This window comes from Pseudophryne corroboree, chromosome 4, assembly GCF_028390025.1.
Source record: "Pseudophryne corroboree isolate aPseCor3 chromosome 4, aPseCor3.hap2, whole genome shotgun sequence".
NCBI lineage: Eukaryota > Metazoa > Chordata > Amphibia > Anura > Myobatrachidae > Pseudophryne > Pseudophryne corroboree.
The window spans coordinates 709,895,144-709,967,232 of NC_086447.1; the positions used below are offsets into that span (position 1 = coordinate 709,895,144).

The 72,089-nt window shown below is 43.8% G+C and overlaps 3 pseudogenes; 1 reads left to right on the forward strand and 2 right to left on the reverse strand.

The window, feature by feature from the left end:
- Positions 1-20,180: 20,180 nt before the first annotated feature.
- LOC134912523 (5S ribosomal RNA) lies at positions 20,181-20,299 on the reverse strand (annotated as a pseudogene).
- Positions 20,300-52,339: 32,040 nt separating this feature from the next.
- LOC134912705 (5S ribosomal RNA) lies at positions 52,340-52,458 on the reverse strand (annotated as a pseudogene).
- An 830-nt stretch (positions 52,459-53,288) lies between these two features.
- On the forward strand, positions 53,289-53,407 carry LOC134912717 (5S ribosomal RNA; annotated as a pseudogene).
- Positions 53,408-72,089: the final 18,682 nt, after the last annotated feature.

Consider the following 72,089-nt stretch of genomic DNA (forward strand, 5'->3'; position numbering starts at 1 on the left):
GAGTGAAATTTACTAAAGAAGAGGAGAGCTGCAGGTTACAATCAAGTACAGTAGGGAGTACTCTGGATGATTGATCCACTACACAATGCCATCTTTATGGAATGAGGCAGAACACTAATGGGGTGACATTATTGGTGAAGACATTTGACGGGGTATAGCAATTTTACACTGCGAGTGAGGAGGTAACACTATTGGGATTGGAGGAGGGTTGGTGAAGACTGGGGAACAGTTGATACTTTATGGGTAGGATTGGTGCTTTCTGAGATGTGGGTTGGGGTCCACCATGGAAGGCAGTGTTGGGGGAAGTTGGGTGTACTTTGTTCGATGGGGCCACTGTTGGAGAACAGGTGGTGTGGCATTATGGGGGATTGAGGACAGCTGGGTGGCACTATGAAGGCATGGTGGTTGGAAGTGTGACACTGTGGGTGATAATGTAGTGTTGGGGACACTGTGATGAATTGCACTGTGTGGGAAGAGAGGGGTAAATCTGTGGGTGGGCACTTTTATGAATATGAAATTGTGACACGCTGCAGGGAGATTACTTCACTGAAGAATGTGTTGGAAGCCGCTGATAGGGAAGGCAGAGTGTTGGATAGTTATAATGGACACTTTAAGGAATATGGAAAAAATGTAAGGACTATAAGTAGTGAAGTATGCTATGCTAACTGACACCCAGCATACATTCCATCATCATAAACCAGACCCTTTAGATAATGGGGCTAATTCAGGTTGGTTCGCAAATCACGATCCAACACCGGAATTTTTACAATGGCCCCGCGGGCGCATGAGCAGCGCCTGTACTGTGCATGCGCCCGCACTTTCTTTGGGGGGTGCAGAAAAAGCGATCACCTTTGCCTGTCAATCAGGCAGAGGCAGTGACGGGGTGGGGGGTGCCGCAATTCTCCGTTTCCAGGGAGGAGACAGAGTGTTGCGGTGGTGGGGTGGCACGAACGGTGGGCGGTGCAGCGCAAACGGGGGTGTGACATGGGCATGATCACGGTGGCTGCGTGACGTCACATGCTGCTGCCGCGATGGGTACGATGGCGCCGGGTCTCCTGCGGGTGCAGATAAGCTGTGCCCGCAGGAGGTATCAAGATTTTTACGATGAAGCAGAAATTGTGAGGCACTCACAATTTCTACTTCATCAACGGGGGGAGGCGCTGGTCAGCATGCTGTGTGGCCTTGCCCAGCGATGGGCGGCCCCCAGCATGCGATCCAAAGGATAGCAAATTCTGCTGATTAGCAGAATTTTCTATCCTTACTGCATTAGCCCCAAATGCTTTGCATTCACCCTCGATATCTAGGCAGGTTCAAGAAGACATTGTGGGGACATTGTATGGGGTGTGGGGAAGTGTTTGGACACACTGGCCAAAGCCACAGCCTATATTAAGGGTGGTTATCAGAAGGGCCTGGAGTGAGAGCACTGGCCAGAATTTAGATTACTGAAAGCCTCAGCAATATCAGAGATGCTGGGCAGAATCATTGAGGCAGCAGCAGGTTGGAGAACGTGACAAAGTCCAAGGTTAGGCCCAAGCTGTGGTGTTGAATAATAATTAGTGGTCAGTTGTCATAGGTAGGCAGTGAGTCACAGGAAATATGTCCCTTTGAATGGAGTGTAACGTGCTATATCTGTCCAAACACACTGACTAAGTTATAATGGAATTGTAGAGGTGTTTGCTGCAGGTTAGAATAAAGTTGCCCTCTGTATTTTGCAAGACAGTCAATCTCCATTCACTTCTGAACATCTAGTTCACAAACAGGCAATCTTTTCAAAATAAATAAGTGAAAGGTGAAGCACCATTCAAGGCTTAGCAACAGCACAGAGAGGGAAGCAGTGCCAGGGGAGTGTGAAGACAATGTAAATGTACAAAAGCGCTAAACATAAGTCATTTACCCTGTAGCAGATGAAGGAGTAACCAAGTCAGCAGTAACTGGCATTAGTGTTCAGCAGTGAGGTTGAGTACACATAAGGTAAAAGGCACCAATAGGCAAATGTATACAAATCCAAGCCATCAAAGGTGGACCTCTTCCAGTTCAATTCTAATTCCTACTGAGCAGGTGGCTCTGTGAAGTCTGTGTGATTGTTTTCACAATTAGTTGAAGTTTTCACTTCAAACTGTAAGTTAATTGAATGTATTAATATGTTAAGTGATATCATTGAACAACCAATCACTGGCACCACATGGATGCATGGCCGGATTATAGGTGGGGCGTCAGGGGCGGTCATCCCGAGGCCCCCACACTAGAGATAGCTACTGAGTTGCTGTCACAACACAATGACTCAAATTATTTAGAAGTTCGAATGATTCGAGTCACTCTCAGTTTGGTGTGCTGAGACAGCCCCCTGTAGCCTCTCTCAGTCAGTCATAGCGATTGGGTGGCACTCCTGGCTGACATCCACTGAGAGGGAGCAATGCAGCAGTGCAAGTGGGTGTGTATGGGTGGGTACAGTGTACCCTTAAGAATTTAGCCGTGGGTACGCCGTACCCACCACCGCTGGGCCGCCGCTCAGTCCCTCTGCTGCTGCTCACCGCGCTGCTGCTGCTTGAGGGGAGGAGAGCGCAGCATGCACCTCTCCTGCCCCTCAATGTCTACCTTCAATTCGGCGCTGGCCCGTGAGTCAATCAGAGCTCGCGGACCGGCAGCCAAGACTCCGAAATGGCTGCTGGACCGCGAGCTTTGATTGGCTCATGGATCGGCACCTAATTGAAGGTAGACACCCGCACTGCTGCCTGAGACTGAGGGGCAGGAGAGGCGCATGCTGCACTCTCCTCCCCTAACACACAGGACAGCAGCAGCGCGGTAATCAGCAGGGGAAGGGAGGGGGGCACTGTGAGGACATGTGTACCTGGCACTGGGGGCATATCTGGCACTGCAGGGACATGTGAATCTGGCACTGGGGGCATATCTGGCACTGGGGGCATCTCTGTATCTGGCACTGGGGGCATATCTGGCACTGTGGGGCATTTCTGTATCTGGCACTGGGGGCATTTCTGTATCTGGCACTGGGGGCATATCTGGCACTGTGGGGACATGTGTATCTGGCACTGGGGGCATTTCTGTATCTGGCACTGGGGGCATATCTGGCACTGTGGGGACATGTGTATCTGGCACTGGGGGCATCTCTGTATTTGGCACAGGGGGTATATCTGGCACTGTGAGGCAATGTATATCTGGCACTCTGGGGGCATTTCTGTATCTGGCACTGGGGGCATTTCTGTATCTGGCACTGGGGGCATTTCTGTATCTGGCACTGGGGGCATATCTGGCCCTGGGGGCATTTCTGTATCTGGCACTGGGGGCATTTCTGGCACTGTGGGGACATGTGTATCTGGCACTCTGGGGGCATCTCTGTATCTGGCACAGGGGGCATATCTGGCACTGTGAGGCAATGTATATCTGGCACTCTGGGGGCATTTCTGTATCTGGCAGTGTAGGGGAATGTATATCTGGCACTGTGGGGCAATGTGTTTCTGGCACTGTGGGGCAATGTATATCTTGCACAGTGGGGCAATGTATATCTGGCACTCTGGGGTCATTTGTGTATCTGGCACTGTAGGGCAATGTATATCTGGCACTGTGGGGCAATGTATATCTGGCACTGTGGGGCAATGCATATCTGGCACTGTGGGGCAACGTGTATCTGGTACTATTGAGGTCATATGTGTATCTGCCCCCCATATGTGTATCACGCCCCCATTTTCATTGGCCACGCCCCATGTGGCGGTAGGCCACACCCATTTTTTAGGCACGCGCACACAGTACCTGTAAGACATTTATTCTACTTGCACCACTGGAGCATTGTGATGCTGTTCAGGGCTGCTGCTGTGCCTGACTTCCTGTGAGTTGAAACAGTGAAAAACTCAGTGTAGACTCATAGTATTCATTAATTATTCATCCAGTGCAGCTGAATAGCTGACACATAACCAGAGGTAAGAGTCACAGAGCACTGACTGCCTTTGAGACTGATGCAGACTCAGTGGAGACAAATCAGAATCATTGATTCATTCAGTGCAGCTGAATGGCTGACCCACTCCCAGATGTCTGAGTTGGGTGACGATCATTGGGTCGACCCTGTCTAGGTGGACAGTCACTAGGTCGACCACCGAAGGCCGACACATGGCTAGCTCAACATGGTCATTACGTCGACACAGGTTGTTATTTTGGAGGGGGCAGTCTTGACCCGAATTTCCATCTGGGACCACCGACAGTTGAAACGCGTTCGCTTGCCATGCTTCGGGCATGGTGGCCTGCTACGCTCGCCACAAGGTTTATACCAACTTTATGCCCACTTGGATAGAGGATGTATGAAAAGGTACTAAAACCTTAAAAAAACTGATGACCTTTTGTGTGTCGACCTTGCCCATGTTGACCTAATGACCGTGTCAACCTTGCATACATGTCGATCGAGTCATGTGTCAACTTTAATCAGTGTCGACCTACTCACTGTCAACCTTCAGTGGTCGACCTAGACAGGGTTGACCCGAAGACCGGATACTGTCTGAGTCACTCCCTCCATGAGTCCCAGCACTGCCAGCAGTCTCTGCACTCACTGCATATGCAGTCTGCAATGCATTACAAAAGAGCCATGTACTGAGAGACTATCTCGAGACACTATACTGAGCTGATTCATGTGTCTCAATTCAGTTCAATGTAACTCTTTGCCCATGACTACCCCACACATTAAGGGCCCCCACACACAGCTATCTAAAATGGTGCAGTGTGCACTCTCCCTTCTCAGCGGCCCAGCTGCTCCATAACTGTGGAGCTACAACATATACAGTCAAGTGGGATTTTGAAGTCCCGTGAGACAGTGAGTTACCTAGAGCTGGCCGCAAGGTCCGGTGTGCTGTTCCTGCTGTTGTCCTGATCGCCGGCTGCTAAGGGCTGGCGTTCTCTCCCGGCTGGTGCCCTGATCGGCAGCTGCTAAGGTCCGGTGTGCTCTCCCTGCTGGTGCCCTGATCGGCAGCTGCTAAGGGCCGGTGCGCTCCCCCTGCTGGTGCCCTGATCAGTGGTTGCTAAATACCGGCGCTCTCTTCCTGCTGGTGCCCTGATCGCGGGCTCCGTCATATCCTACCACCCATCATCGTGCTGCCTCTGCTTCTCTCCCCTCACTCCCCTGCCCTTATTCTGCCATGTGCCGCTGCCACATCACGCACCGGGACGGGGGGTTGGTGCTGTTTGGAAGCAATTTTATTAGTGGGGGGCCTTACAACTTTGTTGCCCTGGGTCCCCACAAGCCTTAATCCGGCCCTTCATAGATGTATTTAAATATTGTAAAGAAAGCAATACAGGGGTGTAGTATGGCTGACCGGCGGTCTCCTGACCGCCGGTCAGCTTACCGACGCCGGGATCCTGGCAGCATACCGACGCCGGGATCCCGGCGGGGAGGAGCGAGTGCAACAAGCCCCTTGCGGGCTCGCTGCGCTCACCACGCTGCGGGCTCGGTGGCGACCTGCGGTCACCACAGGTTCTATTCCCACTCTATGGGTGTCGTGGACACCCACGAGTGGAAATAGTCCCTGTTGGTCGGCATGCCGACCATCGGGAAAGTGAGCCGTCGGGCTCATGGAGGAGGTCATGTGACTGTCGGTCAGCTGACCGGCGGTCACATGAATACCACCCCAATACAGAGCCAGTAATCTGAAAAAGTACCCCTCCAATGTCATAACACCTCCCAGCCTCGCTTTATCACTTCTGTTTTTCCTCTTATGTGAAGTTACACTGAGTATACCCAGCATTGAGTCTTATTTGACATGCAACATATTATGAAAAGCCCTGCCCCAAATGGGGCTTATTTTACCATTATTTTTTTTTTCAATTCTTAAAAAATGTAAACTCCCAGAGGTTATGAATTGGAAATTTGGAATAAGAACATTATAAAACAAAATCCTAATCTTAAAATGTCCTGTAACTAAATTACAGTATGCATTCACCAAAAATGGAAATGTCATTTTGACGAACAGTAAATTGAGAAACAAAGATTAGGGGCTAATTCAGTAAGGATGGCAAATTCTGCTAATCAGCAGATTTTGCTATTCTTTGGATCACATGCTGGGGGCCACCTATCACTGTGCAAGGCCGCCCAGCATGCTGACCGGCACCTCCCCTCGTTGATGAAGCAGAAATTGCGAGCGCCGTGAAAAATCTTGATGTTTCCCACAAGAGACCCGACGCCATCTTACTCATCGCGGCAGCTGCGTGTGACACCACACAGCCGGCACGATCATGCCCATGACATGCCCCCATTTGCACTGCACCGTCCACTGTTCATGCCGCCCCACCACCGCAACGCTCTGTCTCCTCCCTGGAAACAGAGCATTGCCACCCCCCTCCCCCACACCCCTTGACCGCTCTGCCTAAATGACAGGCAGAGGAGATCGCTTTTTCTGCGCCCCCCCCCCACACACACACACAGAAAGTGCGGGTGCATGCGCAGGATGGGTACATGTGCATTTGCACGTGGGGCCATCGTAAAAATTCTGGTTGGACTGCGATTTGCGTTCCAACCTGAATTAGCCCCTATATTTTAAATTTAAGATTATTCCACATTTGACATTTGGATTATTTAGCTTTGCAGCACAAACGTATGGTACTCCACTGATCTGTCAAATTTCAGAAGAATATGACACTTACTTTTTGAGATGGTGCCTCTCAAACACTGTGACCCACCCTCTCTCAAAAGTAACATGGAAAATACTATTTTATCAATTCAGCCTTAATATAAAAGCAGGACTGTGCTCTCATATTAAGATCCAGCACTGTATCGATTTTTCAACATAGCTGTATGTATTCAGTGGTGCCGAGAGGCTTACTGGAGCGGCCCAGGTCCCCTAACCCCCGGTGATATCTTCGGCAAGATGGTGCCAAACATAGAAAGCAAGTCTTTGCACTCTAGTGGCCAGTGTCATCTTCCCAAATATCAGTGGGAAGATGGTGCAGGTCGGGGAAGAGGGACCCCTCTATCAGATCAAGTAAGGTAGTAAGCGGGAGCCTCCCCCCACTACCCCCATGTGTTAAAACAGTGCCCCCCTTGTGGAGCTTGTGGGGCCAAAAAACTAGTTGTATATTAAAGAGCATAGTCATGCCCACTTTATTAAGCCATGCCCCAACTCCTTTACAAGGGCCTGGCATGGCTCTCTATGCCCCTGTATGTATCTGTAGAAATACTTGTCCAAAAATATCTGTATTTTTTAACAGACTGCTACAGGGGCCAGTTTGTAAAAGCCTGCTGATGTAAGACACCAGGTAAGGTGTATACTAGTTACATAATTAAAGGATTATGCTGAAACAATATTAAGAGGGCTGTAGATGCTGATTGAATCATTGCATCTTAGAGGCCATAAAAGATGAGGTGGAAGCTCGGAAAACTGATTTACTCATCCTATGTTTTATCCACAGTTAAAAGGAGAAGCCCTACTATATCTATTAGAGGGGATCTGACAGATGAATTGGTCACTTTCCATTTTTAAAGTATATTAACCACTAATGCTATTAGGCTTGGGTAAATCGCTAGGGCCAATACTTTGAGTCAGGAACATAGCTCATACAGTCTCACAGAGAAGGGGCTCTTTGTCTTTTTATTACCACTCTGGATATTTCTATGCTACTTATATTACCTATTTCACAAATAATAACATAGGTACTGTCTAATATTCGCTATCTATAGTTGCAGGGTCAGTTGCAGTATGAGGGGTAGCTCTTCCATGCATAAGTCACAATAGAGTGAGAAATCATCTCAGACTGAAATTTAATCAGGATTTTATATTATAGTTAGAGATGAGCAGGTTCGGTTCCCTGAGAACCAACCATCCCCCCTAAACATCACTACCCAAGCCCAGATCTGAGTCAAGCTCGGGTTTTCCTGCCTGACTCGGAAACCAGAATGAGGCAAAATGTCATAATCCCGCTGTCGGATTCTCGCGGGGTTTGGATTCCATATAAGGAGCCGCGCGTCGCAACCATTTTCACTCCGGCATTGGAGAGTGTAGATAGAACACATGTCTCCGTCCTCAGTGTCATGCATCAGTTCAGTAGCAGTGTGTTGTGCTGTATCAGTCCAGTCACAGTGGTGGTGTCCTCTGCTGCCATATGTCCAGTGCTGCTGAATAAATCCAGTCCACTGCAGTGGTACTTTGTTGTCCTGCATCACTACAGTTGAACCTGATTCAAGTGCAGTGGAGAATGATTTCTGTCTTGTGCAAGGTTCTCCAACCCTTCGAATTTGCCACACGTGAAGTCAGTTCAGACACTGCCAGCTTGAGTCAGGTCATTGCCCTCATCAGGCTTTTGCAGAAGCAGCTGGAGAAATTGAAGGAGGAGCTAAGATGGAGCAATTGCGCAAAGTATGTGGGACTTGTGGATGCAGCCCTTCATTCACGTTGCCAGGATTCAAGGGTGGTCAATCTGTGTAATCAGAGCACTACATTTTGCCCACTGTGCTCGATACTAGGTTTAAAGCCTACATTGTATCTCTCTTTCCGGCAGACAGAAGTCTGCAGTAGTTCAAAGACCTGCTGGTGAGAAAATTGTCAAGTCAAGCGGAACATGACCTGTCAACAGCTCCTCCTTCATTTTCTCCCGCAACTGGGGCTGCGAGGAAAAGGATAAGATTTCTTAGCCCACACGCTGTCGGTGATGCAGGGCAGTCAGGAGCGAGTGTTCACATCTGGTCCCTACTGAAGGACCTGCCAACGATGATTGACATGTCTACTGTCATTTCATGTGATTCTGTCACCATTAAAAGAATGGTGGATGATTATATGAGTGACAGCATCCAAGTAGGCATGTCAGACAGTCCGTATGTATACTGGCAGGAAAAAGAGGCAATTTGGATGCCCTTGCACAAACTAGCTTTATTTTACCTAAGTTGCCCCATCTCCAGTGTGTACTCTGAAAGAGTGTTTAGTGCAGCTGGTAACCTTTTCAGCGATCGGTGTAGGAGGTTACTTCCACAAAATGTGGAGAAGATAATGTTCATTAAAATGAATTATAAAGTCCTCCACGAAGACCTTTACCAGCAATTGCCTCCAGAAACTACACAGGGACCTGTGATGGTGGATTCCAGTGGGGGTGAATAATACTCTGTGAGGAGCAGGATGTACACAGTGTGTACACAGGGTGAGAAATCGGAGGATGAGGATGACATCGACATCTTACCTCTATAGAGCCAGTTTGTGCAAGGAGAGATTGATTGCTTCTTTTTTGGTTGGGGGCCCAAACCAGTCATTTCAGCCACATTTGTGTTGCAGACCCTTTTGCTGAAATAATTGGTTTGTTAAAGTGTGCATGTCCTGTTTATATAACATAAGGGTGGGTGGGAGGGTCCAAGGACAACTTCATCTTGCACCTCTTTTTCTTCTTTGCATCATGTGCTGCTTGGGGACTAGTTTTTTAAAGTGCCATCCTGTCTGACACTGCCGTCCAACTCCTGGGGTACTGCCGTATAACTACAGGTGTACTGCCGTATAAGTCTAGTCAAGTGGTGCTGTGTTGTGCTGCATCAGTCCAGTGGTGGTTTCTTGTGCTGCCATAAGTCCACTGGTGGTATCCTGTGCTATATATTATTTACTCCAAATAAAAGGGTTATATACATTACTTACAGTATATTATTATCCAAATAATTTTTACAGGGTTTGCCCTGTGTGGTGTAGGGGTACGATCGCCTGTGCTGCATATTATTATAATAGCTCCAAATAAAAGGGTTTTTATTATCCAAATTAATTTTACAGGCTTTGCCGTGTGTGTGTGTGTGGTTTAGGGGTGTGCTCTTCTGTGCCACCAATATTGTGAGTGTATTACATCTGGGCAAATTCCAGCACGTCCCATGTTGTTTGTGACCCACACTTGTGTCGCTTAGCTTAGTCATACATCTACCTCATTTCACCTCTTTTTCTTCTTTGCATGATGTGCTGTTTGGGACATTAGTTTTTTTAAGTGCCATCCTGTCTGCCACTGCAGTGCCACTCCTAGATAGGCCAGGTGTTTGTGCTTCACACTTGTGCCGCTTAGCTTAGTCATCCAACTACCTAATTGCACCTCTTTTTCTTCTTTGCATCATGTGCTGTTTGGGGCCTATTTTTTAAATCTGCCACCCTGTCTGCCACTGCAGTTCCACTCCTAGATTGGGCAGGTGTTTGTGCCGCACACATCCAGCCACCTCAGTGCAACATTTTGGCATAAAAACAATATTGTGAGGTGTGAGGTGTTCAGAATAGACTGGAAATGAGTGGAAATGAATGTTATTGAGGTTAATAATACCATAAGATCAAAATTACCCCCAAATTATGTGATTTTAGCTGTTTTTATGTTTGTTTCAAAAATCATCCAGATCTAAAACCAAAACATGAAAGGGTGGTTTTGGCAAAACCAATCCAGATCCAAAACATGAGCATGGAACCAGAACCAAAACTAAAACACAAACCACGAAAAGTGCCCGCTGCACATCTCTATTAGTAAGTTGACTCTTTGCACTTGCTTAGCTACCATTTTGTGAACTATTTGTACTTGAATCTCAATTGTGTAAAAAAGGGTCACCTAAATGTACTAAAGAACTATTGGAGGAGAATTAGTAATATTCTCCTACAACCCCTTAAATTTGCATTTTTTTTACTTAGCAGATTGCCTTTTTCATACTTGTAATTGGAAATGTGATCTGGACAAATTTACTAAAAAAATAAATAAAAAAATACTGGTGGAAGTCCTGTGATAATAATGCTATCTTCGGATAGCTTTATTAGGGCTTACCCCTGTGTCCCCTACTCTTTCCCAGCCTTCCCTGCCTGCTGGCAGTGAAGGCTAAGGTTGGAGATGCTGTCAGTGGTCAGTCTAAACTGACCACAGGCTGATCACTAAAAACAAAAGGTAAAAAGAAAATAATAAAAGAAAGCTTACATACTACTGCAGCCACAGATCGGTGCCTTGCTCCTACTCTGTGTGTCCATGGTTTCACAGCAGCAGCTGACTAGAGACACACAGAGAAGGGGATAGGCACTGATCCATGGCAGTCAACATGTAGGTAAGTGTTAGCTCAGCAGAGGGGTCGTTGTGGGTGATGCAGGGGGGCCGTTGGTGTGGGACAGTATTTTTGTGGGGTGGTTGTGGTTTCGGAGTTTGTTTGCAAAAAAATACAAGGATGGCTGTGGGAAGAGAATTCACTTTCTTGCAAGGTCTGACCCTACATGCAATATTTGATACATCCCTGCGAGGTCTTCAAATATTGCAATGTGATTTTGGGTGAATTTATTACATCCCATCTGATTCTGTAATGTGGATTGTGATATATGTGTCCCTAACTGTCAACTTAGAACCGTGTAGATACAGTAAGCAGTTTTAAATGCAGAATTCACATTACATAAATAATAACCAATTTTAGTATAAAGTTTAACGTGTAATATTCAAGAGAGAACAGTTTAGATAAAGTGAGTGATCTTTGGTTAGAGTTGTAAATTCACAGGACACATGTAGTATGCAATGTTAATAAAATCTTAAGAACTGTCTACTAAAGTACACATCACAAAATACTGTAGTATAAGTATATAATGTAGCATGATCTTGATCTCTTTATGCTTGTCAGAGATATGTGTAAGTATAGGTTAGACATTATTATTCCAGACATATAAATATTGCTACATACTGTAGACATATAAGACAGTAATATTAAATGTATCTTTCACTATAATGTGCAAAACTGCAGTCTACTCTACTCTATGATGCATAACGCATTTTAAGTTGAATCCAAGCTTTGTATTGACTCAATATTTTATCCTACTTGACGTTATTTGGTAAGATAGTGAAAGGGAGTCTCAACCTATGAAAGTTTTGTTCTGCTAAAAAGTAACCGTGTGCACAAAGAATAAATAAAACCCATTTATACAAAAGTGATGTAAATAGCAGGCAGGGAAGGGCAAGTTTTCACTAGAAATGTGTCGCTCCTTATAACAATTGAGCAATATTCATAGATTCATAGTGTGTGTGTGTGTGTGTGTGTGTGTGTGTGTGTGTGTGTGGTATATTTAGTTTAATAATGTTTTAATGTGGTTAATTAGCCACCTGTGGTAATTTAATGTATTTTTTTTCCTCAACTAACAGGCTCATCCAGACCAATTGTCACATTTTGCCATTTTTCACATTTTGGCAGCATCACCAAGGCAAATAGTCCTCTAACTTTTATTTGAAATTACATTATTTTCATTTTGAAAGGACAAGTTTTTGTCTTTTTACCTTCTCATAAACAGAGGTGTACAGTAACTATGGGAGTGCAAGCAGGGCACGTGCCCTGAATGCCATGGAAGACTGGTAGAGGAGAGTGGCCCTAGGATAGCATATCCACCGAATAATTTTTCATTATATCCCCAGTCGCTGGAGGATCCCGTCCCCAAACACTAATAACCCTTCCAGACTGCCTAGGCGGGTCGCACCCGGAAGCCTGACATGGGAGCTCCCAGGGTGCGACCAGCCTCAGGCACCACACTGCCATTGACTGCAACCTGGTATATTGCCGGGTTGGTGACGTCAGTGGTGATTCGGCAGGGGCGGCGCTTGGAGATCATATGATCTCCAAGCGCGCCCGTACACACACAGTGAATTTGCACACCAGGGTGCCAGTTCATACTCCTACTATATCATATTATAATGACTCAAATGTCACTAGGTATATTGTGATTAGAGTTGTACTGATTAGTAACAGGGGGCTGTCTCACAGTTTGGTATTAGTAATAAGCTCAGATAAATAGAGAATCACTTCCCTTGTAACCTGGGAGTCATACAGTGTATTATAGGTACAGTAACTGATCAAAATATCCTTGATCGTAGGAAATAGTACCTAAACCTGTATATGCAGGTATAACTGGAAATCAATGTGGGAGAAAAACTTATACCACAACATTGTATATGTGTCCAGAATATTGTAATGCATCTGGAAAAAGTCAGTTTCACTGGGGAATCCTCAAGAGTGTCAAATACGATGGTTTATTACAATATGGTGTTCATTGTATATGTACCTATTATATCTGGATAATCCCCAATGTCTCCCTATACAATCTCAAATGGTGTCACACCTCTCTCCCAGGATAAAGGGATGCTAATCGTCTTGTCACAATTTATTAAAAGTCGCCATATAAAAAAAGCTCATTAAACCAACTGAGTTCTATTATTGTCTCAGTTAATTGAGCACTGCTGTCTGTATCCTAACACGAACTGGTATTATGTATATGTACTGTATGTATCAATTGTTTATTTATTGTTTGTTACAAAGTATTACACAATACCAGAGTAGAGATTAGAGATATAGTAACAATTTCTCTTATCACAGACACCTCATATGTTGCTGGTATGAGAGGTTCACATACTGTTTAATCGAAGACAGGCAACATATGTCCGTAAAGGATAAAGTCTATATCTGCCAACAAACTTCTCCCTGGACACAGCATATTGAAATACAGATAATGTAATCACTCTTTATGTGTGGACACACCAGAAAATAAATTGTAATATAGTGTGACAGGGCGTTTCACTGCTGCAAGCCCTCACACAGTTTTTTTTAAACATGTTTCTCTGTTTCACTGTGTGACAGGGTATTTCACTGTTCCAAGCCCTCACACAGGTATATTGCTCTGTCTCACTGTATGATAGGGCGTCTCACTGCTATAAGCCCTCACGTAGTTATGTGATTGTCCACTTACACTACCAGCAAAAAACTAATGCACATACATAATTAATATGACGGATGTTTGCACAGTATGTCAGAGTACACAGCGGGCCCCTGGCTCATCACCCTGATGCATTTTGTCCATACTGTAGCTTAATCATGGAACCACTCCACTGTACTTGGGGAGATGGAGCTCTGGGTGTCGGCAGGGAGCAGCAGGACACAGCCACTTTCACAGTCACAGACAGGGAAGAGGATGGGAGAGCCAACCACACATCGGGCCAGATGCATCATCGCTTGGAAAGTGATAAAATGGAGAGTGAGAAAGTGCCAGCCAATCAGCTCCTAACTGCCATTTTTCAAACACAGCCTGTGACATGGTAGTTAGTAGCTGATTGGCTGGTCCTTTATCACTCTCCATTTTATCACTTTCCAAGCGATGATGCATCTAGCCCATGTACTGATCTGATCCCACCCAGCCACCATATAGCTACAGGAAGTACAGGAAGCACCTGAGCATTGGTATCTTTAGTAACAGGACCGTACCATCTCACTCCATGCTGCTGGAGCTTCCTCTTATCCCCATCAAATGGTGTGTGATCCTGAATCCACCACTGTGCACACACAGCCTGGCTCTTCTAGTCACTACGCACACATAGCCTATCCCCTCCAGTCATGACACACACACACACACACACACACACACACACACACACACACACACACACACACAGAGCCTGTGCTTCCCCAAGTGCCTACACACACACACACACACACACACAGACACACACACACACACACACAGCCTGTGCTCCCCAGTCCCTACACACAGCTTGTCACCTCCAGTCACTACTCACATGCAACCTGTCCCCTCCAGTCACTACACACAGCTTGTCACCTATAGTCACTACACACACACAGCCTGTCCCGTCCAGTCACTACACACAACTTGTCACCTCCAGTCACTACACACAGTCTGTACCCTCCAATCACCCGCCCTACACACACACACAGCCTGCCACCTCCAGTGACTACACACACACATAGTTACATAGTTACATAGTTGGTGAGGTTGAAAAAAGCCAAGATGTCTATCGATTTCAACCTGTATTTTAAATTATAAAACACTTAGATGCTGTAGCCCTGGATATTTCTATCAGTTAGGAATTTATCCAATCCATTTTTGAACTTATTTAGTGAGTCCACCATTACTACCTCCTCTGGTAGGGAATTCCAGATCTTTATTGCTCTTACTGTGAAGAACCCTTTCCTCCGTTGTGTATGAAATTTTTTTTCTTCCAACCTCAGGGGGTGTCCTCGTGTCCTGTGTAGTGTTTTTTTGATAAACAGATCATCTGATAAGTCCTTGTATTGTTCCTTAATGTATTTATAAATGTTAATAATGTCCCCTCCCAGCCTCCTCATTTCCAGTGTAAACAAATCTATCCTTGTTAGTCTTTCCTCATAATTCAGTGACTCTAACCCCTTAACCAGTTTGGTGGCTCGCCTATGAACCCTTTCGAGTTCCAAGATATCTTTTTTTATAGTGTGGTGCCCAGAACTGTGCACAATATTCTAGGTGCAGCCACACCAATAATGTATACAGTGGCAGGGTTACACTCTCATCCCTTGTCTCCATTCCCCGTTTTATGCATGCTAACACCTGATTTGCTTTTGTTGCTGCATTTTGACATTGCGTACTGCTACTATTATCGATGAGCACACCCAAATCCTTTTCAACTACAGTTATCCCTATATTTATCCCATTTAATTTATAGGCTGCCCGATTATTCCTAGTCCCAAAGTGCATAACTTTACATTTTTCTATATTGAATCTCATTCCCCATTTGTCTGTCCAGACCTCAGTCTGGATAAATCATTCCGCAGAGACTCAACAAACTTGTCGGAATCAATTACTCGACACAGTTTAGTGTCGTCTGCGAAAATTGACACTGTGCTTTCTAGAACATATTTAGAAAAAATAGAAAGATCCCGTGGCGCACACAGAATACCATGTAACAATTAGTGATGTGCACCGGATATTTTTTGGATTTTGTGTTTTGGTTTTGGATTCGGTTCCGCGGCCGTGTTTTGGATTCGGACGCGTTTTGGCAAAACCTCCCTGAAAATGTTTTGTCGGATTCAGGTGTGTTTTGGATTCGGTTTTTTTTTACAAAAAACCCTCAAAAACAGCTTAAATCATAGAAATTGGGGGTCATTTTGATCCCATAGTATTATTAACCTCAATAACCATAATTTCCACTCATTTTCAGTCTATTCTGAACACCTCACACCTCACAATATTATTTTTAGTCCTAAAATTTGCACCGAGGTCGCCGGATGGCTAAGCTAAGCGACCCAAGTGGCCGACACAAACACCTGGCCCATCTAGGAGTGGCACTGCAGTGTCAGGCAGGATGGCACTTCAAAAAAATTGTCCCCAAACAGCACATGATGCAAAGAAAAATGAAAGAGGCGCACCAAGGTCGCTGTGTGACTAAGCTAAGCGACACAAGTGGCCGACACAAACACCTGGCCCATCTAGGAGTGGCACTGCAGTGTCAGGCAGGATGGCACTTCAAAAAAATTGTCCCCAAACAGCACATGATGCAAAGAAAAATGAAAGAAAAAAGAGGTGCAAGATGGAATTTTCCTTGGGCCCTCCCACCCACCCTTATGTTGTATAAACAGGACATGCACACTTTAACGAACCCATCATTTCAGCGACAGGGTCTGCCACATGACTGTGACTGAAATGACTGGTTGGTTTGGGCCCCCACCAAAAAAAGAAGCAATCAATCTCTCCTTGCACAAACTGGCTCTACAGAGGCAAGATGTCCACCTCATCATCATCCTCCGATTCCTCACCCCTTTCACTGTGTACATCCCCCTCCTCACAGATTATTAATTCGTCCCCACTGGAATCCACTATCTCAGGTCCCTGTGTACTTTCTGGAGGCAATTGCTGCTGGTGAATGTCTCCACGGAGGAATTGATTATAATTCATTTTGATGAACATCATCTTCTCCACATTTTCTGGAAGTAACCTCGTACGCCGATTGCAGACAAGGTGAGCGGCTGCACTAAACACTCTTTCGGAGTACACACTGGAGGGAGGGCAACTTAGGTAGAATAAAGCCAGTTTGTGCAAGGGCCTCCAAATTGCCTCTTTTTCCTGCCAGTATACGTACAGACTGTTTGACGTGCCTACTTGGATGCGGTTACTCATATAATCCTCCACCATTCTTTCCATGGTGAGAGAATCATATGCAGTGACAGTAGACGACATGTCAGTAATCGTTGGCAGGTACTTCGTTCCTGAACAAATGTCAGCACTCGCTCCAGACTGCCCTGCATCACCGCCAGCGGGTGGGCTGGGAATTCTTAGCCTTTTCCTCGCACCCCCAGTTGCGGGAGAATGTGAAGGAGGAGATGTTGACGGGTCATGTTCCGCTTGACTTGACAATTTTCTCACCAGCAGGTCTTTGAACCCCTGCAGACTTGTGTCTGCCGGAAAGAGAGATACAATGTAGGTTTTAAATCTAGGATCGAGCACGGTGGCCAAAATGTAGTGCTCTGATTTCAACAGATTGACCACCCGTGAATCCTGGTTAAGCGAATGAAGGGCTCCATCCACAAGTCCCACATGCCTAGCGGAATCGCTCTGTTTTAGCTCCTCCTTCAATGTCTCCAGCTTCTTCTGCAAAAGCCTGATGAGGGGAATGACCTGACTCAGGCTGGCAGTGTCTGAACTGACTTCACGTGTGGCAAGTTCAAAGGGTTGCAGAACCTTGCACAACATTGAAATCATTCTCCACTGCGCTTGAGTCAGGTGCATCCCCCCTCCTTTGCCTATATCGTGGGCAGATGTATAGGCTTGAATGGCCTTTTGCTGCTCCTCCATCCTCTGAAGCATATAGAGGGTTGAATTCAACCTCGTTACTACCTCTTGCTTCAGATGATGGCAGGGCAGGTTCAGGAATGTTTGGTGGTGCTCCAGTCTTCTGTACGCGGTGCCTGAATGCCGAAAGTGGCCCGCAATTCTTCGGGCCACCGACAGCATCTCTTGCACGCCCCTGTTGTTTTCTAAATAATTCTGCTCCACCAAATTCAATGTATGTGCAAAACATAGGACGTGCTGGAATTTGCCCAGATGTAATGCACGCACAATATTGGTGGCATTGTCCGATGTCACAAATCCCCAGGAGAATCCAATTGGGGTAAGCCATTCTGCGATGATGTTCCTCAGTTTCCGTAAGAGGTTGTCAGCTGTGTGCCTCTTCTGGAAAGCGGTGATACAAAGCGTAGCCTGCCTAGGAATGGATTGGCATTTGCGAGATGCTGCTACTGGTGCCGCCGCTGCTGTTCTTGCTGCGGGAGGCAATACATCTACCCAGTGGGCTGTCATAGTCATATAGTCCTGAGTCTGCCCTGCTCCACTTGTCCACATGTCCGTGGTTAAGTGGACATTGGGTACAACTGCATTTTTTAGGACACGTGTGACTCTTTTTCTGAGGTCTGTGTACATTTTCGGTATCGCCTGCCTAGAGAAATGGAACCTAGATGGTATTTGGTACCGGGGACACAGTACCTCAATCAAGTCTCTAGTTGCCTCTGAATTAACGGTGGATACCGGAACCACGTTTCTCACCGCCCAGGCTGCCAAGGTCTGAGTTATCTGCTTTGCAGCAGGATGACTGCTGTGATATTTCATCTTCCTCGCAAAGGACTGTTGGACAGTCAATTGCTTATTGGAAGTAGTACAAGTGGTCTTCCGACTTCCCCTCTGGGATGCCGATCGACTCCCAGCATCAACAACAGCAGCACCAGCAGCAGTAGGCGTTACACTCAAGAATGCATCGGAGGAATCCCAGGCTGGAGAGGACTCGTCAGACTTGACAGTGACATGGCCTGCAGGACTATTGGCTTTCCTGGGTAAGGAGGAAATTGACACTGAGGTAGTTGGTGGTGTGGTTTGCCGGAGCTTGGTTACAAGAGGAAGGGATTTAGTTGTCAGTTGACTCCTTCTGCTGTCACCCAAAGTTTTTGAACTTGTCACTGACTTCTGATGAATGCGGTCCAGGTGACGTATAAGGGAGGATGTTCCTAGGTGGTTAACGTCCTTACCCCTACTTATTACAGCTTGACAAAGGCAACACACGGCTTGACACCTGTTGTCCGCATTTGTGTTGAAATAATTCCACACCGAAGAGCTGATTTTTTTTGTATTTTGACCAGGCATGTCAATGGCCTAATTCGGCCCACGGACAACATGTGTCTCCCCGGGTGCCTGACTTAAACAAACCACCTCTCCATCAGAATCCCCCTTGTCAATTTCCTCCCCAGCGCCAGCAACACCCATATCCTCATCCTGGTGTACTTCCACAGTGACATCTTCAATTTGACTATCAGGAACTGGACTGCGGGTGCTCCTTCCAGCACTTGCAGGGGGCGTGCAAATGGTGGAAGGCGCAAGCTCTTCCCGTCCAGTGTTGTGAAGGTCAGGCATCGCAACCGACACAATTGGACTCTCCTTGGGTATTTGTGATTTAGAAGAACGCACAGTTCTTTTCTGTGCTTTTGCCAGCTTAAGTCTTTTCATTTTTCTAGCGAGAGGATGAGTGCTTCCATCCTCATGTGAATCTGAACCACTAGCCATGAATATAGGCCAGGGCCTCAGCCGTTCCTTGCCACTCCGTGTCGTAAATGGCATATTGGCAAGTTTACGCTTCTCATCAGACGCTTTAAATTTTGATTTATGGGTCATTTTACTGAACTTTTGTTTTTTGGATTTTACATGCTCTCTACTATGACATTGGGCATCGGCCTTGGCAGACGACGTTGATGGCATTTCATCGTCTCGGCCATGACTAGTGGCAGCAGCTTCAGCACGAGGTGGAAGTGGATCTTGATCTTTCCCTATTTTAACCTCCACATTTTTGCTCTCCATTTTTTAATGTGTGGAATTATATGCCAGTATCAATAGCAATGGCCTACTACTATATATACAGCGCACAACTGAAATGCACCACAGGTATGGATGGATAGTATACTTGACGACACAGAGGTAGGTACAACAGTGGCCTACTGTACCGTACTGCTATATATATTATATACTGGTGGTCAGCAAACTGTGCAAAACTGAAATGCAAAATGTGGTCTTAAGAAAAGAGCAAAAGACAAAGAGCTGCTATATGTCTTTTCCAGGGCACACTTAGAAAAATATGTGATGGATTGTAAAAATATGGGTGAGTTAATACGTAACCTTTATTAAGATATACTTACTAAAAGGGAGGAAGCGAATAAACAAAATTTATTACAAATTTGAGGCGAAAAATATTTTTAGAAGGGCGAAAATATGTTTACTCCCTTTATGTATCAAAAAAATTAATTTGTTTCTGAATTGAACAAATACTAGTGGGAGTAAATAGGCTCCATGGGGTTAAGTTATCCCATACCTGAATATCCAAGTCAAACAAAAAACCCGGCAGTGCACATAGAACTGGAGCGGCTCATAAATATGAGAATAAAATACCTACGGTACCTAGTATTCCCTGGTGGTCTCCCAACCGGGTACTGACCAGGCCCTACAGTGTATGGCTTCCAAGATCAGACGAGGTTGGGCATACTCAGTGCGGTTTGACCGTAGGTGGGTGAGTCTCAAATTTTGTGCAATCAATTCCAGTGTGTGGTTATTTCAGGCAAATGTAATAACTGAGATGCTCTGATGATAATTACTCCCCCTAAAAATACACCCCCTAAAAATACAAGGGGAGATGAGGGTGGTGCTATGCAGTGGAAAAATACACCTTATTCTATTGGGTGTTATTTGTCCCCTTATGGGGATCTATCAGTAATGATCCCTAGGGGATGGTGTCTCCACTGAGTATTCCTAAATTTCACATCACAGCTGTATATTAAAATAACATGAAAAAAAAATATATAGCACGTTTCTCAAAGGATAACATATGATGTTTGTTGCACTTAATATCAGAATAGAAATGGATAAAGCGAATAACCCCTTATAATAGGCACTTATGGTATTTGCAGCTACATGCTGATAATCCCTCTATATATAGAAAATAAGGGTGTTATCCCCACTGTGTCCCTGAATTTGTTAGGGTACAGTGGAAGAACACTTGTATTGTGCCCATGTGTGAACCCCCCTGGTGGAGAATAAGAAAGTCAATTGCAGTATAATGATAGCTGGGTACCTCACTGGGTGTAAATTTCAAACCTTATTGCCCGAATGTCTGTAATCATTGGTGGGCAGTGTGAGATCTGAGGTGTCCAGTAGATATGGATAGTGATTTCCAGCCTGGGAGGATCCGAGTTGTGGAGCCGATGTTCGCGGTCCGTGCAACCGGAAGTTCGGGTGCCGTGACCGGAAGTGAACGTACGTTTCGCTCTGGGAGCTTGATCACCTGATCGCACTGAAATGCACCACAGGTATGGATGGATAGTATACTTGACAACACAGAGGTAGGTACAGCAGTAGCCTACTGTACCGTACTGCTATATATATTATATACTGGTGGTCAGCAAACTGTGCAAAACTGAAATGCACCACAGGTATGGATGGATAGTATACTTGACGACACAGAGGTAGGTACAGCAGTGGCCTACTGTACCGTACTGCTATATATATTGTATACTGGTGGTCAGCAAACTGTGCAAAACTGAAATGCACCACATGTATGTATGGATAGTATACTGGTGGTCAGCAAACTGTGCAAAACTGAAATGCACCACAGGTATGGATGGATAGTATACTTGACGACACAGAGGTAGGTACAGCAGTGGCCTTCTGTACCGTACTCCTATATATTATATACTGGTGGTCAGCAAAATTATGCACTGTACTCCTACTATATACTACAATGCAGTACAGATATGGAGTGTTTTTCAGGCAGACAACATATACTGGTGGTCACTGGTCAGCAAAACTCAGCACTGTACTCCTCCTATATAATATACTGGTGGTCCCCAGTGCCCACAATATAGCAGTGTGAGCACAGATATATGCAGCACACTGAGCACAGATATGGAGTGTTTTTCAGGCAGACAACGTATACTGGTGGTCATTGTCAGCAAAACTCTGCACTGTACTCTTCCTATATAATACAGCTGCTCCCCAGTCCCCACAATTAAGCAGTGTGAGCGCAGATATATGCAGCACACTGAGCACAGATAAGGAGCATTTTTTTCAGGCAGACAACGTATACTGGTGGTCACTGTCAGCAAAACTCTGCACTGTACTCCTCCTATATAATACAGCTGCTCCCCAGTCCCCACATTAAGCAGTGGGAGCACAGATATATGCAGCACAATGAGCACAGATAAGGAGCATTTTTTTCAGGCAGAGAACGGATAAAACTGGTGGTCACTGATCAGCAAAACTCTGCACTATACTCTTCCTATATTATACAGCTGCTCCCCAGTTCTCCCCACAATTAAGCAATAAAGCACAATCAAGTTCAACAATAAACGGAGAGGACGCCAGCCACGTGCTCTCCCTAACATTTCCAATGCACGAGTTAAAATGGCGGTGACGCGCGGCTGCTTATAAAGAATCCGAATCTCGCGAGAATCCGACAGCGGGATGATGACGTTCAGGCGCGCTCGGGTTAAACAAGCCATACGGGAGAATCCGAGAATGCCTCGGACCCGTGTAAAATGGGTGAAGTTCGGGGGGATTCGGTTTCCGAGGAACCGAACCCGCTCATCACTAGTAACAATTAAACGAATTTCACAGGAACTTTCCTTAAAATAAATTAAAAGTCCTTTCAATTAAGTAGTCTCTCTTTCGTTATATCCTCCACATTTGTACCTCTGAAGAGAAAGACAGCACTTAGTGTAACACCGTTTGAAAAAATGTATTGTATCACACCTGTTTAGGTAATCACACTCACAATTAATCAATGTATATACTGCTTATCATCCTTCCACTATGATACTGTCAGATTTTTCTTCTTCCACTGAAGTATATGAAACACTCCCCACCTCAGAAGAGAGAAACAGCGCTTAGTGTAACACCGTTTAGATAGTGTATTAATCACTCCTGTTTAGGTAATTACACTCACATTTGATCATTAGTATATACAGCTTATAATCCTCCCAGTATTCTGTTCTCTCACACTTTCTCTTCCTTCACTGAAGTACATGGAACTCAGAAAGGAGAAGAATTTAGTGCAACATTGTTATATAAAAGTAACAATTTATTTTACAGGATGCACTTACAACAGATATATAGAATTAAAGCATGTAATAAAACCTCCACAGGGGTTTAAAGGGTCTCACACACGATGAATAACGGAGCCAGCTGATCCATCCATCAACATAGTTAATGTCCTTTCAGATGTTTAAATGGAGAGGTGAGTATCCACAAAAAGAAAGTACCCTGGGTGTTCAGAAAACCCACCAGCTTAACGCGTTTCGGACCGTTATGTCCTTCGTCAGAAGCTTGGTGGCAATAACACAGATCCAGATTTTTATACAGCATCTAATATTAAGGCACACCCCCCCACCCATGTGTTACAGGGCGCCAAAATCAAACTGGTTACTCGTAAAGCACAGATCCCGTTCATAATTTCCATGTCACTTCCGGAAATTCCAGGAAATGACGTCTATGCGTTCCACCGCACTTATTAGTGCGAAACGTCACTTCCGTATGCTAGCGGATATGACGTATGCGACATATGCATTAGACTACGTACTTAAGCTCCGTCACTTCCCGTTGTTACCGGATGTAGAAAAAAAACACTGCGTTCTATTTATTCAAACACAGGAAGGACGTGATGCTGGGGACTCCGTCTCTATGCAACCATAGTAATGTCACGCATCTCCTTAGCAACAACCACTTATTCTCAGTGGCGGGATCCATTATCACCGGGGAGGGAGTGACCTTTAAACAATGTAAACAAAATAAAATCAATCCACATAAAATATCATTTAACTACTTATTCATAGATCTATGGACAGTGAAATGTTAATTTAAACCATTACTCACTTAATTCACTTGATGTTAATTAATAAATATAATTCATAAATAATGGTGAATTTTATTTAATTTATATATAATAGGTGTATTTTTTATCACCATAATCTCCAATTTTATAACCATGGCTAAATACAGTAAACCTTTCACTGTCCATTTATAGGATAAGACATTAAATTATCCATTTAATATTTGTCAAAAAGAAAAAAAGAGAAAAAGAGAAGAGAGTGTGTAAAACAGGTTAAGCAGAGTTTTATAGAAAGTGTTTAAGTTCAAATTCCCCATTTAGGCCTCTGGGGACCAGAGTTTTAAATTGTAATATCCATTTAATTTCAGCTCTTGAGAGCCTTAACTCAATATATTTTGTTCTCCAATTAGATTGTATGACTTGGATACCCCAAAAAGACTTAATATGGCATTCCTTCGAGCAATGTTTCTCTTTAAAATGAGCGGACATGGTGTGAGATTCTAAACCTTTCCTTATATTGTATACATGTTCTCCTAATCTAATTTTAAGATTCCGTGTAGTCTTTCCTATATATACTAAATTGCAAGTACATTGGATCGCATAAACGACATTCTTCGAATTACATGTAATGAAATCATTTATTGAATATGTGGTTCCATTTACATTAAATTCTTTTATTTTTTATGGATTATTTTTAACAGTAGCTCTACACATAACACAGATGCCACACCGATGAAAGCCCTGTATTCTTAAACTAGTCCTTTTCTCTTCCTCAATGCTACTCCGCACCAGCTTATTCTTTAAATTGGGTTCCTTTCTATAAATAAAGGAAGGATTAGCAGGAAGTACTTTACCAATTATAGGGTCTTTCTGTAATATGGGCCAGTTTCTTCTAATACATTTCTCTATTTCTTTATGATTAGAACTAAAATTACTTGTAAAGACACAAATAAATTTATCATCATCCATGTCCGCCTTTTTTGTTTTTTATTTCAATAATTCTGATCTATCTACTTCTGCCAATCTACTTTCTGCTCTGTCCTATTCTTCAGTCTTATATCCCTTTTCAATAAATCTTAATTTAGTTTCCTCAATAAGTTCTGCACATACTTCTGGTTCAGAACAGTTCCTTTTTATACGGCTATATTGGCCAAAAGGTATACCCTTCAGCCAATTGTCATGATATAGACTATCCCTGTATATTTAACTGTTGCAATCCGTTGGCTTACGATAGTTCTTTGTTTGGACCATACAATTTTTAATATATATGGACAAATCCAGGAAATTAATTTCCTTCTCACTTATTTGAAATGTTAATTTTTTTTAGAATATTAGCATTAAGAGAATTACAAAATAGATCAAGATCTTCCTTCGTACCATTCCAAATAAAAAAAATATTATCTATAAATCTCTGACAGGGAGACCAGGCCCACCCCCAGCCGACCATCATGCCACACACTATGCTCCTCCCAATAGGACATGAATAGGTTCGCATACCTGGGGCAAACCTGGTACCCATAGCAGTCCCAATGGACTGTATATAAAAAATCCATCTAAAAAGAAATAATTATTTTTTTATATAAAATCTATACCCCCAAGTATAAAGTTTTTTGTATCCTCATCCATATTACTTTGGTCTAAAAAGAAGGAAACCGCCTCTAGTCCCTTAATATGATCAATAATAGAATATAGTGTGGTGACATCAGCACTTCCCAAGATATAACCGGTTTCCCAATTAACATTCTCTATTTTATTCAAAACATCACCAGTGTCCTTAAGATAAGTTCTCATTTGTTTCACTAGTGGTTGTAAAAAACCATCGATGACAGCTGATAAGTTACTTGTGGTAGTATTTATCCCTGCAATTATAGGGCGACCAGGAGGCTGAACAGGATCTTTGTGTATTTTGGGGAGAACATATATTGTTGGAATAGATGGCATTTTAATATTAATAAATTCATGTTCTTTTTTTAGTTATTACCCCTCTTTCTAATGCTATTTGCATTAAATCTAAAAGTCCTTTTAGGACCTTTTCTGTAGGATCCGTTCTTAATTTCTTATAGGTGTTTCCATTATTAAGTTGTCTGTAAGTTTCTTCCATATAGGAACTTCTGTTCATCAGTACTATACTTCCACCTTTATCTGCTGGTTTTATTATCAGATTTTTATCATCCTGAAGGTTTTTTAAAGCCTTAAACTCCTTCATTGTGAGATTACATCTTGATGGTTTTTTAGAAGATCCAGTTATAACTTCTAGTTCATCGCTTATGATTTTACTACAGCAGTCAATGAAACTGCCTTTGCAAAATGTTGGATAAAACGTTGATTTATTCTTAAATTGGTGTCTGGAGGATCCTCCAAAATCTCCCTCTACACTTTCTCCTCCTTCTTTTTTACTCATAAATAATTTTTTTACAGTTAGTTTACGTATATATTTTTGTAAATCGATATAGGTATCAAATGGATCTGCTTTTATACTAGGGGCATATTTGAGGCCTTTCATAAGGACACATTCTTCCTCTGCAGATAACTGTCTCACTCAGATTAAAAATTTTCATTTTATCCTTATTGGATTCTTCTACCTGCTTATTCTTATTCTTAATTGGTTTAATTGCTTTCTTACAGCCTCCTCTTTTTCCTCTTTTAGTTTTATTTTTATTTTTATTATCCCTTAAGGTCTTCTCCTGCATCTGCGATCCTGCTCTAAAAAAGAAGTGGAGGTTTCACCCAATTCATTCCAATCTTCTCTTAGGGGGAGATATCTATTTTCCCTAAAGGGTGGTCTTTTTTCAAATATCTCATTATATGGTTGATACAAATTGAAAGAGATGTCTTCCCTATAAACAGTCTCATTATCACAGTTTCTCCATGTTCGTCTATCATTAGGGGTCTGATTTCCCTGACTATTATAATTTAGTCTCTTTCTCTGCATAAATGGTTGAGTTTTATATTCTCTAGCTTTTCCTACAAAATTTTGAGATACATTTTTCGGTTTAGTAATAACTGTTCTAGACACCGGAGTTTCAATAGCATTAATTTCCTCTGGTATAATAGATTTTTTCTGTGCCATTAAATCTCTTTTCAATTTCCACATTTTTCTCTCTTTCAGTTCTCTGGTCTCTTTGTTGATTTTTCTCATTATTTCTTCCTCAGTAGATTTAAAGTCCTTAGAATCTTTAAAAGGACTGATCATAATAAATAGATTATTAATCTCATCATTCAATGAGTCCATCAATTTTCTACGTTCTCCGAGTATGAGATCTATCAATTTATGAGAGCAGAAATCGAGAGCTAATTGCCATTCTTCAGAAAAATTTCCTTCTAGAAAATTAAACGAAGGAGGTTTATTAATCTGTAACCCCTTGGGTATTAGATTTTCAGTCTGATATTTCTCTATGGTAATAACCTCCCACCATATCCTATTTTCCTTTAGCATGGCGGTTTCTAATTTTTGACTGAGACTGTATAGATCTTCATCTACAACATTCACTTCTTCTAGATCTATAGATCCAAATAGATTTTTAATAGATTCATTTCTAGAATCCCGGAATGAAAACATGTTTGCAGCAATAGCTTTAGGGTAGAGGTGAGAAGAGTACAACAATAGAAGAAAACACCAGAAAACAGTTGCGCAATAAAAACTCAAATCGTGCAGCCCATATCTCTCAAATGGTTTCACCAGACCATAGATAAGAACATATTTAAAAAAAATAGAAAGACCCTTTGGCGCACACAGAATACCATGTAACAATGAAGCGAATTTCACAGAAACTTTCCTTAAAATAAATTAAAAGTCCGTTCAATTAAGTAGTCTCTCTTTCTTTATATCCTCCACATTTGTACCTCAGAAGAGAAAGACAGCACTTAGTGTAACACCGTTTGAAAAAATGTATTGTATCACACCTGTTTAGGTAATCACACTCACATTTAATCAATGTATATACTGCTTACCATCCTTCCACTATGATACTGTCAGATTTTTCTTCTTCCACTGAAGTATATGAAACACTCCCCACTTGTACCTCAGAAGAGAGAAACAGCGCTTAATGTAACACCGTTTAGATAGTGTATTAAACACTCCTATTTAGGTAATTACACTCACATTTGATCATTAGTATATACAGTTTATAATCCTCCCAGTATTCTGTTCTCTCACACTTTCTCTTCCTTCACTGAAGTACATGGAACTCAGAAAGGAGAAGAATTTAGCGCAACATTGTTATATAAAAGTAACAATTTATTTTACAGGATGCACTTACAACAGATATATAGAATTAAAGCATGTAATAAAACCTCCACAGGGGTTTAAAGGGTCTCACACACGATGAATAACGGAGCCAGCCGATCCATCCATCAACATAGTTAATGTCCTTTCAGATTTCAGATGTTTAAATGGAGAGGTGAGTATCCACAAAAAGAAAGTCCCCTGGGTGTTCAGAAAAACCACCAGCTTAACACGTTTCGGACCGTTATGTCCTTCGTCCGAAGCTTGGTGGCAATAACACAGATCCAGATTTTTATACAGCATCTAATATTAAGGCACACCCCCCCATGTGTTAAAAGGCGCCAAAATCAAACTGGTCACTCGTAAAGCACAGATCCCGTTCATAATTTCCATGTCACTTCCGGAAATTCCAGGAAATGACGTCTATGCGTTCCACCACACTTATTAGTGTGGCACGTCACTTCCGTATGCTAGCAGATATGACGTATGCGACGTATGTGTTCCACTTCATACTTAAGCTCTGTCACTTCCCGTTGTTACCGGATGTAGAAAAATACCACTGCGTTCCATTTATTCAAACACAGGAAGGACGTGATGCCGGGGAGTCCGTCTCTATGCAACCATAGTAACGTCACGCATCTCCTTAGCAACAGCCACTTATTCTCAGTGGCGGGATCCATTATCACCGGGGAGGGAGTGACCTTTAAACAATGTAAACAAAATAAAATCAATCCACATAAAATATCATTTAACTACTTATTCATAGATCTATGGACAGTGAAATGTTAATTTAAACCATTACTTGCTTAATTCACTTGATGTTAACTAATAAATATAATTCATAAATAATGGTGAATTTTATTTAATTTATATATAATAGGTGTATTTTTTATCACCATAATCTCCAATTTTATAACCATGGCTAAATACAGTAAACCTTTCACTGTCCATTTATATGATAAAACATTCAATTATCCATTTATTATTTGTCAAAAAGAGAAAAAGAGAAGAGAGTGTCTAAAACAGGTTAAGCAGAGTTTTATAGAAAGTGTTTAAGTTCAAATTCCCCATTTAGGCCTCTGGGGACCAGAGTTTTTTAGTTGAAATATCCATTTCATTTCAGCTCTTGAGAGCCTTAACTCAATATATTTTGTTCTCCAATTAGATTGTATGACTTGGATACCCCAAAAAGACTTAATATGGCATTCCTTCGAGCAATGTTTCTCTTTAAAATGAGTGGACATGGTGTGAGATTCTAAACCTTTCTAAACACCAGGGGACTTTCTATTTGTGGATACTCACCTCTCCATTTAAACATCTGAAAGGACATTAACTGTGTTGATGGATGGATCAGCTGGCTCCGTTGTTCATCGTGTGTGACATCCTTTAAACCCCTGTGGAGGTTTTATTACATGCTTTAATTCTATATATCTGTTGTAAGTGCATCCTGTAAAATAAATTGTTACTTTTATATAACAATGTTGCACTAAATTCTTCTCCTTTCTGATTTCCATGTACTTCAGTGAAGGAAGAGAAAGTGTGAGAGAACAGAATACTGGGAGGATTATAAGCTGTATATACTAATGATCAAATGTGAGTGTAATTACTTAAATAGGAGTGTTTAATACACTATCTAAACGGTGTTACACTAAGCGCTGTTTCTCTCTTCTGAGGTACAAGTGGGGAGTGTTTCATATACTTCAGTGGAAGAAGAAAAATCTGACAGTATCATAGTGGAAGGATGATAAGCAGTATATACATTGATTAAATGTGAGTGTGATTACCTAAACAGGTGTGATACAATACATTTTTTCAAACGGTGTTACACTAAGTGCTGTCTTTCTCTTCTGAGGTACAAATGTGGAGGATATAAAGAAAAAGAGACTACTTAATTGAAAGGAATTCAGAAAACATCCGAATTATCACCACTCGCTGTTTTCTGTTATACAGCCAGTTACTTACCCAAGTACAAACAGTGTTTTTCACCCCAAGCTCTCTCATATTGAAGATTAGTCTCCTATATGGCACTGTGTCAAAAGCCTTAGCAAAGTCCAAAAAGACCACATCCACTGCTTTACCCGTATCAATATTGTCGCTAACTTTCTCATAAAAGCTTATTAAGTTTGTTTGGCATGACCTGTCCTTCATAAAACCATGTTGATGCCTATTAATAACATTGGAGGTATCTAGGTACTCTAGTATACTATCCCTTAATATTCCTTCCAGTATTTTCCCCACTATTGATGTCAAACTTACTGGTCTATAGTTGTCGGGATGAGTTTTAATTCCCTTTTCAAATATTGGGACTACCGGTCCTCTCTCGTGAATACTAAGGAAAATTATTTTTTCAATAAATCTGCTTTTTCCCTATAGTCATTAATCAACACATCTAGTTCGCCCCATACAAAGGTTAGCTCCAGCCCAAGTACAGTGACCGCAGGAGCAAGCCAGATGTAGGAGAAGCAGTCAGGAAGGCATGCTAACCGTACTTGACCAGGCAAAGTTGGTGGCGTGGCCTTTGAGGAAAACCCCCCACGCAAGAGCTGGCCATGAGAGGGGGCACACGATCGGACAAGCTGCTCAATCCGCTGCTGTCAGCACAGCTGTCACTCAGATCTTGGTAGCTGTAAATGGTGCCTGCTGTCAAATTGAGCTGGTCTTGCATACCCCTACACAAGGCAAATGCCCTAGGCATTTGCCTATATTGCTTATAGCTAAGGCCGGCTTTTCCTATACATACACAGACATACACACAGTGACAGCTGTACATACACTGAAATACACACGCTGATGGCTATACATACACTGGCATACACATGTTGACACCCATACATACAGATATAGGCATGCTCATCTAGCCTGTAGTTTACATGGGTGGTGTACTAAGATGCACGCACGCCTAGAGGTGGCTTGGATGAGAGTGACTACATCTGTACACTGACATACACACGCTGACACCTATATGCACACTAACACCTATAAATACACCAACCTACATACGCACACTTACACCTATACATACATCATACATATGCTGACACCTATACAATGAGACCAATGCATACAATGACATACACACACTGACACCTATGATTGCACGTACTTAGCAGTACAATGATGTAATAGTTAGCATTCCTACCTCACAGCACTGAGGTCCTGGGTTAGATTCCTACCATGGCCCTAACGGTGTGGAGTTTGGATGTTCCCATTCTTGCTTTGGTTTTCTATGGAAAGGGGCATGGACTTGTGGTGCACTACCATAGGAGGTATTCTGTGTCAGTCTGCCTCCCAGAGTCACCCACTATCTCCCTGTCACCCATCCCTCTCCAGTCACCCACTATCTCTCTGTACCCCTAGCCTCCCCAGTCACCGACTATCTCCCTGTCACCCCTGCCTTCCCAGTCACCCACTTTCTCTCTGTCGACCACTATGTCCCCATCACCCACTATCTCCTTGTCACCTTCTCCGTTACCCTCTACCTTCTGCTGTCAATCTCTGTCTCTCCCTACTTACCTCTCCCAGTCACCCTCATCTACCCTCAGCCACCTCTATTGTGCTATCATGCTGTTTCCCTTCCCTAGGAAGTGCTGCTGCCTGTATGCTGACTAGTGTGTTTCCAGACTGACGCTTGAGGTGAGGGGTGTGGAGGGGAACTGATGAGGCACCTGTAAGAGCACCACCATTTGCTGACCAACTGGAGACCAGCAGGGACCTTCACTCTGCATGACCATCACAGGAGCAGGTATGCAGAACATAGTGACCTGGGATCATGTCCTGCATTCTCTCTCCCCCACGTCTCCCACACTCACTGCCCCTGGTCTCCCTGTATCTCTTTTTTTCTCTCCCATGGGTCCCTATCTCTCTCTGCCCCTGGTCTATCTCTGACTCTCTCTCTCCCATTTCTCCATCTCTCTATGTCCCTGGTCTCTCTATCTCTCTCTCTGCCTCTCTCTCCCATGTCTACATCTCTCTCCTATGTCTCCCTCACTCTCTGCCCCTTCCCTCACTCTCTGCCCCTGGTCTCTCTCTCTCCCATATCTCCCCCTCTCTCTGCCCTTGGTCTCTATCTCTCTCCCATGTCTCCCTCTCTACCTGCCCCTGGTCTCATTCTCTCTGTCTCTGGTCTTTCTGTCTCTCTCTTTCTCTACCCCTGGTCACTCTCTCTGCTTCTCTCTCCCAGCTCTCTCTCTCTCTGCCCCTAGTCTCTCTCTATCTCTCTCTCCCCCATATCTCCCCCTCTCTCTGCCCTTGGTCTCTATCTCTCTCCCATGTCTCCCACTCCCTCTGCCCCTGGTCTCATTCTCTCTGTCCCTGGTCTTTCTGTCTCTCTCGCTCTGTCCCTGGTCTTTCTGTCTCTCTGCACCTGTTCTCTTTGTCTCTCTCCCATGTCTGCCTCTCTCTGCCCCTGGTCTCTCGGTTTCTCTCTCCCATGTCTCTCCCTCTCTCTCTCTCTCTCTCTCTCTCTCTCTCTCCCCCATGTCTGTTTCTCTCTGCCCTTTGTCTCTGTCTCTCTCTCCTGCATGTCTCCCTCTCTCTGCCCATGGTCTCATTGTCTCTTTTTCTCTCTCCTATGTCTCCCTCACTCACTTCCCCTGTTCTCCCTGTCTCTCCTTCTTTCACTCTCTCCCATGGGTCTCTATCTCTCTGCCCTTGGTCTCTCTCTCTGCCTCTCTCTCCCATGTATACCTCTCTCTACCCCTGGCCTCTCGCTATCTCTCTCTCCCCCATATCTCCCCCTCTCTATTCCCCTGGTCTCTATCTCCCTCCCATTTCTCCCTCTCTCTCTCTGCCCCTGGTCTCATTCTTTCTTTCCCTGGTATCTCTGTCTCTCTGTCCCTGGTTTCTCTGTCTCTCTCCCTGTCCATGGTCTCTCGATATCTCTCTTCCCAATGCCTCCGCCTCTCTCTGCCCCTGGTCTCTCTATTTCTCTCTCCCATGTCTCCCTCTTTCTCTTTCTCTGTCTTTCTCTCTCTCCCACGTCTGCCTATATCTAACCTTATTCTCTGTCTCTCTCTCCCCAATGTCTCCCTCTCTCTGCCCATGGTCTCATTGTCTCACTCTACAATGTCTTCCTCTCTCTCTATGCCACTGGTCTCTCTATGTCTTTCTCTCCTTCCTATGTCTCCCTCTCTCTGCTCTTGGTTTCTGTCTCTCTATCTCCCCATGTCTCCATCTCTCTCTGCCCCTGGTCTCTCTATGTCTCTCTCTCCCATGTCTCTCACTCTCTCCATCTTTGGTCCCTCTGCCTCTCTCCCATGTCTAACTCTCTGCACCTGGTCTCTCTCTCTCTCTCTCTCTCCCATGTCACCCTCATTCTCTGCCCATGGTCTCTGTCTCTCCCCATGTCTCCATCTCTCTCTGCCCTGGTCTGTCCCTCTCTCCCCATGTCTCCATCTCTCTCTGTCCCTGGTATATGTGTGTGCCTCTCTCTCTCTCACTCCTATGTCTTCATCTCTCTGTGCCCCTGGTCTCTCTACCCCATGTCAGCCTCTCTCTCTCCATTTCTCTCTCCCATGTCTCCCTATCTCTTTCCCTGATCTCTTTGTTTCTCTCTCCCTCATGTCACCCTCTCGCATTCTATCCCATGACTACCTCTCACTCCCGTGTCTCCCTCTCTCTGTGTGTGTCCCTCTCTCATGTCTCCCTCTCTTTCTGCGTCTGGTCTCTCTGTTTTTCTCTCTCCCATGTCTTCCTGTCTCTCTAACCCTGGTCTCTCTCTCTACCATGACTCCCTCTCTCTCTGCCAACGGTCTCTCTCTTTCTCTATACTCCCCCCATGTCTCCCTCTATCTCTGCCAGTGGTTTATCTATCTCTCTCTGCTTCCAGTCTCTCTTATACCATTATCCAAAAAGTTAAATGATGTCCCTCCCAAGTAGACCATGCCCATTTTTCATAAGCTCACACAATTATTATTATTATTATTATTATTATTATTATTTTTTTGGGGGGGGCACTATTCTTCAATTTGCCCTGGGTGCCAAAGACCCTAGTTATGGCTTCTGCTCATAAATATACTGTATTACATTTATATAAATAGCTAGGCAATCACAATTGTAATTAAATAAATCTACACAGAATAGGCACATCATATTGGCATGCTTTAGATAAGGCTTCACAGCATTATAAAATACAAGAATAAATATATGTATTTTAGTTGTATAATTTTTTTTATTCACTATTGAATATATTGTAGATAAAGGATAACATTGTCAAAAAATTCTCTGGGGGGAAGTACACCCCAGAATCCCGGCGCAAATTAGTCAACAATGTTCATTAATTAGCCACTAGCTGCACACACTAAAGGATTAGCTAGATCCTAAAACAATTCAAGACACAAACAAAGAAAAAGTGGCGCGCTTTTGTGTCTTAAAATTCAATGAGTTTAGGTGTCTGCTTATGCTCAGAACTGAAATAAAACCATAGAATCTGCTTTATAAATAACTCAATCAATCTTTACTTCAATTAATAATCAATATATTACACATAAAAAATATATATAAAACAAGGAATAGGTTTGTATAACACACACTCAAATAGGAAGCATCAAATAACCTCTAGCGCTGTATAGTTGTTGGCAACAATGTACCTCTTTCGACACTAAGCAGACCCTTTGCATTCTGCTAGATATTGTGTCAAATTGTAACAATTACTGACAATTTTGCAAGGGAAAAGGTCTCTCCTACCCTTCTGCTCCTGGCGTCCCAGTGCAGAGGGATGCTGCTGTATAATGATTTACCCGAATTTGCGGGAATGTCTGGCAGTGCAGTCACCTGGAGAGATATACGTTCCTAAGATTGTCAGTAAAACCATCCACCGCCCGTGCAGTACAATCTCAGTTCTGGCAGGTGGGTATATATAATTGCTCCCAATTACCGCTTTCTGATGTGGCCGCTGGACTTGGCACAGTCTCGGTCCTGGCTTGCAGGTAAGCGGAGCTCAGTTCTGGCAGGTGGATATATATAGAGATGCTCCCAGTTACCGCTTTCTGATGTAGCCGCTGGACTTGGCACAGTCTCGGTCCTGGCTTGCGGGTCAGCGGAGCTCCGGTTAGCGCTTACAACGAGGCCGTTGCAGATGTAACTCGTGTGATGCTTCCGTCAGTGTGTGACAGCAAACGGGGATGTGACGTCAACGCGTTTCGTCCCGTCGTAAATCGGGACTTCCTCAAGACTCCTTGAGGAAGTCCCGATTTACGACGGGACGAAACGCGTTGATGTCACATCCCCGTTTGCTGTCACACACTGACGGAAGCATCACACGAGTTACATCTGCAACGGCCTCGTTGTAAGCGCTAACCGGAGCTCCGCTGACCCGCAAGCCAGGACCGAGACTGTGCCAAGTCCAGCGGCTACATCAGAAAGCGGTAACTGGGAGCATCTCTATATATATATCCACCTGCCAGAACTGAGCTCCGCTTACCTGCAAGCAAGGACCGAGACTGTGCCAAGTCCAGCGGCCACATCAGAAAGCGGTAATTGGGAGCAATTATATATACCCACCTGCCAGAACTGAGATTGTACTGCACGGGCGGTGGATGGTTTTACTGACAATCTTAGGAACGTATATCTCTCCAGGTGACTGCACTGCCAGACATTCCCGCAAATTCGGGTAAATCATTATACAGCAGCATCCCTCTGCACTGGGACGCCAGGAGCAGAAGGGTAGGAGAGACCTTTTCCCTTGCAAAATTGTCAGTAATTGTTACAATTTGACACAATATCTAGCAGATTGCAAAGGGTCTGCTTAGTGTCGAAAGAGGTACATTGTTGCCAACAACTATACAGCGCTAGAGGTTATTTGATGCTTCCTATTTGAGTGTGTGTTATACAAACCTATTCCTTGTTTTATATATATTTTTTATGTGTAATATATTGATTATTAATTGAAGTAAAGATTGATTGAGTTATTTATAAAGCAGATTCTATGGTTTTATTTCAGTTCTGAGCATAAGCAGACACCTAAACTCATTGAATTTTAAGACACAAAAGCGCACCACTTTTTCTTTGTTTGTGTCTCAAAGGATAACATTGTATATAAAACCTTATGATATGTATAAATGGGATGCTGCCTGACCAAATGTGAGAGGGCAAATGTTGTTGGGCTTTTGCTATTTCCTAGAATATGGAGAGGCCTATTTTCTGTATGACAGTCACTCATTTTTCTTGATATATGCACCTACATTGGCTCAACGTCATATGTAAATAGAAGGCCCCCCAAAAAAAGTTATCTAAAAACTATAATCTATTTACATCTTTAATATGTTTCATAGTTATTATTGTTTTTATCATTTACTGTACCTTGCTTTAACTATGTTTATCTATAGAAAGGTTTATTCATATGATAATGTGGCCACATTTCTTTCAAACCTTTATAAATTAAGGCTTCCCTTGATCTTTCATATTTCTAAATCAAATCCTTTATAGTGGATCAACGTCCCTGATTTCCTGTTATGACCACCTTTCTGCTCCTTTTGCAATTGCCAGAGGAACGCTTCTTTTTGCACTTGAGATCAATCCTCTTGCAATACTAAAAATCATCACATTTTTCTTCAGTCCAGTACTTGCCAAAACCATGCCTCTGTAGTAGAGATGAGTAGAGATGAGCGGGTTCGGTTCTCAGAGAACCGAACCCTACCGTACTTTGCCTTCCGAGTTTGGTTCTGAGCAAGGCTCGGGTTTTCCCGCCTGACTCGTAAACCCGAACGGGGCAAAGCGTCATCATCCCGCTGTCGGATTCTCGCGGGATTTGGATTCCATATAAGGAGCCGCGCATCGTGACCATTTTCACTCCAGTCTCGGAGAATGTACTGAGAGGACGTGTCCTCAGTGTTCACTGTATGTGTGGAAGTGGGAAAGTGGGGTGGTGAGTCTTGTGCTGTGTTGTGCTGTCCAGTGTAGTCAATGTATTGTGCTGCATCAGTCCAGCCAGTCACAGTGTTGGTGTCCTCTGCTGTCATATATCCAGTGTAGCTGTATAAAGTGGTGCTGTGTTGTGCTGTCCAGTCCAGTGCAGTCAGTGTATTGTGCTGCATGTCCAGCCAGTCACAGTGTTGGTGTCCTCTGCTGCCATATATCCAGTGTAGCTGTATAAAGTGGTGCTGTGTTGTGCTGTCCAGTCCAGTGTAGTCAGTGTCTTGTGCAGCATCAGTCCAGTGACCAGTCACAGTGGTGGTGTCCTCTGCTGCTATATATCCAGTGTTGCTGCAGTATAATTCCCGTGATATTGCCGTATAATTCCCGTGATACTGGCGTATAATTCTTGTGACATTGCCGTATAATTCTTGGAATACTGGCGTATAATTCCCGTGATACTGGCATATAATTCCTGTGATATTGCTGTATAATACCTGTGATATTGCCATATAATTCTCGGAATACTGGCATATAATTCCCATGATACGGGGTATAATTCCTGTGATATTGCCATATAATTCCCGCAATACTGCCGTATAATTACAGTTATCCTGCCGTATAATTCCATATAAATCCATATAATTCTGTATAAATCCAGTTCAGTGGTGCTGCCATATAAATTCAGTGGTGCTATCCTGTCCTGTATATTATTTACTCCAAATAAAGGAGTTATTAATATTTAGTCCAAATAAATTTTACAGGGTTTGTCCTGTGTGGTGTAGGGGTACGATCTCTTGTGCCACATATTGTGTTATCTAACTCCAGAAAAACAATGGAGAACAAGCATTTGGAAGATAAAATAGGGAAAGATCAAGAACCATTTCCTCCTAGTGCTGAAGCTGCTGCCGCTAGCCATGACATATACAATGAAATGCCATCAACGTCGTCTGCCAAGGCCGATGCCCATTGTGATAGTAGAGGGCATGTAAAATCAAAAAAGCCAAAGTTCAGTAAAAAGACCCAAAAAAATTATTTTAAGTGGACTGAGGAGAAACGTAAATTTGCCAATATGCCATTTACGACACGTAGTGGCAAGGAACGCCTGAGGCCCTGGCCTATGTTCATGACTAGTGATTCTGCTTCACATGATGATGGAAGCCCTCATAACTGAGGCCTTGACACTTATGTTGGTGTTAGACGTGCGTCTGGTATCTGCCATTATTGCAGTGGGATTTAGACAATTGATGGAGATATTGTGTCCCCGGTACCAAATCCCATCTAGATTCCACTTCACTAGGCAGGCGATACCGAGATTTCGCCATTTAATTCCAATGATTTGGACATATAATAATTAATTGCAGTGATTTGGACGTATAGTTACAGTGATTTTGCAGTATAATTACAGTGATTTGGACGTATAATTATTAATTCCAGGGATTTTGCCAATTAATTCCAGTGATTTGGACGTATAATTCCAGTGATTTTGCAGTATAATTCCAGTGATTTGGATGTATAATTACAGTGATTTTTCAGTATAATTCCAGTGATTTGGACGTATAATTATTAATTCCAGTGATTTTTGCCAATTAATTCCAGTGATTTGGATGTATAATTACAGTGATTTTGCAGTATAATTTTAGTGATTTGGACGTATAATTATTAATGACAGTGATTTTGCCAATTAATTCCAGTGATTTGGATGTATAATTCTAGTGGTTGGAATTGTTTGTGTTGCTTGGCTTAGTCATACCGCTACCTCATTGCACTTCTTCGACATCTTTGCATGAGGTGTTGTTTGGGGCCTAGTTTTTGAAAGTGCCATCCTCTCTGACACTGCCATATGAGTCCAGGGGTACTGCTGTATTAGTCCTGGGGTACTGCCATAAAAGTCCACCAATTGCAGATTTTTTAAAAAATGACAGGGGCGTGCTGGAGATGCTGTCAGTGGACCAAACAATTGCGGCCCACTCTCGACATTCAGCCACTGTGTGACACTACTAGATGGGCCAGGTGGTTGTGTCGCTTAGCTTAGTCATACAACAACCTCTGCGCACCTTTTTTTATTCTTTGCATCATGTGCTGTTTGGGGCCTTTTTTTATATCTGCCCTCCTATCTGCCACTGCAGTGCCACTCCTAGATGGGCCAATTGTTTGTGTCGCTTGGCTTAGACATACAGCTACCTCATTGCACCTCTTCTAAATCTTTGCATGAGGTGCTGTTTGGGGCCTAGTTTTTGAAAAGTGCCATCCTGTCTGACACTGCAGTGCCACTCCTAGATGGGCCAGGTGTTTGTGCCGCACACTTGTTTCGCTAAGCTTGGTCATACAGCCATCTCGGTGCAACTTAGGCCTAAAAACAATATTGTGAGGTGTGAGGTGTTCAGAATAGACTAGAAATGAGTGGAAATTAATGTTATTGAGGTTAATAATACCGTAGGAGCAAAATTACCCCCAAATTCTGTGATTTTACCTGTTTTTATGTTTTTTTCAAAAATCATCCAGATCCAAAACCAAAACACGAAATGGTGGTTTTGGCAAAACCAAGCCAAAACCAAAACACGAAAGTGGAATTAGAACCAAAACCAAAACACAAAACATGAAAAGTGGCAGCCGCACATCTCTACTCTGTAGTATATCTGGAGTTGCATCTAAGGCTCATCCGGTCCATCTCCATGGGGCATGCTAAACTTGATATGTAAACACTCTTAGGGGGAGATGTACTAAGCCTTGGAGAGTTATAAAGTGAAGAGAGATAAAGTACCAGCCAATCAGTTCTTAACTGCCATGTTACAGACTGTGTTTGAAAAATGACAGTTAGGACCTGATTGGTTGGTAGTTTATCTTTCTCCTGCTTTATCACTCTCCAGTGCTTAGTACATCTGCTCCTTACTGTGCTCAACTAATGGTTGCTCACCCCCCTTGACCTCTATAGCCTTGCATGTGCATTATATGTATTCTACAAATATTGCATACATGGCAAGTGACTTGATCCAACACAGAACAGGGCTTAGGTTTGAAGCTAAAACAAATTGTAATAAATTGTGTTTTATATTATAGAAGAACTCATTTTAAACAAATATTTTAGCAGCAGTTATATGCCTCTGTAAACATTATCTATGCATTATCTTATGCCATCAACTCTAATGTCTAAAGCACTGAAATCAAGAACATTGTTTTTAACAAATATTCCTCATCTTGAATGTAGTATCTATAATGCTAAAATGTCTATAATGCTAAAAAGTTGCATAACATGATCAGTCATTTCTATTGATTATATCCCATCATCTATACTTTCTGCATATGATAGACTGATAAGGCTGAAATTCAATCTCTGTATATACTGATCTCAAGTCTGAGGAACAAGATTAAAATATCTCTTTCAGATTCAGTAACTACCCCCCCAAAAACTAGAAAACACACAGACAATGATTTATAGTCATTCAGTTTCTTTCAAAGCCTTGGGCTGCTTTGTCAAGGTCAACAAGCTTGAGCAGCAATCTTAATTTATGCATTTTGTTATAGTGATGTGTAGCTATTACATTATACAATAACCTTAATAGCATCTGCAAAACATGGAAAAAGCCATTTCAGTTCATTGTTTGTTTCCATGGGTATAGATAGTTAAGTAAAGTCAGTTATCCACGTCATGTGTGCCAAATTGCTGTGACAGCCATGTCTTTGTCTTTAAGTGACTAACTTGGGAAAAAATATTGTTTCAAGTATCAGAAATTCTTTCTGTACATTGCAGTACCCAGCATAGATATTTGCTATAAAAAAATATATAATATTTTTTTACACCTTGGTTTTGCACCAGTGCATCTTGATGAACTGCTGAACACACTTCAGTGTGCATGTCTCCTCTCTGTAGACTAAAAGTGTAGAAAGAAGTAATAATATTTAGATATGAAACTTACAAAAGTATAAGAGCTACATCTAGTGTAACATTCCAATTATTTAGAATCATCCTTTGCAATTACAGGCATTTTTTAACTTCCCTTCTAAAACATTGTTCCATCTGGCCTTACTTTTTACTGAAATCATAAACGGGAGGGAGTCCTGGCATTGATTTTTGCTACAAGCATCAATTTTTTAACAATTCCTTTTTAGTAATGAAAAATCTAGAAAACTAATAAAAAAACAATTGATAAAATATAATTATTTTTTAAATGTGGTTACACAGTAATATTACACCTAGAATATTGCTAGAAGGCCCTTCATTGGGCCTAATTCAGACCTGATCTTAACCGTGCAAATTTTTGCACGACTACGATCAGTTACTCAGACATGCAGGGGGACACCCAGCACAGGGCTATTCCTCCCCGCATGTCTGGCTCTGCCCCGCCGCACAAGTACAAAAGCATTGCACAGCGGTGATGCTTTTGTACCTGAAGAGCAGCTCCCTACCAGCACAGCTCCTGCGCACTGGCAGAGAGCTACTCATTGCTGTCCGGGTCACAACGGTTGTATGTGAAGTTATGCAGCCGCCGTGGCCCGCCCACCACACGGTCCGGACACATCTGCGTTGCCCGGACCGTGCCCCTAAAATGGCTGCCAAATGCCGCCGGCCCGAACCCTCCTGCCCAGCGACTGCCTCTACCTGTCATTCAGGCAGAGGCAGTCGCAGGGCTGAGATGGTCATCAGATCTCTGGCATGCGCCGGCGCACATGCAGTTCAGACCTGATCATCTGCTGTGCAAAAATGCACAGCAGCGATCAGGTCTGAATTAGGCCCATTGTCTTATAAAGGGGAATCAGTAATGGCGTACTGTACTCACAAGAGCAACAAGTGAGACACCTCTATAAAGGTTTGTTTGATATTCTAAAAAGTGAAGATGACCGCCGGTAACAACTAGAGATGTGCACTTGAAATTTTTCGGGTTTTGTGTTTTGGTTATGGGTTCGGTTCCGCGGCCGTGTTTTGGGTTCGACCGCGTTTTGGCAAAACCTCACCGAATTTTTTTTGTCGGATTCGGGTGTGTTTTGGATTCGGGTGTTTTTTTCAAAAAACACTAAAAAACAGCTTAAATCATAGAATTTGGGGGTCATTTTGATCCCAAAGTATTATTAACCTCAAAAACCATAATTTCCACTCATTTTCAGTCTATTCTGAATACCTCACACCTCACAATATTATTTTTAGTCCTAAAATTTGCACCGAGGTAGCTGTGTGAGTAAGATAAGCGACCCTAGTGGCCGACACAAACACCGGGCCCATCTAGGAGTGGCACTGCAGTGTCACGCAGGATGGCCCTTCCAAAAAACACTCCCCAAACAGCACATGACGCAAAGAAAAAAAGAGGCGCAATGAGGTAGCTGTGTGAGTAAGATAAGCGACCCTAGTGGCCGACACAAACACCTGGCCCATCTAGGAGTGGCACTGCAGTGTCACGTAGGATGGCCCTTCCAAAAAACACTCCCCAAACAGCACATGACGCAAAGAAAAAAAGAGGCGCAATGAGGTAGCTGTGTGAGTAAGATAAGCGACCCTAGTGGCCGACACAAACACCGGGCCCATCTAGGAGTGGCACTGCAGTGTCACGCAGGATGGCCCTTCCAAAAAACACTCCCCAAACAGCACATGACGCAAAGAAAAAAAGAGGCGCAATGAGGTAGCTGTGTGAGTAAGATAAGCGAACTTGTCACTGACTTATTATGAATGCGCTGCAGGTGACGTATAAGGGAGGATGTTCCGAGGTGGTTAACGTCCTTACCCCTACTTATTACAGCTTGACAAAGGCAACACACGGCTTGACAAATGTTGTCCGCATTTCTGTTGAAATACTTCCACACCGAAGAGCTGATTTTTTTGGTATTTTCACCAGGCATGTCAACGGCCATATTCCTCCCACGGACAACAGGTGTCTCCCCGGGTGCCTGACTTAAACAAACCACCTCACCATCAGAATCCTCCTTGTCAATTTCCTCCCCAGCGCCTGCAACACCCATATCCTCCTCATCCTGGTGTACTTCAACACTGACATCTTCAATCTGACTATCAGGAACTGGACTGCGGGTGCTCCTTCCAGCACTTGCAGGGGGCGTGCAAATGGTGGAAGGCGCATGCTCTTCACGTCCAGTGTTGGGAAGGTCAGGCATCGCAACCGACACAATTGGACTCTCCTTGTTGATTTGGGATTTCGAAGAACGCACAGTTCTTTGCGGTGCTTTTGCCAGCTTGAGTCTTTTCATTTTTCTAGCGAGAGGCTGAGTGCTTCCATCCTCATGTGAAGCTGAACCACTAGCCATGAACATAGGCCAGGGCCTCAGCCGTTCCTTGCCACTCCGTGTGGTAAATGGCATATTGGCAAGTTTACGCTTCTCCTCCGACAATTTTATTTTAGATTTTGGAGTCCTTTTTTTACTGATATTTGGTGTTTTGGATTTTACATGCTCTGTACTATGACATTGGGCATCGGCCTTGGCAGACGACGTTGCTGGCATTTCATCGTCTCGGCCATGACTAGTGGCAGCAGCTTCAGCACGAGGTGGAAGTGGATCTTGATCTTTCCCTAATTTTGGAACCTCAACATTTTTGTTCTCCATATTTTAATAGGCACAACTAAAAGGCACCTCAGGTAAACAATGGAGATGGATGGATACTAGTATACTTATGGATGGACGAGCGACTGCCGACACAGAGGTAGCTACAGCCGTGGACTACCGTACTGTGTCTGCTGCTAATATAGACTGGATGATAATGAGATGAAATCAATATATATATATATAATATCACTAGTACTGCAGCCGGACAGGTATATATATTTATTATGTAATGACTGATGACGGACCTGCTGGACACTGTCAGCTCAGCAGCACCGCAGACTGCTACAGTAAGCTACTATAGTAGTATGTATAAAGAAGAAAGAAAAAAAAAAACCACGGGTAGGTGGTATACAATTATGGATGGACGAGCGACTGCCGACACAGAGGTAGCTACAGCCGTGGACTACCGTACTGTGTCTGCTGCTAATATAGACTGGATGATAATGAGATGAAATCAATATATATATATATAATATCACTAGTACTGCAGCCGGACAGGTATATATATTTATTATGTAATGACTGATGATGGACCTGCTGGACACAGTCAGCTCAGCAGCACCGCAGACTGCTACAGTAAGCTACTATAGTAGTATGTATAAAGAAGAAAGAAAAAAAAAAACCACGGGTAGGTGGTATACAATATTATATATATATTATATACAATTATATATATATATATATATATATATATATTAAACTGGTGGTGACTGGTGGTCAGGTCACTGGTCACACTATCAGCAACTTGCAAGTAGTACTCCTAAGCAGACAATCACAATATATATTATACTGGTGGTCAGTGTGGTCACAATGGCAGTGTGGCACTCTGGCAGCAAAAGTGTGCACTGTACGTTATATGTACTCCTGAGTCCTGCTCTCAGACTCTAACTGCTCCCCACTGTCAGTGTCTCCCCCACAAGTCAGATAATATACAGTCACACTATCTATCACTTCAGCAAGTAACTAGTACTCCTCCTAATGCTCCCCAAAATTACTACTGTGTCTCTCTCTACTGTCTCACTCTCTTCTCTATAAACGGAGAGGACGCCAGCCACGTCCTCTCCCTATGAATCTCAATGCACGTGTGAAAATGGCGGCGACGCGCGGCTCCTTATATAGAATCCGAGTCTCGCGATAGAATCCGAGCCTCGCGAGAATCCGACAGCGGGATGATGACGTTCGGGCGCGCTCGGGTTAACCGAGCAAGGCGGGAAGATCCGAGTCGCTCGGCCCCTGTTAAAAAAACATGAAGTTCGGGCGGGTTCGGATTCCGAGGAACCGAACCCGCTCATCCCTAGTAACAACACCGACACCGGGATCCCGACTGCTGAATAGCCCGTCGGTCGGCATGCCGACCAACAGGGACTATTCCCACTCGTGTGTGTCCACGACACCCATAGAGAGGGAATAGAAGTTGTAGCAAGCACAACGAGCCATCGAGCCGGCAAGAGGCTTCATTGCGCTGCGCCTCCCCTCCCCTGCCGATCATCTAACAGCCAAAATCCTGGCCTCAGTATGGTGACCAGCTGCCTTCCAACCGCCGGTCACCCGAACCCAACTCATCTGTCCAGTGGTCTCGACAGCTCTTGGTGGTCTCCCCTCCATCTTCTCACTGAGGAAAAGGCTGCTAGGAGATGTAGTTCTCCCAACTACTGCCTCTGAGGGGGGTCACATACACAACAGGGGTCATACACACTTGCACACATTCACACACTCTTTACACTCACCGCTGCTGCAGAAGACCTGGTTCCCAAAGCTGGAGGAGAAGAAACCACTTCGGAAGGTGAGCAATTACAGACTAGTTAAGATAAAGGGAAACTTACAATTATTTAATTAGTAGAGATGTGCGGCGGACACTTTTCGGGTTTTGTGTTGGATCTGGATCTCCGCTCGTGTTTTGGATCTGGATTGGTTTTGCCAAAACCACCCTTTCGGGTTCTGGTTTTGAATCTGGATGTTTTTTGAAAAATGCATAAAAACAGCTAAAATCACAGAATGTGGGGGTAATTTTGATCCTTCGGTATTATTAATCTGGATAAAATTCATTTACACCTCACACCTCCTACCTCACAATATTGTTTTTAGGCCAAAAGGTTGCACCGAGGTCACTGGATGACTAAGCTAAGTGAAACAAGTGGACGGCACAAACACCTTGCCCATCTAGGAGTGGCACTGCAGTGGCAGACAGGATGGCAGTTTTAAAAACTAGGCCCCAAAGAGTACATAATGCAAAGAAAAAAAAGAGGTGCAAGATAGAATTGTCTTGGGCTCTCTAACCCATCCTTATGTTATTTAAACAGGGCATGCACAGTTTAGTAAACCCATAATTTCAGCGACAGGTGATCCCCCAGGAAAAAGCTCGCCAAGTTCTCCGAATCATAACTAGCTACAAACATACCTCCTCCTTCTTTGATGACTTTTCACATTATGAGAAGAGGAAAGAGGAAGAGGACAGTGTCAAGAAGGTGATTAAAAAATAGAGAGGCACATGCAATCAGGAACAACACACAGGCTTTCACCTCCACTCCTATATTGGTGTGAAACGGAAAGGACTTTAACCAAGCAAATATATAATTACTACATTACTGGACAAACTGAAAAACTAAAGGACAAAGCCTCCAAATTTGTACCCCCTTCTCGATTTTCAGGGATTAAGATAATCTCGGATTTAATGCTGGGATACAAATAAACTGGTGTATACCACAGGATCAAGATTGGATATTTTCCCCTCCACAGAGTCTGGAGACTTATTTTGTGAAAATCTCGTGGGTTTCTTTTTTTCCATTTTTTTATTGCATTTTTATTTACATATTTTGTGGCAGATGCCTTATTCATTTTCACAGCTCCCAGTTACACGCATGTGAGCATACCTGTGTGTCTTGTTTATTTTTTTCATATTTAATTTTTAAATAAAGCAGCCTCTTAGATGTTTTAACATCCCCTCCTTAGGCCCCATAGCAGCCCCGGATAGGGAAAGTTGAGTTCAGGTGGGTTCGGTACAGTACTAAGCAGGACTGTGCAGTGAATATTTTGTTATTGAGCCCCTGCCCTAGTGGAGTTTACCACTCTACAGTCGAAAATCATTTCATACTATAAGTAGGACTGTGGAAGGAAGCAGTGCTAACCTTTGTACCCCCAGCATGCCTCAGCCTGGCAAGCCAGACATCTTCCTGGTTGTATGCGTCCATGAGACGCCATACTGGGCTTTATTCAGGAACTGTTTGTACCTCACAGGAGCTCCTGGCCCATCTAGTGCTGCAGTGCAGTGGAAAGCTGATGCAATGCAAGATCACTGAAACTCTTTTCTTGTAACACTACAAGGTCTTGTGATTATTTATTTATTACCAGTTATTTATATAGCGCACACATATTCCGCAGCACTTTACAGAGAATATTTGCCTATTCACATCAGTCCCTGCCCTAGTGAAGCTTACAATCTAGAATCCCTATCACATGTACACACAGACACATTTACTAGGGTTCATTTTGTTAAACTACCAGTATATTTTTGGATTGGGGGAGGAAACCAGAGAACCCAGAGGAAACCCACGCAAGTACAGGGAGAATATACAAACTCCACAAAGTTGGGGCCATGGTAGTAATTGCACCCATGACCTCAGTACTGTGAGGCAGTAATGCTAACCATTATACCGTCCATACTGCCCTGTGATAACCCTTTACTGTGTTGTGATAACCCTACGCAGCCCTTAGGAAAATAATCCTGTACAACAAATACGCATTTTGTAAATAAATAATCCCAAAATGTGGAACATCAATGTTAAATCAAAATTAAGGTTGACTAATTAATCTCTCCTTGCACAAACTGGCTCTACAGTGGCAAGATGTCGTCCTTACAAATAATATTCAAACAAACCACATAATTTAGGTGTCAGTGAACTACTTATGCTATTACCCAAAGTTTCTGAACTTGACAATGACTTATGATGAATGCACTGCTGGTGACATACAAGGGAGGATGTTCCTAGGTGGTTAACGTCCAACCCCTACTTATTATGGATTGACAAAGGCAACAGATGGCTTGACACCTGTTGTCCGGATTTGTGGATAAATAAGTCAACACCGAAGAGGTGGCTTTTTCGGTATTTTGCCCAGGCATGACAAAGGACATTTTAATCTCATGGCCAACAACTATCTCCGCTGGTGCCTTATTCAAACAAACCACATCACCATCAGAATCCTCATCATCAACATCCTCCTCAGCGATCGCTACACCCATATCCTCCTCATCCTGGTGTACTTCTACAGTGACATCCTCAATGTCAATATCAGCAACTGGACTGGCGGTGCTCCTCCCAACCAGGGCTGCCACAAGAAATTGTGGGGCCCGGGACTGACAAAATAGGCAGGTTCCCCGCCCCCACTCTTTTACAAAAAATATTTTAGGCAGATATTTTGGCCAAAAATTATCAAACCTGCCACCATGTCAAGGTAGACTCTTTAGGCAGGTACCTAACCACCCTCATTAAATAAACCCTAGTGCCAGATATGCCCCTAGTGCCAGATTTTCCCCCCAGGGCCAGATATGCCCCCAGTGCCACATACAGAAATGCCCCCACAGTGCCTGCCAGATATGCCCCCAATGCCAGATATGCCCCTAGTGCCAGACATTTCCCCAGTGCCAGATATGCCCCCACAGTGCCTGCCAGATATGCCCCCATGTGCCAGGTATGCCCCCATTGCCAGATATGCCCCCAGTGCCACATACAGAAATGACCCCACATTACCTGCCAGATATGCCTCCAGTGCCAGATACAGAAATGCCCCCACAGTGCCTGTCAGATATGCCCCCAGTGCCAGATATGCCCCCAGTGCCAGATACATATATGTCCCGAGTGCCAGATGTGCCCCCACAGTGCCTGCCAGATATGCCCCCTTTGCAAGATATGCCCCCATTGCCAGGTACAGAAATGCCCCCTCAGTGCCTGCCAGATAGGCCTCCAGTTCCAGGCACACATTTCCTCACAGCCCCTGGCCATCTTCTCACAAGACACACAGTCACAGAGACAGAGACATACAACATACTTACCTTTACAAATCGATCCTCTCTGCTCTCTCTCCCATGCTGTCTGCTGCTGCCGGCCTCCTCCTGTCCCTAGCTCCATGGCTCCTCTTCACCCGATGCGGCGTGACATCATGACATCATGCTGCGTTGCATCCAAATACAATAAACTTTATTAAAAAGAACAGCAAGCAGCACCTTGCTGTGATCGGCGGTGGGCCGGCGGGATATGAAGGGGCTGCCGGCCAGCCACAGTCAGTGTCACCAGTGGCTGCCACCGCAGGGAATAGCCACAGCTGGCTGTGTGTGCAGCCCAGGCCCTCCACTCTGTCAGAGTGGCCGGGCCCAGGACAACTGTACACAGGGCACCCCCTTGATGTCAGCCCTGCTCCCAGCACTTGCAGAGGGTGTGCAAATGGTGGTAGGAGCCTCCTCTTCCCATTCAGTGTTGTGAAGGTCAGGCCTAGACATCTCAACCGTGGACAGTGCCAGCACCCCTGTATTTTCACAACACCCCTGTAATTTTACTGCATGCAAGACAAGGCCATTGTACATTTGGTTTCACTGCACCCCTGCATTTTACAGCATACTGGGCCAGTGTACTTTTATTTTAACAGCAGCAACCCTGTGTTTTTACAGCATACAGTACCAGTGTATGTTTATTTTAACAGCAGCACCCCTGTATTTTTACAGCATACAGGACCAGTGTGCATTTATTTTCACAGCAGCACCCCTGTATTTTACAGCATACAAGACAGGCCCAGTGTACATTTATTTTAACAGAAGCACCCCTGTATTTTTACAGCATACAGGACCAGTGTACTTTTATTTTAACAGCAGCACCCTTGTATCTTTGCAGCATACAGGACCAGTGTACTTTTATTTTAACAGTAACACCCCTGCATTTTTACAGCATACAGGACCAGTGTACATTTATTTTAACAGCAGCACCCCTGTATTTTTACAGCATACAGGACCAGTGTACTTTTATTTTAACAGCAGCACCCCTGTATTTTTACAGCATACAGGAACAGTGTACTTTTATTTGACCAGCAGCACCCCTGTATTTTTACAGCATACAGGACCAGTGTACATTTATTTTCACAGCAGCACCCCTGTTTTTTACAGCATACAAGACAGGGCCAGTGTACATTTATTTTAACAGCAGCACCCCTGAATTTTTACAGCATACAGGACCAGTGTACTTTTATTTTCATAGCAGCACCCCTGTATCTTTGCAGCATTCAGGACCAGTGTACTTTTATTTTAACAGCAGCAACCCTGTATTTTTACAGCACACAGGACCAGTGTACATTTCTTTTCACAGCAGCACTCCTGTTTTTAACAGCATACAGGACCAGTATACTTTTTTAAACAGCAGAACCCCTGTGTTTTTACAGCATAGAGGATCAGTGTACATTTGTTTTCACAGCAGCAACCCAGAATTTTTACAACATACAAGGCAGGGCCAGTGTACATTTATTTTCACTGCACCCCTGATTTTTTTTACAGCTCTGCACCCTGTACAACACAGTGACAGCCAGGACAGCAACACCCATGTACAGCTGCAGCACCCCTAACTGCACATGAAACACCAGTGACAGCCAGGACAGCACCCCTAATAGTATAGGGACACTACAGTGACAGGAACAGCACCCCTATAGAGCACACACTGACCCCACCTGATGCCATCACCCACAGAGAAAGAGGTCTGTCTACCTTACTCTCCAAGTCTGGAGTGAAAATAGCAGTGATGCGTGGCTCCTTTTATGGAATCCAAAACCCGCGAGAATCCAACAGTGGGATGATGATGTTTTCCCTCATTCTGAGATCCGAGTCTGGTGGGAAGTCCCAAGTCAGATTCTGGCTCGGAATATGATGTTTAGGTGGGTTCAGTTCTCTGAGAACAGAACCCACTCATCTCTATTAATTAGTCCTCAGGGGGTGCCACCGATATGTCAGAGCAAGTGCCGGTGATTTTTCCTGAAAAATAAGATTTGCCTTGGGGGTGTGTGAAAAAAAGATGCAGTGATTTCTATAGAAATCACTTTATCTAATTTTCTGTCCTGTAATTGAAGAGTAAAAACCCTGTGGGTATTTTTAAATTCCCCACCCTCAATTGAATTCCCCCAAGCTGTTATGGAGTAACATAGGCTATGAATCATCACACTATCATGGTTAATTGGCTAATTAGTGAACAAAATTATCAATTCATTGAATTTTCTCTGTTGTTGTTCCACATAGCAGAGCAACACATGGTTAATGATGGGGAGGGGCAGAGGCACATATGGGTAATGGGGCACATAATAATTGGGACACTGAGTACCCAGAAGCTGCAAGATGGCCGCAAACTGTCCCAGTCAGCATTACTACACAGGCACATGCAGGCGATGGCCAAAGAGTATTAGTTCCCTCACCATACTGCACCCCATGACACTGACTGGTGCCCCCTCTGTTCCTCATACCTGCACACTTCTTTGCCCACTGTGTTGCTGCACTAGAATAAAAAGAAGATTCCTAGTAGCAAGGGTGCACATGCCATGGTGCCAACGCCAAAATATTGGCAATACAGGCTAATCTCCCTCCACAACACCCATAGAGGAAGAATGTGACCTGTGGTGAGTGCAGTGAGTCACCGTGCCCGCAGCGTGGTGATCACAGTGAACCCGTGAGGGACTTTCTAGCTCTCACCACGCTGCCAGCATTCTGGCGGATTGGATCCTGCTGTTGGGATCATGACAGCTAGCATCCCGTTCGCCGGCAAATCATACGTATCCCCTTTAATGTCATCAGTGTGGACTAGAGCAGCTAGGTATTCGTGCATGGTCACTTATATGTGGGTCTCTCCCATATCGATAATGCCACCAATCAAATCATACTCATAACTGATGACCATAATAAGACACGTAATGTGGTTTACAATAAAGTATTAAGAGACTGAAGGAATTGGTAAACAATAATAAAATAAATAAATAAATAAATACATATTTCATCTTTAACCTCTTCTGTATAGATTGTAGAATAATAATAAATATGATAGATAAACTTGATGATCAATAAACTTGGATCATTTCTCTATACAGTTTTATTATGAAGCATGATCATTGATCATACAAAATAAAAAAGATCAACTTTAGAGAGGGGCAGAATGTGATGGAAAACAAGCCATGGAGCTTTATGGAAGCAGCCCTAATGAAGGTTTGTGGTCTGATGAGGGGGTGGGGTCTGTTGAGGGGGTAGAGCCTGATTGTATGCAATTGCGGCTTTCCTTGCGTCTTTTGCTGCAGTTGTTACTGAAACCAGGGACGGATTGGGTACTAAAAGTGGCCTTGTAAAATTTTGTAGACTTAGCCTGTCATGGGCAGCACAAGAGTTATAACATACCATGTATCCATGGCAGCATCACTGGATAGCAGAGCTGCTGTACTGCAGAGTTGTAATAACAGAAGGAATGGGGATAATACAATGTACTGAGTGTGGTGAGCAGTCTGTCATGTGGGGGGTGGGGCCACATGACAACACAGAAAACAGACTTACAAAAGAGAGAGAACAGAAGGCTCTTGTGTGGGCGCACTCTTAGGAAAAAAGGTTGATAATTTGTAACAGTTCCGAAAGTTTTAAGACATAACTTTTAATGACATTGGTAAAACGAAGATACCCTTTCCAACGATCTATGCGACAAATAATAAATTTGAGAAAATATTAAAAATGTTCTGGTCTCTTTATTTCAAAGAGTATGTGGAAAGGTTGTAGACATTGGATAGTCATACCCCCATTTCCCCTGACCAGTACAGGGTTTCTGTATTGATGGAACCGGGGATTGGTCAAAACACAGTTTCTATAAAGAAAGTCTAAATAGGCTGTAAGTAACTAGAGTGGTAATCATCTGTCACCACTCTAAAGATTGTACACCTGCATTGTATACAAATGCCATATTTTCAGGCAAAAGATTTTATTGTGGGCATCACAAGTCAGTCAAAAAACTGTTAATTATTGCAAACACTATGATGAAGAGTTACAGATTACAATTAGTGGTGATACTGCTGTTGGTGTTTTTTATCACACAAGGGAGGAAATTAAATCCTGATCTACAACACCAGGTATTCGCAGGTAGTCGCCTTTCCTGATACTGACCTGGCCCAACGCTGTTTAGCTTCCAAGATCGGACGAGATTGGGCGCTGACAGCGTGGTATGGTAGTAGAGATTTAGTGTGTACACCAATGAGAGTGCACCTATATAGAAAAAATAAGAAATGGAGAGGATAGAGAGGAAATAGAGAATAGAAAAAAAGTTGTGAAAATATGTGGATCTGCTTTTCACGTTAGACCCGGTTCAAAAGTTCCCACTAATGTGGTACAGTGTTCCGGGAATCATGAATGAGAGTCCACGAAATTGGTGAATGAAGAATGTAATTTTCTCATGTTATTTTAGGTGCTTTTTCTCTCATGCCTCTTGCCCTGTGAAATTTACTCACCTAAACCGCACATTATCAATACCTTATAATTGACATAGGGTGTCTGTATTTATATTCTACCTAATACTGTGATAATTTGTCCAAATTGCATCGCCTTTTTCCCAAATGTGTCAAGTGGCATGTCATTCTTTATTACTAGAGAAAGATTTAACCTTTAGTAATTATATGGTGTGCAGCAGCAGGAGCTTGGTATTTTTCGATATTATCCATTGTGTCAAGTGGCATATCATTCCTCATTACTAGAGATTGATCTAACCTTCAGTAATTACATTGTGAGTGGCAGCAACAGCTCGGTATTATCTTGCTATGGTTATCAGCTTAAATATATGCTCTAACCAACTAATTGGTTATTACATTCTTCATTCACCAATTTCGTGGACTCTCATTCATGATTCCCGGAACACTGTACCACATTAGTGGGAACTTTTGAACCGGGTCTAACGTGGAAAGCAGATCCACATATGTTCACAACTTTTTTTCTATTCTCTATTTCCTCTCTATCCTCTCCATTTCTTATTTTTCCTATATAGGTGCACTCTCATTGGTGTACACACTAAATCTCTACTACCATACCACGCTGTCAGCGCCCAATCTCGTCCGATCTTGGAAGCTAAACAGCGTTGGGCCAGGTCAGTATCAGGAAAGGCGACTACCTGCGAATACCTGGTGTTGTAGATCAGGAATAAATTTTCTCCCTTTTGTGATAAAAAACACCAACAGCAGTATCACCACTAATTGTAATCTGTAACTCTTCATCATAGTGTTTGCAATAATTAACAGTTTTTTGACTGACTTGTGATGCCCACAATAAAATCTTTTGCCTGAAAATATGGCATTTGTATACAATGCAGGTGTACAATCTTTAGAGTGGTGACAGATGATTACCACTCTAGTTACTTACAGCCTATTTAGACTTTCTTTATAGAAACTGTGTTTTGACCAATCCCCGGTTCCATCAATACAGAAACCCTGTACTGGTCAGGGGAAATGGGGGTATGACTATCCAATGTCTACAACCTTTCCACATACTCTTTGAAATAAAGAGACCAGAACATTTTTAATATTTTCTCAAATTTATTATTTGTCGCATAGATCGTTGGGAAGGGTATCTTCGTTTTACCAATGTCATTAAAAGTTATGTCTTAAAACTTTCGGAACTGTTACAAATTATCAACCTTTTTTCCTAAGAGTGCGCCCACACAAGAGCCTTCTGTTCTCTCCCTTTTGTAAGTCTACGTACTTTCTGACTCTGGGTGCACCACCAACCAGGTCAGCATACTTAATGAAAAAACAACAACATACGTTGTTTTCTCCCTATTAAGGGCAATACACTGTCCAATTTTTGTCCTTTTTCTCTGAATTTCAATACTATCATATTGATATAAACCCTGTGCCAGATCGCCCTTTGTCTTTCAACACCGAAAACAGGCCCCACAGACACGTTGGCCTACCAGGAATCTTCCTGGTGAGCCCTATGGCTTGTGAGGAAGTAAGAGCTTGTGACGCAGTGTATGCAGAGCAGTTTAGCCTGGTTGGACCATCATAAGATGAGATTGATCCAGGTCCTAGTGGACGATGATGCAGAGCATCAGGATGTACCCTGTATAGGACTTTTACTTACTGTGGGAAGTAATAGCAGAAAGCTGGTCTGTGATGAGTAATCGGTTATCATCATTGTGGGGCCCATGGAAGTTGCCTCAAGGATGGATCTATATCAAAAGATGGTTCTGAAGTATGTGAAGCAGTCTAACCCATCGATGTTGCTGCAGTTTATAGAGCATTTCAATGTAAAAGACGCTGCTGCTATAGAATGAGCATGTATAACTGTTGGGGATACTGTGGCATTTGTGGGGAGTGACCAGGTGGGTCCGGTATGCATTACTGATATGTCTTTTGGGGGTATTGCCAGGATAGGGCTTGAAGAGGGGGCTGTGTCTGTAGATGCTGTGGCCTCCTGCTCTCAAAAAGCTAGAGAGAATGCGGCACATGCTGCAGAATGTATCCCCATGACCCCCCTCCCTGCAAGCAGGCTGCACACAGACACAAACCTACACCAAGAACAGCACACTCAGTCTTTGGTGGGATAATTAGTCTGCCATAAAGAGCAAAGGGAACCAAGTATTAAAATATGTACTGATGATGATGTCAAGCTTGGGTGTCATTGAAAATAAACCCCCTGGAATTACACTGTTTAGAGGCTAGTCAGAAAGGAATATGTTTAGAGATACCCGTTCAGGTTGAAATTTATGTGGATATGATGGCCAGTGTTCATGCTAATTCACATGTGCTAGGATTGGAGAGTGACCAAGCGTGGGGGAAGGCATATACTGGGCCTCTGGGAGAAGCAGACATTACCCAGACCAGAGCAGTACAGATGAAACACCCTTATTTAACCTCTGAATGGCTGGTCAAGGAGTTGAAAGGGAACAGAGGTCTGGCTACATCCCCCACAATCGCAGCAGGAACTTTGTTAGCAGTTGGGCAAAACCATGTGCACTGCAGGGGAGGCAGATATAACATGTGCAGAGAGAGTTAGATTTGGGTGTGGTGTGTTCAATCTGCAATCTAAATTGCAGTGTAAAGATAAAGCAGACAGTATTTACCCTGCACAGAAACAAAATAACCTACCCAAATCTAACTCTCTCTGCACATGTTATATCTGCCTCTCCGGCAGTGCACATGGTTTTGCCCAACTGCTAACAAAGTTCCTGCTGCGATTAACTCGGAATTACCCCCATAGTCCACACACACTGATAATATGAGTGTAGCTTGTAAAACAGCTGATGAACCTGACAGTCCAAAAACCACTCCCAGACTTTGCTGGGAGAATGACTGTTTATCTAGGCAGCAACCTGCCCCTGTTACCATAACTGGGTAGGTTACTGAGTGACAGCTGGTACTACCCCAAACTTGTCAGGAGTGTCTGCTTAGGGTACCACATGGAAATCTCCTGGTCAGGCACCTAGGTATTAACAAGAAAAAGGCTGCACAAACCAGAAGAAAGCATTGGTATGACTGGAATGCCAGAGTTCACAGATTTGAAATGGGGCAGAAGGTCCTGGTAGTAATTCCAGTGAGGCAGAACAAACTGCAGGCTGCATGGGAAGACCCGTTCATGATGGTCCAGTGCATAATTGATGTGAACTATGTCATTGCCAGCAAGGAGGGCAGGAAAAGAAATAGAGTATCACATAAATATGCTCAAGGCCTACCAGAACAGGGACACCTGCGTGCTAGCAGTTTGCTGCCTCCCAGAGGAGGACTTGGGATCAGACCTCTTAGTGGATCTGGAACATTTGATCCATTTGGATAATGTGTTAAAGCAGATCATTGGGGCCGGCCTGACCATTAAACCAGAGAAATGCCACCTGGGCATGTGTGAGGTACAGTCCATAGGACACCGAGTTGATGGGGATGCCCTCTGTCCTGAGCCAGGGAAGGTGGAAGTTATTGCTGCCTGGCCTAACCCTGGAACCAAGAAACAGGTCATGTCTTTTTTGGTTACTACAGGGTACTATCACAAGTTTGTACCCAAGTACAGAGCAAAAAAGAAGCTACCCCAATTGGTACACTGGATGGAAGTTTGTGAACAAACCTTCTGCACATTAAATACAGCCTTGTCTGAAGCACCGGTGCTGCAGGCACCTGATTTTAAATGCATGTTTGTAGCACAAACGGGCGCATCTAAGTTTGGGATGGGGGCTGTGCTCAGTCAGGTTGATGACCAAGGGGGAGACACCCCATTATGTTTTTAAGGCGAAAGCTGCTTCCCCATGAGGTAGCATATGCAACCATTGAGAAGGAGTGCCTTGTAATAGTCTGGGACCTAGAGAAGCTGCAGACCAATCTGTATGGATGCAATTTTACTAGAGATGTGCACCGGAAATTTTTTGGGTTTTGTGTTTTGGTTTTGGATTCGGTTCCGCGGCCGTGTTTTGGATTCGGACACGTTTTGGCAAAACCTCCCTGAAAGTTTTTTGTTGGTTTCGTGTGTGTTTTGGATTCGGGTGTTTTTAAAAAAAACAAACCCTCAAAAACAGCTTAAATCATAGAATTTGGGGGTCATTTTGATCCCATAGTATTATTAACCTCAATAACCATAATTTCCACTAATTTCCAGTCTATTCTGAACACCTCACAACTCACAATATTATTTTTAGTCCTAAAATTTGCACCGAGGTCGCTGGATGACTAAGCTAAGCGACCCAAGTGGGCGGCACACACACTTGACCCATCTAGGAGTGGCACTGCAGTGTCAGACAGGATGGCAGATTTAAAAAATAGTCCCCAAACAGCACATGATGCAAAGAAAAAAAGAGGTGCAATGAGGTAGCTGTGTGACTAAGTTAAGCGAACCAAGTGGCCGACACAAACACCTGGCCCATCTAGGAGTGGCACTAGAGTGTCAGACAGGATGGCACTTAACAAAATTAGCCCCAAACATCACATGATGCAAAGATAAATAAAAAAAATAGGTGCAAGATGGAATTATCCTTGGGCCCTCCCACCCACCCTTATGTTGTATAAACAGGACATGCACACTTTAACAAACCCATCATTTCAGCGACAGGGTCTGCCACACGACTGTGGCTGAAATGACTGGTTGGTTTGGGCCCCCACCAAAAAAGAAGCAATCAATCTCTCCTTGCACAAACTGGCTCTACAGAGGCAATATGGCCACCTCCTCCTCATCGTCCGATTCATCACCCCTTTCACTATGTACATCCCCCTCCTCACAGAGTATTAATTTGTCCCTACTGGAATCCACCATCTCAGGTCCCTGTGTAATTTCTGGAGGCAATTGCTGGTGAATGTCTCCACGGAGGAATTGATTATAATTCATTTGGATTAGTGATGCGGGTTCGGTTTCTCGGAAACCAAACCCCCCCGAACTTCACCCTTTTTTCACGGGTCCGAGGCATACTCGGATTCTCCCGTATGGCTCGGTTAACCCGAGCGCGCCCGAACGTCATCATCCCGCTGTCGGATTCTCGCGAGATTCGGATTCTATATAAGCAGCCGCGCGTCACCGCCATTTTCACTCGTGCATTGGAAATGTTAGGGAGAGGACGTGGCTGGCGTCCTCTCCGTGTATTGTTGATGCAAATATTTGTGCTTGCTTTACTTATTGCTTAATTGTGGGGACTGGGGAGCAGCTGTATATTAATATAGGAGGAGTACAGTGCAGAGTTTTGCTGATCAGTGACCACCAGTTTTATCCGTTCTCTGCATGAAAAAAAACGCTCCTTATCTGTGCTCAGTGTGCTGCATATATCTGTGCTCACACTGCTTAATTGTGGGGACTGGGGAGCAGCTGTATTATATAGCAGGAGTACAGTGCAGAGTTTTGCTGACAGTGACCACCAGTATACGTTGTCTGCCTGAAAAACACTCCATATCTGTGCTCAGTGTGCTGCTTTATTGTGGGGACTGGGGACCACCAGTATAATATTATATAGGAGGAGTACAGTGCAGAGTTTTGCTGACCAGTGACCACCAGTATACGTTGTCTGCCTGAAAAACACTCCATATCTGTGCTGCATTGTAGACAGTATATAGTAGGAGTACAGTGCATAATTTTGCTGACCACCAGTATATAATATATAGGAGTACGGTACAGAAGGCCACTGCTGTACCTACCTCTGTGTTGTCAAGTATGCTATCCATCCATACCTGTGGTGCATTTCAGTTTTGCACAGTTTGCTGACCACCAGTACATAATATATAGCATTACGGTACAGTAGGCCACTGCTTTACCTACCTCTGTGTCGTCAAGTATACTATCCATCCATACCTGTGGTGCATTTCAGTTTTGCACAGTTTGCTGACCACCAGTATATAATATATAGAATTACGGTACAGTAGGCCACTGCTGTACCTACCTCTGTGTCGTCAAGTATACTATCCATCTACATTCTATACCTGTGGTGCATTTTAGTTTTGCAGTTTGCTGACACAGTGACCACCAGTATATATAGCAGTATGGTACGGAAGGCCACTGCTTTACCTACCTCTGTGTCGTCAAGTATACTATCCATCTAGATTCTATACCTGTGGTGCATTTCAGTTGTGCAGTTTGCTGACACAGTGACCACCAGTATATATAGCAGTACGGTACGGAAGGCCACTGCTGTACCTACCTCTGTGTCGTTAAGTATACTATCCATCTACATTCTATACCTGTGGTGCATTTTAGTTTTGCAGTTTGCTGACACAGTGACCACCAGTATATATAGCAGTACGGTACGGTAGGCCACTGCTGTACCTACCTCTGTGTCGTCAAGTATACTATCCATCTACATTCTATACCTGTGGTGCATTTTAGTTTTGCAGTTTGCTGACACAGTGACCACCAATATATATAGCAGTACAGTATGGAAGGCCACTGTTCTACCTACCTCTGTGTCGGCAAGTGTACTATCCATCTACTTTCTATACCTGTGGTGGATTTTAGTTTTGCCGTTTGCTGACACAGTGACCACCAGTATATATAGCAGTACGGTACGGAAGGCCACTGCTGTACCTACCTCTGTGTCGTCAAGTATACTATCCATCTAGATTCTATACCTGTGGTGCATTTCAGTTGTGCAGTTTGCTGACACTGTGACCACCAGTATAAATAGCAGTACAGTACAGAAGGCCACTGCTGTACCTACCTCTGTGTCGTCAAGTATACTATCCATCTACATTCTATACCTGTGGTGCATTTTAGTTTTGCAGTTGCTGACACAGTGACCACCAGCATATATAGCAGTATGGTACGGAAGGCCACTGCTGTACCTACCTCTGTGTCGTCAAGTATACTATCCATCTACATTCTATACCTGTGGTGCATTTCAGTTGTGCGCAGTATATATAGTAGTAGGCCATGGCTATTGATACTGGCATATAATTCCACACATTAAAAAATGGAGAACAAAAATGTGGAGGGTAAAATAGGGAAAGATCAAGATCCACTTCCACCTCGTGCTGAAGCTGATGCCACTAGTCATGGCCGAGACGATGAAATGCCATCAACGTCGTCTGCCAAGGCCGATGCCCAATGTCATAGTAGAGAGCATGTAAAATCCAAAAAACAAAAGTTCAGTAAAATGACCCAAAAATCAAAATTAAAAGCGTCTGAGGAGAAGCGTAAACTTGCCAATATGCCATTTACGACACGGAGTGGCAAGGAACGGCTGAGGCCCTGGCCTATGTTCATGGCTAGTGGTTCAGATTCACATGGGGATGGAAGCACTCATCCTCTCACTAGAAAAATGAAAAGACTTAAGCTGGCAAAAGCCCAGCAAAGAACTGTGCGTTCTACTAAATCACAAATCCCCAAGGAGAGTCCAATTGTGTCGGTTGCGATGCCTGACCTACCCAACACTGGACGGGAAGAGCTTGCGCCTTCCACCATTTGCACGCCCCCTGCAAGTGCTGGAAGGAGCACCCGCAGTCCAGTTCCTGATAGTCAAATTGAAGATGTCACTGTTGAAGTACCCCTGGATGAGGATATGGGTGTTGCTGGCGCTGAGGAGGAAATTGACAAGGAGGATTCTGATGGTGAGGTGGTTTGTTTAAGTCAGGCACCCGGGGAGACACCTGTTGTCCGTGGGACGAATATGGCCATTGACATGCCTGGTCAAAATACAAAAAAAAAATCAGCTCTTCGGTGTGGAATTATTTCAACACAAATGCGGACAACAGGTGTCAAGCCGTGTGTTGCCTTTGTCAAGCTGTAATAAGTAGGGGTAAGGACGTTAACCACCTAGGAACATCCTCCCTTATACGTCACCTGGACCGCATTCATCAGAAGTCAGTGACAAGTTCAAAAACTTTGGGTGACAGCGGAAGGAGTCCACTGACAACTAAATCCCTTCCTCTTGTAACCAAGCTCCTGCAAACCACACCACCAACTCCCTTAGTGTCAATTTCCTCCTTACACAGGAAAGCCAATAGTCCTGCAGGCCATGTCACTGGCAAGTCTGATGAGTCCTCTCCTGCCTGGGATTCCTCCGATGCATCCTTGAGTGTAATGCCTACTGCTGCTGGCGCTGATGTGCTGATGTTGTTGCTGCTGGGAGTCGATCGTCATCCCAGAGGGGAAGTCGGAAGACCACTTGTACTACTTCAAGTAAGCAATTGACTGTCCAACAGTCCTTTGCGAGGAAGATGAAATATCACAGCAGTCATCCTGCTGCAAAGTGGATAACTCAGGCCTTGGCAGCCTGGGCGGTGAGAAACGTGGTTCCGGTATCCACCGTTAATTCAGAGGCAACTAGAGACTTGATTGAGGTACTGTGTCCCCGGGACCAAATACCATCTAGGTTCCATTTCTCTAGGCAGGCGATACTGAAAATGTACACAGACCTCAGAAAAAGAGTCACCAGTGTCCTAAAAAATGCAGTTGTACCCAATGTCCACTTAACCACGGACATGTGGACAAGTGGAGCAGGGCAGACTCAGGACTATATGACTGTGACAGCCCACTGGGTAGATGTATTGCCTCCCGCAGCAAGAACAGCAGTGGCGGCACCAGTAGCAGCATCTCGCAAATGCCAACTCGTTCCTAGGCAGGCTACGCTTTGTATCACCGCTTTCCAGAAGAGGCACACAGCTGACAATCTCTTACGGAAACTGAGGAACATCATCGCAGAATGGCTTACCCCAATTGGACTCTCCTGGGGTTTTGTGACATCGGACAACGCCACCAATATTGTGCGTGCATTACATCTGGGCAAATTCCAGCACGTCCCATGTTTTGCACATACCTTGAATTTGGTGGTGCAGAATTATTTAAAAAACGAGAGGGGCATGCAAGAGATGCTGTCGGTGGCCAGAAGAATTGCGGGACACTTTCGGCGTACAGGCACCACGTACAGAAGACTGGAGCACCACCAAACATTCCTGAACCTGCCCTGCCATCATCTGAAGCAAGAGGTGGTAACGAGGTGGAATTCAACCCTCTATATGCTTCAGAGGATGGAGGAGCAGCAAAAGGCCATTCAAGCCTATACATCTGCCCACGATATAGGCAAAGGAGGGGGAATGCACCTGACTCAAGCGCAGTGGAGAATGATTTCAACGTTGTGCAAGGTTCTGCAACCCTTTGAACTTGCCACACGTAAAGTCAGTTCAGACACTGCCAGCCTGAGTCAGGTCATTCCCCTCATCAGGCTTTTGCAGAAGAAGCTGGAGACATTGAAGGAGGAGCTAAAATAGAGCGATTCTGCTAGGCATGTGGGACTTGTGGATGGAGCCCTTAATTCGCTTAACCAGGATTCACGGGTGGTCAATCTGTTGAAATCAGAGCACTACATTTTGGCAACCGTGCTCGATCCTAGATTTAAAACCTACGTTGTATCTCTCTTTACGGCAGACACAAGTCTGCAGAGGTTCAAAGACCTGCTGGTGAGAAAATTGTCAAGTCAAGCGGAACGTGACCCGTCAACATCTCCTCCTTCACATTCTACCGCAACTGGGGGTGCGAGGAAAAGGCTAAGAATTCCGAGCCCACCCACTGGCGGTGATGCAGGGCAGTCTGGAGCGAGTGCTGACATCTGGTCCGGACTGAAGGACCTGCCAACGATTACTGACATGTCGTCTACTGTCACTTCATATGATTCTCTCACCATTGAAAGAATGGTGGAGGATTATATGAGTGACCGCATCCAAGTAGGCACGTCAGAAAGTCCGTACGTATACTGGTAGGAAAAAGAGGCAATTTGGAGGCCCTTGCACAAACTGGATTTATTCTACCTAAGTTGACCTCCCATCAGTGTGTACTTCCGAAAGAGTGTTTAGTGCAGCCGCTCACCTTGTCAGCAATCGGCGTACGAGGTTACTTCCAGAAAATGTGGAGAAGATGAATTATAATCAATTCCTCCGTGGAGACATTCACCAGCAGCAATTGCCTCCAGAAAGTACACAGGGACCTGAGACGGTGGATTCCAGTGGGGACGAATTAATAATCTGTGAGGAGGGGGATGTACACAGTGAAAGGGGTGAGGAATCAGAGGATAATGATGAGGTGGACATCTTGCCTCTGTAGAGCCAGTTTGTGCAAGGAGAGATTGATTGCTTCTTTTTTTGGTGGGAGCCCAAATCAACCAGTCATTTCAGTCACAGTCGTGTGGCAGATCCTGTCGCTGAAATGATGGGTTCGTTAAAGTGTGCATGTCCTGTTTATACAACATAAGGGTGGGTGGGAGGGCCCAAGGACAATTCCATCTTGCACCTCTTTTTTCTTTCATTTTTCTTTGCATCATGTGCTGTTTGGGGACTATTTTTTGAAGTGCCATCCTGTCTGACACTGCAATGCCACTCCTAGATGGGCCAGGTGTTTGTGTCGGCCACTTGGGTCGCTTAGCTTAGTCACACAGCTACCTCATTGCGCCTCTTTTTTTCTTTGCATCATGTGCTGTTTGGGGACAATTTTTTTAATCTCCCATCCTGTCTGACACTGCAGTGCCACTCCTAGATGGGCCAGGTGTTTGTGTCGGCCACTTGGGTCGCTTAGCTTAGTCACACAGCGACCTTGGTGCGCCTCTTTTTTTCTTTACATCATGTGCTGTTTGGGGACAATTTTTTGAAGTGCCATCCTGCCTGACACTGCAGTGCCACTCCTAGATGGGCCAGGTGTTTGTGTCGGCCACTTGTGTTGCTTAGCTTAGTCACACAGCGACCTTGGTGCGCCTCTTTTTTTCTTTGCATCATGTGCTGTTTGGGGACAATTTTTTTATAAGTGCCAGGTGTTTGTGTCGGCCACTTGTGTCGCTTAGCTCAGCCATCCAGCGACCTCGGTGCATATTTTAGGACTAAAAATAATATTGTGAGGTGTGAGGTGTTCAGAATAGACTGAAAATGAGTGTAAATTATGGTTATTGAGGTTAATAATACTATGGGATCAAAATTACCCCCAAATTCTATGATTTAAGCTGTTTTTGAGGTTTTTTGTAAAAATAAAACGAATCCAAAACACACCCGAATCCGACAAAAAATTTTCAGGGAGGTTTTGCCAAAACGCGTCCGAATCCAAAACACGGCCGCGGAACCAAATCCAAAACCAAAACACAAAACCCGAAAAATGTCCGGTGCACATCACTAATTTTGATGAACATCATCTTCTCCACATTTTGTGGAAGTAACCTCGTACGCCGATCGCTGACAAGGTGACTTGCTGCACTAAACTCTTTCGGAGTACACACTGGAGGGGGGGCAACTTAAGTAAAATAAAGCCAGTTTGTGCAAGGGACTCCAAATTTCCTCTTTTTCCTGCCAGTATACGTACGGACTATCAGACGTGTCTACTTGGATACTGTCAATCATATAATCCTCCACCATTCTTTCAATGGTGACAGAATCATAAGCAGTGACAGTAGACGACATGTCAATAATCATTGGCAGGTCCTTCAGTCCGGACCAGATGTCAGCACTCGCTCCAGACTGCCCTGCATCACCGCCAGCGGGTGGGCTCGGAATTCTTAGCCTTTTCCTTGTAGCCCCAGTTGCGGGAGAATGTGAAGGAGGAGATGTTGACGGGTCACGTTCCGCTTGAGTTGACAAGTGTCTCACCAGCAGGTCTTTGAACCTCTGCAGACTTGTGTCTGCCGGAAAGAGAGATACAACATAGGCTTTAAACCTAGGATCGAGCACGGTGGCCAAAATGTAGTGCTCTGATTTCAACAGATTGACCACCCGTGAATCCTGGTTAAGCGAAAGAAGGGCTCCATTCACAAGTACCACATGCCTAGCGGAATCTCTTCATTTTAGCTCCTCCTTAATCTCTCCAGCTGCTTCTGCAAAAGCCTGATGAGGAGAATGACCTGACTCAGGCTGGCAGTGTCTGAACTGACTTCACATGTGGCAAGTTCAAAGGGTTGCAGAACCTTGCACAACGTTGAAATCATTCTCCACTGCACTTGAGTAAGGTGCATTCCCCCTCCTTTGCCTATATCGTAGGCAGATGTATAGGCTTGAATGGCCTTTTGCTGCTCCTCCATCCTCTGAAGCATATAGAGGGTTGAATTCCACCTCGTTACCACCTCTTGCTTCAGATGATGGCTGGGCAGGTTCAGGAGTGTTTGCTAGTTCTCCAGTCTTTGGCACGCGGTGGCTGAATGCCGAAAGTGGCCCGCAATTCTTTTGGCCACCGACAGCATCTCTTGCACGCCCCTGTCATTTTTTAAATAATTCTGCACCACCAAATTCAATGTATGTGCAAAACATGGAACGTGCTGGAATTTGCCCAGATGTAATGCACGCACAATATTGGTGGCGTTGTCCGATGTCACAAAACCCCAGGAGAGTCCAATTGGGGTAAGCCATTCTGTGATGATGTTCCTCAGTTTCCATAAGAGGTTGTCAGCTGTGTGCCTCTTATGGAAAACGGTGATACAAAGCGTAGCCTGCCTAGGAACGAGTTGGCATTTGCGAGATACTGCTACTGGTGCCGCCACTGCTGTTGTTGCTGCAGGAGGCAATACATCTACCCAGTGGGCTGTCACAGTCATATAGTCCTGAGTCTGCCCTGCTCCACTTGTCCACATATCCGTGGTTAAGTGGACATTGGGTACAACTGCATTTTTTAGGACACTGGTGACTCTTTTTCTGAGGTCTGTGTACATTCTCGTTATCGCCTGCCTAGAGAAGTGGAACCTAGATGATATTTGGTACCGGGGACACACAACCTCAAGAAATTCTCTAATTGCCTGTGAACTAACGGCGGATACCGTATGCATGTCTAACACCAACACAGCTGCCAAGGCCTGAGTTATCCGCTTTGCAACAGGATGACTGCTGTCATATTTCATCTTCCTCGCAAAGGACTGTTGGACAGTCAATTGCTTACTGGAAGTAGTACAAATGGTCTTCCGACTTCCCCTCTGGGATGATGATCAACTCCCAGCAGCAACTACAGCAGAGCCAGGAGCATTAGGTGTTACACTCAAGGATCCATCGGAGGAAACTCAGGCAGGAGAGGACTCATCAGACTTGCCAGTGACATGGCATGCAGGACTATTGGCTTTCCTGTCTAAGGAGGAAATTGACAGTGAGGGAGTTGGTGGTGTGGTTTGCAGGAGCTTGGGTACAAGAGGAAGGGATTTAGTTGTCAGTGAACTGCTTCCGCTGTCACCCAAAGTTTTTGAACTTCTCAATGACTTCTGATGAATGCACTCCAGGTGACGTATAAGGGATGATGTTCCTAGGTGGTTAACGTCCTTACCCCTACTTATTACAGCTTGACAAAGGCAACACACGGCTTGACACCTGTTGTCCGCATTTCTGTTAAAATAATTCCACACCGAAGATGTGATTTTTTTTGTAATTTGACCAGGCATGTCAATGGCCATATTCATCCCACGGACAACAAGTGTCTCGCCGGGTGCCTGACTTAAACAAACCACCTCACCATCAGAATCCTCCTTGTCAATTTCCTCCTCAGCTCCAGCAACACCCATCTCCTCATCCTGGTGTACTTCAACAGTGACATCTTCAATTTGACTATCAGGAACTGGACTGTGGGTGCTCCTTCCAGCACTTGCACGGGGCGTGCAAATGGTGGAAGGTGCCACCTCTTCCCGTCCAGTGTTGGGAAGGTCAGGCATCGCAACCGACACAATTGGACTCTCCTTTGGGATTTGGGATTTAGTAGAACGCACAGTTCTTTGCTGTGCTTTTGCCAGCTTAAGTCTTTTCATTTTTCTAGTGGGAGGATGAGTGCTTCCATCCTCATGTGAAGCTGAACCACTAGCCATGAACATAGGCCAGGGCCTCAGCCGTTCCTTGCCACTCTGTGTCATAAATTGCATATTGGCAAGTTTACGCTTCTCCTCAGATGCTATTCATTTAGTTTTTGGGTCATTTTACTGAACTTTTGTGTTTTGGATTTTACATGCTCTCTACTATGACATTGGGCATCGGTCTTGGCAGACGATGTTGATGGCATTTTATCGTCTCGGCCATGACTAGTGGCAGCAGCTTCAGCATGAGGTGGAAGTGGATCTTGATCTTTCCCTATTTTAGCCTCCACATTTTTGCTCTCCATTTTTTAATGTGTGGAATTATATGCCAGTAATATATCAATAGCAATGGCCTACTGTACTGTCTGTACTTCTACTGCTGGTCACCAAAATGCTGCACTGTCCTACTATACACTGCTCACAACAATAAAGCACAGATATGGAAACTTGAAGTGATTCGGAGCTGCAAGATACAGCAATGGCCTACTGTACTGTACAACTGTATATGTATACTGGTGGTCACCACAATTCTGCACTGTCTTACTATATACTGCTCGCAACAACAATGCAGCACAGATATGGATAGTATACTTGACACAGAGCTGCAAGATACAGCAATGGCCTACTATACTGTACTATATGTATACTGCTGGTCACCAAAATGCTGCACTGTCCTACTATATACTGCTCACAACAATGCAGCACAGATATGGATAGTATACTTGACACAGAGCTGCAAGATACAGCAATGGCCTACTGTACTGTACTATATGTTTACTGCTGGTCACCAAAATGCTGCACTGTCCTACTATATACTGCTCACAACAATGCAGCACAGATATGGATAGTATACTTGACACAGAGCTGCAAGACACAGCAATGGCCTACTGTACTGTACAACTGTATATGCATACTGGTGGTCACCACAATGCTGCACTGTCTTACTATATACTGCTCACAACAATGCAGCACGGATATGGATAGTATACTTGACACAGAGCTGCAAGATACAGCAGTGGACTACTGTACTGTACAACTATATACTGTTGGTCACCAAAATGCTGCACTGTCCTACTATATACTGCTCACAACAATGCAGCACAGATATGGATAGTATACTTGACACAGAACTGCAAGATACAGCAATGGCCTACTGTACTGTTTTATATGTATACTGCTGGTCACCAAAATGCTGCACTGTCCTATTATATACTGCTCACAACAATGCAGCACAGATATGGATAGTATACTTGATGCAGAGCTGCAAGATATAGCAATGGCCTACTGTACTGTACTATATGTATACTGCTGGTCACCAAAATGCTGCACTGTCCTACTATATACTGCTCACAACAATGCAGCACAGATATGGATAGTATACTTGACACAGAGCTGCAAGATACAGCAATGGCCTACTGTACTGTACTATATGTATACTGCTGGTCACCAAAATGCTGCACTGTCCTACTACATACTGCTCACAATAATGCAGCACAGATATGGATAGTATACTTGACACAGAGCTGCAAGATACAGCAATGGCCTACTGTACTGCACTACTATAATTATATACTGGTGGTCCCCACAATGCAGCACACTGAGCACAGATATTTGCAGCACACTGAGCACAGATATGGAGCGTTTTCAGGCAGAGAACGTAGATATTTGCAGCACACTGAGCACAGATATTTGCAGCACACTGAGCACAGATTCGGAGCTTTTCAGGGAGAGAACACAGCCATGTCCTCTCCGTTCAATCTCCAATGCACGAGTGAAAATGGCAGCAACGCGCGGCTCTTTATATAGAATACGAATCTTGCGAGAATCTGACAGCAGGATGATGAAGTTCGGGCGCGTTCGGGTTAACCAAGCAAGGCAGGAAGATCCGAGGCTGCCTCGGACCTGTGTAAAATAGGTGAAGTTCGGGGGGGTTCGGATCTCAACGAACCGAACCCGCTCATCTCTAAATTTTACCATGGATCACCACACCTTATGCTGATTGCATAGAGTCTCAGGTGACAATGGCAAACTACTCCAGTGGAGCTTCATACTGCAACAATATAACTTCACCATTCAGCACGAAAGGGCTCACACCATGGAAACTATGACAGTCTGTTCCGACAGGGGGACGACAGCAGCCCATAACACCCCAGAATTGCGTTGTGCTAGATGCTGCTATACTAGTGGCTGTCATAAGAAGGTAGATGTAAGTATGCCCAATTTTATAACGGAATGGGCTTGATTAAAATTTGTATTACTTACATTACCTGATGTATCGATGTATCAATACACATTAAATGTCTTTGCATGATGAAGTTAATGGCCTTGCTTGTATTTCTTTATAGCCACAGAACTGCACAGGCAAGCTGTTAATAACCCTAGGATCCTGTATGAGACAGTAATTGGAGGTTGAAGTTTGTACTGTATATAACTCAGCAGGGGTCAAACCAACAAACCCTCAGAGACACTATGGCAGAAAAAGTGTGACTTGTTCTTCCTGGCCTTTTGGAAAAGACTCCAGTTTGTGTACAGAATCCTAGTTCAGGATGCAATGGAACCTCTTTAACAAGGTGTGACAGGTTCTCGATATGAAGTTGTTAGAGCAAGCAGCTGCTTGGAAATGCAGGTAAGTCACTCCTGCAGGTTTAAGCAAAAAAAAATGGGAGATAGCAGCGCTGACAATGAAAATGAGTGGATTGAAGGATTTAGAATATAAATGTCAATTTATTAAATGACTAAAAACAATCTCCGTTACTGAAATAAATTTATTAAATATGTACCAAAATTGTTCACAATACAAAAGATAAAATCAATAATTTATAAAATACTTTTTCATCTCTCATAATGATCTAAATATTTGTTTGACCTTAGAGTGTCCATTCCTAAATTTTATACCCTGTGTAATTCCACAAGTCACAGTCAATTTTATAAGTAACACAGTTCAGCTGAGTATAGTTACCAATCACCGATATTTAGAGGTGGAAATACTTCCATAAGTTGTAGTCCATATGTAGAACTTGTATCCATCCTCATTGAGCACGTTGACTGTTTTATTTTCCCACTTGCAGGTGGGAGTGATTGGCTGATGGGGAGTCCGGGGTTGGTTTGGGCACTTCAATTGTAGGTCTTGAGAGCGAAGGTAGTGTCAGAAGCGGGGGTCTTGATGCATTTTGCTGCACCCCAAAAGTGCAGCTTTGTCAAAGCTTTGTCTTGCTTCTGACACCACCTTCGCTCTCAAGACCTACAATTGAAGTGCCCGAACCAACCCCGGACTCCCCACCAGACCATCACTCCTACCTGCAAGTGGGGAAATAACACAGTCACCGCACTCAATGAGTATACAAGTTCTACATATGGACTACAACTCATGGAAGCATTTCCACCTCTAAATATCGGTGATCGGTAACTATACTCAGCTGAATTGTGTTACTTATAAAATTGACTGGGACTTTTGGAATTATCCAGGGTATAAAACTCAGGAAAGGACACTCTAAGGTCAAACAAATATTTAGATCATTATGAGAGACGAAAAAGTATTTTAGCAATTATTGATTTTATCTTTTGTATTGTGAACAATTTTGGTACATATTTATCAATTTATTTCAGTAACAGAGATTGTTTTAATCCATTTAATAAATTGACATTTATATTCTAAATCCTTCAATCCACTCATTTTCATTGTCAGCACTGCTATCTCCCTTTTTTTTTTTTTTTTTTGCACAATCCTAGTTCAGCCAGTTTCAAACAAACAATTAAAGATAAGGGAATTCAGCCCTGCTAGAATGGCATAGAAGTCCCCAAAGGTGTAAGCTGAGACTGACGCCACTCTGGTTTTGGGAGGGTAAAAGGAATCCCAAATACTGTAGATTGGGGGAATTTGTAGCATGGAGTAGCTGACTCTGGGAAACTGACTCTGAAAATTTGTCATTATCTTTGAGGTGACATCCAGAGAGAGACTGGAGCTTATAATGTCCTGGATAGGAAGAGAGACCTCACTCTACTGCATTCTTACTGCAGGTGACTAAAACATTGTTTTCTCCCTATTTTATTTCTTGAAATTGTAATTACTCGTGTGACTATTTAAACTATTATGTTCTTGTAACCTATCTTTTTCTGTAACTATAATATTTGAAGTTTTGACTTTCACAACCAAACCCCAAGAGGCTCATGTTACCTAATTTTTTACATATTAATAACTGTGTGTACGTTGGTTTACCACACATGCGAAGGTAATCAGTAAAGGAGTCACGGGCAGCATTCTCAGATTGGCGTATCTGTAGATTTGCCATGCCTGGTATCATGACAGGCTGCATAACATCACATGCAGCCACTCCAATGGAAAAATTGGTGGTGGACCGCCTGCAAACACAGCCTACCTGTGGCTTAATGGGGTTGTTCACAATTGCTGCAACCACCCACCTGGAAAGTGATCACAGCCATGGGGTGGTAATTAGCATGCTGGGCAGCCTTGCCCTGCGCTGGGTGGCCCCCAACATGCTACAGAAGGGATTGCAGATTCTGCTTTTTAGCAGAATCTGCAGTCTGTGCTGGATAGGGTCTCTTGTCTAATGTTTTTTCTGCTAATTCGACTCAGGAGTGTAGTTGCGGATCCAAGTTTTGTCCACAGTCATGAATCGGCGACAAAAAACCTGTGGATTGCTCTTAAACATTGCCATACACTGCTTTGAAATATCCTATTTAGCATGTGTTTTTGATTGAGAGTCAGCAATCATGGCACCCAACTCGCACACAGCTTTTTCATTTGCAATTTTTCATGCAGAATGTTATGTACTATGGGGGATATTCAATTACTGATGTGTCCAATCCCCTCCGTCGGAGAGGATCCGACAGTGATCCTGTGGCATCAGTAATCTCACACACCTTCAATTGCAGATATTTCATAATGATACCATGAGTTTTTGCCTTCATAACCAATGTAGTGATCTCAACTGGCCTTCCAGTGAGCGCCTTAAATTCAGTGCAGGTTTGGCCATGTTTAAATTAATTTATCCAGAAATAGATGGTCTTTAATGCAGGAGTAGAGTCCCCATGAAGTTCATCTAACTCTGCTTTGATCTACACTGTTGTCCACTTCTTTAATGAAAAGTGTTATATCACTGCACAAATTCATTTATGTGGCAACTGCTAAGCCACTCACTTCAAATGATTACCGCAAGTGAATAGTGCTTCACTTATGGCTGAAATTTGGCCTGGGGGTTAGAATAGTGTAATTTTCCAGGCATAATGTCACCAAAGGGTTTGTGGTGCCATCTCATAGAAATGTACCACAAACATCCTTATACCACAGTGAATGTACCAACACTCTTTCCACAATAACATGTCCCTCTTCAATTCCTAGCAAATCTAAGACTTTTGTAACTTGATAATAAGAAAGTATTGGTATGTATTATTGTGGAAAAGAAGGGTCAAATATTGATATCTATATGCAGTATCTCAAATGGATGTAAATCAAGAATTTGATCTAAACATTGTAGTTCTTGTTCATTTCAAGAGTGAAAGATTCCTGAGGCTCTGCCAAATTGAAAAATTAATTAAGAAGTATTGATAATAAGAGAGAAAGCTGATAAGAAAGAATTCATTTAGTCCAAAATTGCATTCATGCTTTACAAGATATG